Source organism: Sciurus vulgaris (assembly GCF_902686455.1).
Source record: "Sciurus vulgaris genome assembly, chromosome: 8".
Classification (NCBI taxonomy): domain Eukaryota; kingdom Metazoa; phylum Chordata; class Mammalia; order Rodentia; family Sciuridae; genus Sciurus; species Sciurus vulgaris.
In genome coordinates, this window is record NC_136468.1 from 130,523,431 (window position 1) to 130,595,519 (window position 72,089).

At 43.6% G+C, this 72,089-nt stretch overlaps 1 protein-coding gene and 1 pseudogene across 2 annotated transcripts; both read left to right on the top strand.

Annotated features, from left to right (window-relative positions):
* The first annotated feature begins 24,457 nt into the window (after window positions 1-24,457).
* On the top strand, window positions 24,458-41,230 carry LOC306667710 (SH3 domain-binding protein 5-like; annotated as a pseudogene). Its single transcript has 4 exons — window positions 24,458-24,801; window positions 37,801-38,029; window positions 38,149-38,991; window positions 41,098-41,230. The product of its transcript is annotated as an SH3 domain-binding protein 5-like (transcript).
* A 12,527-nt stretch (window positions 41,231-53,757) lies between these two features.
* LOC306667711 (uncharacterized protein) lies at window positions 53,758-56,622 on the top strand (the record flags this gene model as incomplete). Its single annotated transcript, XM_079150416.1, has 4 exons — window positions 53,758-53,915; window positions 54,474-54,561; window positions 55,814-56,195; window positions 56,336-56,622. The coding sequence occupies 4 exons, from the start codon at window positions 53,758-53,760 to the stop codon at window positions 56,620-56,622; spliced, it is 915 nt and encodes a 304-aa protein (XP_079006542.1).
* Window positions 56,623-72,089: the final 15,467 nt, after the last annotated feature.

Consider the following 72,089-nt stretch of genomic DNA (forward strand, 5'->3'; position numbering starts at 1 on the left):
CTTCCACCTTCATCTTCCAGTCTCAGAGAGCATTTTAAAAGGAGTTTTAGAAAGCTGGTTTTATCACTTTATATCCTACTAGGGTAAATTTTTCATAACAATAATTTAATGGAGTAAATTATGTTGATAAGCTCTAATTCTCTCAGGCTTTACCAGCTTGAGTGGGTAAATGGCTCCACCTTAATGAACCATACATCCTGACTCTTGCTTCTGCTCATGTAATAATAGGAACCCTCTGCTCTGGTTTGGCCCTTGCAAAATTTAGGGTGGACTCTATCTCCATTGTGAGGAATTAAGGATTTAAGGATTAAATAAGGTCATCAGGGTAGAGCTCTGTGATTGACAGTGTTGGCTTTATAAGAAGAGGGAGAGTGCCAGGCATGGTGGTGCATGCCTGAAATCCCAGCAACTCAGGAGGCTGAGACAGGAGAATCACAAGTTCAAAGCCAGCCTCAGCAACTCAGCCAAGCCCTAAACAACTCAGCAAGATCCTGTCTCTAGTAAAAAAAGGCCGTGGATGTTACTCAGTGGTTAAGCGCCCCTGGGTTTATCCCTGGTACAAAAAAAAAGAAAAAAAAATATTTAAAAAATGGGAAGAAGAGGGAGAGGGAGAGAGGCCAGAGGACGCAAAGCATGCTCTGTCTTGCACCTTGCCATGTGATATCCTGCAGTGCCTGGAACCCTGCTGGCAAGAAGGCCACTACCCAATGCCTGCCCCCCGCCAATGTTGGACCTCCAGAGCTATGAATCAAACCTTTAAACATGAATACAAAATGCTCTCAGAGTCAGATAATTACCCTGATTTCCCTCCCCAAGGAGCCATGTGGGAGAGAAATTTACCACCACTCCTGCTACTGGAACCCACAGTGACAAACATTCCCTGACTGGAGTACTGGTTGCAGATGATTTTGAAGCCAGAATTGGGGACAGGCAGTTAGTGTAGAAATAGGGGATTGGGTCAAATTGAGGAAATGGAGGCCATGAGAGCCATCTGCCTCTGGAAGTTGGAGACTGCCCCTGGGAGAATGGAATGTCAAGGATCTCTGGAGCCCATTTATTACCAAGTTTACCTGCCCTTATCAAGGACTGCAGGCAAGGAGCTGCTAATTAATGCCCCCTGGGCCCTTGCCTGGCTCTATCACTTTGGCCCTCTCCTTGCCCCATCCCCTTCTCACTTTTTGCATCTCACCAGCAAAACCAGGCCTAGTCACATAGAAAGGAGAGATAAGAGAGAAGAGAGCTGGAGAACAAAAGAGACCTTAACCTATAAAAGATGTAGGGTGTGCTCACTTCTGGGCATTCTAGAATATCAGCCATGGCTCCTTCTCCCTCCTGGGAGAAGACTGTATTATACCTTTAAATAAAACCTGTTTAATATGTTTGCCTTGGCATGCTTCTCTAGTGTTGAGACTTCAGCATTAGAGGACGCAGAACTCGTCCCTAGTAAACAGTGGTATCAGTTCCAAAGAGGCAAACCCAGGGCCTGCAGCAGAGCTATGTTTGTCAGATTGCTCCACATGCTAATGTCCTCTTGAAAAGTGAGAAGGGCCCCTTTCTCTCGGTCCTCTGTCCCTCAGACTCCTGTCTCTGTGAAACTGAGATTCAGTCAAGGAGCTTGGCCAAAGTATGAACATCTGGGATAGATAAACACTGTCCCTTGTCCTCCCTGGCTGAGGAGTGAGGGCTCAACTGTCTCCCAGTACCACCCCTTCACAGACAACCAGATCTGCCATTCAGGTGTGAATCCAGTGCCGTTCTTGTTGGCATTTTCCAACTCCTACCACCATCACTTTTTTACCAGTTATATCTGTTGATTCAACAATTCCATCACAGTCATTTCTTTCTAGGGATATAATTTTGAGTATAGACAAGATATTATAGAGAAAGATGCTTATTGAGGCATCATTTAGAATAGTGAGAAATCAGAAATCATCTGCATGTTCAACCATTATGAAATGATCAGGTACATTATGGACTGTTCCCTCAAAAGCTTAGTGCACAGCCATTAAAAATGTGTTTACAGAGCACTTGTAGGAATGCAGAAAATGTTTATCACAAAAAATTAAGTTAAAATATTAGGAATAAAAAATTTTATATTTAAATGATTAAAGTGGCACTGAAATATGCATAAAAGTCTGGAAGGACATGTAACTAAGTGCTACTAACCTTTGTCTTTAGGTAGTAGAACTGGGTAGTTTTGAAAATTATATTTTTTCTACTTTTCTGAATATAAGACATTTCATAAAAAGGGAGTAAATCTTAAATACTTTTAAAAGGCAGAGAGGGAGGGAGGAAGGGAAGAAGAGAAAAAAAGCCCATCCCACCTCTCCTGCAGGTGAAAACATAGCCTGTCTCAGCTGGCTCTGGATGCACAAGGCTAACATCCCTACTGTGCCTCTAGCAGTTGATGCTCCCTCCAATCAGAGCAGTAGGGTCTAAGAAAACCGTGCTTTTCTGTGTTCAGAAATGTGGTTTGCCTATGTTGAATCCATAAGAATCTACGGAGCACCCTTCACGTACCCAACATATCTTACTGGAGAGGACAAAATCGTTTATCTAAATCAAGATCCATTTAGAAACTTAGCCTTCCAAGACTGACCCTTCTCTTCACTGTCTGCTTGCTCCCTATCAGTACTCAGCCTGTCACTAGGGTGGGTCTGCATGCCCTGGTACTGCTTCACTGGCAGCTCTGTATATTGGGAGAAAGGTCCTCCTTCCATCTTCTGCATCTGAGCATCCCAGCCTGGCCATTTGCTAAGGCAGCTACAGTTTCTTTCAGTGATAGTTGAATCCAGTTTGCAACTTTCCCAACACTTGTAGAGCTTTCTCCTGGTGTCACCTGAGAGACTCATAGTCTGGCGGTGCATCTCCCTCAGTGGTCTGGGCCCTAACCACCCATTGGTCCCTCCTGTGGTGACCAAGTTAAACTCAACCTCTTCCTTTGGTTCCTCCAGCCCTGGGATGGTGGTTGCCTTCTGCAGCAACTGCCCTTGTGATGCTTTAGAATGCTCTTTCAGAACCTTTCAGTTAGTTAACAGACTTGTGTTAATGATCTTTTATGACAAATTATGTCTGTTCCAATGGCTGGAGTGGCTTTTTTCACTTGGGTGAAATTGTGTATCCCCAACAGCAAATGTCCCTAAACCCTCACCACATATTTCCCCCAAATTCACAGAAAAACTAGACTCCTTCAGCTGAGATGTCCCCATTTCTCAAGCTCTACACTCCACATCTGCTTTCACCTCCTGTCCTGTTGTACAGTGAAGCTATCTCTCCTGCTCCAGTCCCAAGTCCTGCATGGGTGCTTTTGAGGCCACCTTTCCCTTTCCTCTCAGCAAACCTGCTTTTTACCTACTTACTCATTTCCTCTCATTCCATCATTTCCTCAAATAGGTCTTTCCTATTGGCTTTTAAAAAGGTTTGTTTTCACAGAAAGGACTCTTGCCTTGGTTCCCAACTTCTCACCAGTTATCAACTGCTCTCTCAATCACCACACCTTTCAAAGAACCATCTCAATTCACTGTCTCTAAGCCCTCCTTTTCTATTAGTCTAACCCCATGTCTGGTCCCAACAGCTCACTTGGTTAAAATCACCAATGAGCATCATTTCTGAGGGAAACCTTTTCTGCTGTCACAGAACTGGCAAGGGTCCATTGTTATGGCACATGCCACCCTTCCTGGGTGGCCTTTCCACAATTGGAATTTCACATTTTCTTTCAGGCTTCGTTGGTCAGTGCTGGTCTCCCCAGAAGCTGCATGTTCTGGGTGGTCAGGGGACCGTATCTGCATTGCTACAACCCTGAAATCTTGCAGCCTGGCCCAGGGCCTGGCTCTTCATCATCATAGATGAGCATGTACTAAACAAATGAACTACTGAATTCAGTCTTGGGGCCTGCTGTTCTTGGGGTAGTGCTCTTTCATCCCCATTATTTGCATGGGATCATTCTGTGTCTTTGAATGAAAAAAGTGCTGTAAACAAACAAGAAACTTCTTTTAGTCATCATTTGTGTTAGAAATATGTTGTTCGGTTGTGAAGATGGTAGATATGTGTTTCATTACTCTCATGTAGAAGAGTGAGACAATAGTTAATGGAAGTGAAACCTTCAATAAAAAACAAAACTCAAGCCTAACTTGCTGCCTGAATCTGAGAGAGAAAACTAGCTATAAGGGTTTGGGAAAAAATCATGCGTTAGGTATGATTCCTCTTCCTCTTCAACAGAGCAAGGAATGCTCTTATTATAAATTAGTAAAGGCAGACACTAGTCTCTAACTCTGGTCAGTCTGATCCCAAATTTAGCGCCTTAATTGTCATGAGAAAGCTTCAGTTAATATAGCTAAATATATCCATGTTCTAGTTATCTATTGCTCCATAACACATCACTCCAAAATTAGTGGTGTGAAACAGTGTTCATTTTATTATGCTCATGATTTTGTGAGTCTGGAATTTACTAGGGTTCAGGAGAGATGAGTTGTCTGCTCAGAATGACTTGGTTGCTTCTGACTGTTGGGTGTGTTTCTTCGCACCTCTTCACATTGTTATTTTTGGCACAAAGTGTTCAAAATGGCTTTTTATACTCATGTGACTGGCTCTAGGCTAAGATGGCTAGAAGAGATGGGGCTGGCCAGGAACCTCTTTCTTCACTCAGTCTTTCCACAGGACTCCATTGGGCTTCCTCAAAGAATGGTGGTCTCATAGGAGCAAGTCTTCCTATATTGGCAGTTGGCTTCCCTCAGAGTGAGCACTGCAAAAGCCAGGAAGCAGAGATTGTCAGTTGCTTAAGACCTGGGCTAGAAAATGACACGATATCACTTCTTCATTTGTCAAAGCAGTCAAGGAGGCTATCTTAAATCCCAGGGAAAGAAACTTAAAGACTTTAAATTTTAAGGTAGTATAATTTATCACATTTTTCTTTAGTGGCATGTGAATTTGAGGTCATTTAGTATATGCTGCCTAATTTTAAATTCTGGAGATTTTCTGGGTTTTTTCCCCCCTAGAAGTTTTGTTTTTACCACTTTCATTTAAGTTGGTGACCATTTTGAGTTAACTTCTGGATAAGGTGTGTGGCTCAGGTCAAAATTAATTACTCTCCCCCAATGGGGTCTAGTTGTTCCAGTTCCAGTTGTTCAAAAGGCTTTCTTCCATCCTCTGAATTGTTTTTTTCAACTTCGTAAAAAATCAAGTGGCTATATGGGTTATTCTGTCTTCTCTACTCTGTCCTATAAATCTGTGAATTTATTCTCTGCCAGTACCACACCATCTTTATTACAATAGGTATATAATATGCTTTGAAGTCAGGCAGACTGATTCAAGTTTATTTTCATTCTTTTTCAAGTTTATTTTAACTATGGTAGTCCCTTTACTTTCCCACACAAATTTTAAGAATAATATTGCCTATGTATATGAAAATCTTGAGATTTTTATATGAATTATGATAAACCTGTATACATCAATTTGGGCAGAATTACCATTTTTACTATAGTGAGTCTTGTAATCTGCATAGGATATGTCTCACTATTTAGATCTATGATTTCTTTCATCAGCATTGTGTTTGTAGCATATGAATCTTGTACATATTTTATAGTTATGTACTTTGTTATTTGAAATGAACATAAATAAACAATAGTAAAAATTTTTAGATTTGGTGTATTGCTAGTATATAGAAATAATATTTTTTGCTTATTTATTTTATATTCTATAACCTTACTGAAACCATATATTTGATTTAGGGGATATTTTGTAGATTCCTTGGGATGTTCTATGTAGACAATTATGTCATCCTCTATGGTTGCAGGGATGGTTTTATTTCTTCCTTTCCAATCCATGTGCCTTTCATTTGCTTTTCTTGCCTTATTACAGTAGTTAAAAATTCTAGCAGTAGGTTGAATATGATCCTTGACTTGTTCCTGATCTTAGGGGAAAGCATTTAATCTTTCATCCATAAATATAATGTTACCTGGAGGTTTATGATAGATGTTCTTTATCAAGTTGGTAGTTCCCTTGATCCTATTTTTCTGAGTTTTTAAAAATCATAAATGGGTGGTTGAATTTGCTCAAACATTTTTTTATCAATGGATATGATAATATAATTTTTCTGTCTTTGTGGATTACATCAATTGATTTTAGGTTATTTCCACAATCTGAGCGTGCTGGGGACTCGAACCCAGGCCTCCAGCATGAGGGGCAGGCACACACCAATTGATTTTAAAATAGTGAGGTAACTTTTCACTCCTGACATTAGTTCAATCCAATCATGGTGCATAGTTATTTTTATATATAGGTGAATTTTATTTGCCAATATCATGTTAAGGATTTCTGTATTTCTATTCATGAACAATATTTATCTGTAGTCTTATTTATTAAAATGCTATCTTTTCAGGTTTTGCTATCAGAGTAAAGCATCAGGAATTATTGAGATGTGTTGCCTTCTCTTTTATGATTTGGAAGAGACCATATAGAACTGATGTTAATTATTCTCAAAACACTTGGTAGCAATCTGCAGTAAAAATATATGGGACTGGAGGTTTCTGCTTTGGGGGTTTTCAAATTACAAATTCTACTTCCTGAGTAGTTACACAGCTGTCCAAATTATCTATTTCATATTGGGTAGTTTATGGTAGTTTGTTTTTTTTCAAGTAATCTATTTCATATGAACTGTCAAGTTTATGTATGGAAAGTAATTCATAGTATTCCTTTATTATTCTTTTGATATTTTCAGGGTTCATATTATTTCGTATTTCATTCCTGATGCTGATACTTTTATTTCTTCTCTCTTTTACAATCTTAACATAAATAAAATTGGCAACTTGATATTTTTAAAACACAAGCTCCTTATTCTGTTGAGTTTTCTCTCATTTTTCTGTTTTCAATTTCATTGATTTCTGTCTACTCTTGCCTTTATTAGTTGCTGCAGGGAATCCTGGGTGGTTACATTGAGAAACACTTTTTCTAAGCCATATTCATTTTCAAATGAAATGTCTCAGCTTCAGAAAAAAGGTAAATCTATATATATATATATATATATATATAAATATGTGTGTGTGTGTGTATATATAAAATTATTGAATGCAACATGTTTTAAAGTATATATCCATTGTGGAATGGTTAAATTTAGCTAGTGAACATGCATTAATTATCTCAGTAGTCATGTTCATGTTGAGAACACTTAACATACACTCTCATGACATTGTATTCAAGAATATAGTATGTGTATTAATTATAGTTGCCATGCTGAACACTAGATTTTTGGAACTTACTCCTCCTACCTCACTATAATTATGTGTCATTTGACCAACAACTCTACAGGCTGCCCACCCCCACTAACCACGCCTGCCTGTGGTAAACGCTGTCCTACTTTCCACTTCTGAGATCAGATTTTTTAGATTACACAAATGGGGTTTATATGATGCTTTTCTTTCTGTTCCTGGCTTATTTCACTTCATGTAGTATCTTCCAGGTTGATCCATGTCATCACAAATGATCAGATTTCCTTCTTTTTATAGCTGCGTAGCAGTCATTGTAGGTGTGCACACCACTTTCTTTGTCCATTCATCTCTTGGATGTGTAGGTTGATACCATATCTTGGCTATTGTTAACAGTGCTGCAGTTAATGTAGGAGCACAGATACTTCTTTTGTGTACAGTAAACTGCATGAGGTAAGGGAAATAGCAACTCTAGTACACTCTAGCCATCTGGTCCCACCTAACCCAAAAGAACCTAAAAATCTGTGAAGTTCACAGTCCACAGGCATAATCCCATGAAAGAATGAGACCTAATTACAGGAGTCTAACTTTCCTTCACCTTACTACCACATGACCATTTATAGCACACCCTGTAACACCCAACACATCTTATTCAGCCATCAAGGAAAATTACAAGGCATACCAAAAGGCAAAAACAATGACAAGAGACAGCAAACATCAAAACAATGGAGGGTAGCAGAACCCTCAGATCAGTTTATCTCAACTTTCACTCTTAACTAAAAGGATTGATTAAAAAAAAATTTTTGAGCTTTTAAAAATCAAAGGTGTCCCTGCTCATCAACTTCTTTAACATTTTACTCAAAGTTTCTCACTAATGTACTTACACAAGAAAGTCAAAGCAGTGAACCTATCTTTGTTTGCAGATGACATGTCTGAAGAAAATCTGAATCAACAAAATCCTGGAATGAATAAGAGACTATAGTAAGGTTTCAGGATATAAGGATTAACATATAAAAGCTAAATGATTTTTACAAATCAATAAAATTAAAAGCACAACAATATTAGGATCCCAAAATGAACTACTTCGCTGTTGTACACACATTGTCAGATTTTACCTATCTGAGGGAAACAGATTCCAAGGAATCAAACAATCAAATGGAGCACTATTTCATGTTCATGGATAGAAAGACTCAAATACTGTGAAGATGTCACTTCTTTCCCTCTTACTGAGTTAATACAATGCAAAGGAAATCAAAATCAGTGAATATTTACAATATTTTGTGAATATTGGCAAAATAATTTTTCAAAGTTAAAACGAGAAGCAAAAGAACCACTATAACCAACACATTTTTTTCTCTTTTCACATTTTTAATTTGTGTATTACAGCTAGCCAATACAACGTTGAAGAATAAATGTGGAGGAATGAACTAACCAATGTCAAGGTTATTAGAAAACTACAATAATAAAGACAGTGATTTTGGGGAAAGCATAGACAAATTGGCCAATGGAGAAGAATATATAACCAGAAATAGGCTTATGTCAGTAATCAGAGGAACAAAGGCAATACAATAAAGACAATCTTTTCAATAAATGATCCTGTAACAACTAGACATCTGCATGCCGGGAAGAAAGTAAATCTAGACACAGACCTTACACCCTTCACAAAGCTAATGCAAAAATAGATCACAGACCTAACTGCACAACACAAAAGTTACGAACTCCTAGAGTTTTAAAGGAGAAAAATTCCATGACCTTGATTATGACAGTGACTTGACAACATTATCAAGAGCAAAAATCCATGAAAAAAGAAATAGATTAGTAGGACTTCATTAAAATTAAGAACTTCTGCTCTGTGAAGGATACTGCCAAGACATGAAAAGACAAGACACAGTCTAAGAAAAAGTAATTGCAAAAGACATCTAATAAAGGGATATTGTCCCAAATATACCAAGAACTCTTTGAATTCAACAATGAGAAAACAAGCCAATTTGAAAAATGAGACAAACATGTGAGCACCTCACCAAGGAAGATAAATATGGAAAGATAAAACAAGAATGTGAAAAGATGCTCCATATTATATCACATGCTATTGAGGGTATGCAAATTAAAATATATGACTGTGTTATCTTTTAGAATGACCTGAACCTAGAACACTTGTAACACCAAATGCTGGTGAGGATACAGAGCAGCAAGAACTCTGGTTACTGCCAGTGGGAATGCAAAAAGGGAGGCTACTTTGGAAAACAGGTTGATGGTTTGTGAAAAACTAACATTTTTATGATATGATCCAGCAGTTGTGTTCCTTTGTATCTACTCAAAGGTGTTAAACACTTGTGCCTGTTCACACAAAAACTGGCACATGAATATTCAGAGCAGCTTTATACATAATTGTCAAAACTTGGAAGCAACCAAGATGTCCTTCCATAGGGGAATGTATATGTGAACTGTGGCACATCTAAACAACGTAATAGCATTCAGCACCAAAAAGACATGAGCTATGGAGCTAGAAAACAAAAGAAGAGCTTTAAATGCAAATTACTAACTTGAAGAATCCAATCTAAAATGTTTACATATTGTATGCTTCAACTATATGACATTCTGGAAAAGGAAAACCTATGGAGATAGTAAAAAATATTAGTTGAAACTACTCCACTTGCTATTATAATGGTGAATATGTCACATACATTTGTCCAAATACATAGAATGTACTACATCAAAAATGAGCCCCAATGTAAAACTATAGATTTTGAGTGATTGCAATGTATTAATGTAGGTTCATCAATTATAATAAATGTGCTGTTTTGGTAGGAAGTATTGATAATGGAGGAGGCATGGAGTACATAGGAAGTCACTGTGCCTTCTCCTTTTTTCTGTGAACCCAAAATTGCTCTAACAAGATTAAATCTCTTAATTAGTTCAGTTTTTGGAAACATGATTGAGACCTCCTTCTTGTTGTTGTTTTTTTTTTTTTTTTTTTTTTTTTGATACTGGGAATTGAACCCAGGAGCACTCATCACCTGAGCCACATCCCCAACCCTTTTTATATTTTACTTAGAGACAGGGCCTTGCTTAATTGCTCAGAGCCTTGCTAAGTTCTGAGGCTAGTTTCAAATTTGTGAACCTCCTGCCTCAGCTTCCTGAGCCACATGCTTGTGCCCCTGTGCTCAGCAGGATTTAGCTATTAATATTCCCCATCCAGAACTGGATAATATCATGCTAAGTGAAATAAGCCAATCCCCTCAAAAAGCAAAGGCTGCACATTCTGATTTGTGAATGCTAACCCCAAACAAAGGAAGTTGGGGAGGGGAATAATAGAAATCCATTTGATTAGACAGGGAAATGTAGGGAAAGGAGGCAATAGGAGAATAGGAAAAAATAGAAAAGTTAATCAGTCATAACTTTGCTAACCTTGTATTTGTATACATGACCAGAGTAACTCCACATCAGGTACAATCCCAAGAGTGGGATCCTAAATAGAATAAGTTATGCTCTATGTATGTATATTCTGCCAAAATACAGCCTACAGTCATATATAACTAAACAAATTAAAGAAGTATTCCCCATCCATTCACACTAAGTTGCTGATTCCCATGCCTTACTCAACACGTATCCTAACAGACATAAACCATGTCACAAAACCTGTTCTAGTGTTGACTGGATGAAATTAATGTTTACAAGGATTCAGAGTTTTGATAAAGAAAATGACTCCTACATGTTGATATTTCAGGGACTCTCAGATTGTTAACAACTGATTTTTAGATTGGAAATAATTTCTACTCTACTTACATATTTGCTCTTTCCATAGTCATGTTCATGGTGGGGGTGACTTTCTTTAGACTACAAACTAAGGAATGGGCTATTTCAACACAGCTCATAGAATAAAGTAATACCCAATCATTTAGTGATGTTACTCTAAGTAAAGATGTATTTTTTGACCCTCTTAAACAGTCTGCTAGTGGATCAGCCTTGAATTGGAAAAGAAATACAAGACATAAATTACTTTTTTTCCTAAAATGAACCAACATTATCTCAAAACATTTCCATGCTATTTCCTATTGAAACCTCAATTCAAATCTTAATAATGACTGGATTATATTTATAAGATATAGGTTAGTAAGACTTGGATTCTATAGTGGGTGCTGTAAAATTTCATTGAGAGTTCATTAGACTGAGCTGATTCCAGGGCTTCAACTTCCTCCACAAGTACACAGGAGACCTGATGGAAAAATTCCAGCAAAACTAGAAACCTTACCAACCAGAAACTGCCATCCAACCCCTATGTAGGGTCTTTCTACTCTAGTCCAATAGACTGCTTTTCATTGAACTAGCATATCAGCCTATGGAAGCTTGCCACCCACACTGCTGCCATGAAACTCTGAACCTCTCATGGTTCTCCTGAGGGTTGCCCATTAAGCCTTCTTTGCTCAACTACTGTTCAACATTCAGTCTTGTCTTTTAACCTAGGTTCCATGGTATCATTTTGATTCTAGTAACTGGTTCTTAAGAATAGACTTGGAAGATCAGTTTTCCAACTGTAATGAGCAAATTTTCACAATATTAGATAAAATGATGACAAAGACAAGTGCTTTACATAATTCTTATTCATGTTTGCTGTTATTTCACAGAAAAGACAGATGTACTAAAAAGAGCAATACTCATTGTTATAAACCCAACTAAATTTGTTCCTTTGTGCATTACTCTTTATTTGACCCCACCATGACATGAAAATCTGTCCTACCAATTCATCATGTTGGAAGAGTCTTCTTTCAAAGTTCTTCCTGAGACAGACAAAAAGTCTGGGTCAAGCCTGAAATGCCAGTGTTTAAGTTCCCTTTGTGTGTTCTGGTTTCTGAAAATTAAAATATTCCCATTGTGATCAAACCAAGGAAAATAAGCAATGACAATTAGATATTTGCAAATCAGGACTATTTTCTTGAACCATTACTGCTTTCCTCAGTGTTGGAGTACTGAAATTCAGCAGTGGAGATATTTCTGTTCATTTTGGGAGTTGCTAGCTGGGGAAGGATGCTCTGTGTTCACTGCCCGGTGTTTACAGTATGTAACTAATTGAGGAAGGATGTTGTCCCTCATCACAGGGAGTTCAGCTGACAGCTCAGCAAGAGGGTCAAGGGAGAGTTACCTTCCCCTTCCCTAACTCTATCATTGTATAATATGCGGCTAATCCATTATGGGAAAAATCATGATCTTTATTTTTAAGATTTTAGAAACTGGAAAACATTATGACTTGGATATCCGTCATCCAGTTTTCCCTTTGCAGGATGCCCACCTGTCTGGGAACACCCATCAATCACTAACACAAGCCCCCTTAGATCAGTTTCCTAAGAGGCTTGGATACATAATTCCCCCTTTGTTCTCATTGAGCTTCATTAAAAAATGTGTGTGCATGTGTGTGCGTGTGTGTGTATACACAATACCTTTATTATATTTATTTTTATATGGTGCTGAGACATGAACAAACACATGCTAGGCAATTGCTCTATCACTGAGCCATAATCCCAGCCTGCATAGAGCCATTTTCTGAATAAAGTCACTTTCCTTGCCTCAACTCATTATCTGTCAACTTGGTTGTTCACTCATGGGGTAAGCAACGGGATCTTAACTCTGGAAGCAATTTTGTAGGTAGAACTGAAATAATCTTTCCCCTGGGCTCACATTTGTACAGGCAATTTATAGCCTCTCTTTCATCATTCTGTATCTTATTCCTCTAACTTCCATGAGTCAGAAAAAAACTGAAATTGTTCCCTTTTTCCCCAAAAGAATATCATTTTATTTACAATAGTCATTTTTAAATAGAAGAATCTGAGATGCCATGGGATATACACAGTGCTCAGCCTCAATGCACACAACACGTGGGCACAAGCACAGCCTGAAAACTAGAATTTACACTCATGCAAACTTGACAAAATCCTTCAATACTGTTGTGCTTCTCATGGACTGGTCTTATTTTTAGACAAGGATTTCATCTTTGTATAGTTTTAAGCATTTCATCTGTTAAACCTTTTTAAAAAGTTAAAAATACAACTATGCAAGCAAGAATAAATTTATATTAGAGAAGACTGTGGTACTGGAGTAGGGAGAACCCCAACCAACCAACTTAGGGGTTGCAATTCTGAGTCATATACTTCTGCAAAAAAACTTTCTACATCATAATTAAATCAGTGTCTTTTGCTTGTTGATATTAAAAACTTAGAGAGTGAGCCCACAGGCTCAACTGGCAAGTGTTCTACCACTGTGCTACACCCCTACTCATTTTATTTTTAGACAGGTTTCATTGAGTTGTCTTGACTGGCCTCAGGTTTGTCATCCTCCTGCCTTGGTCTGAATAGCTGGGATTATAGGTGCATACCATGGCCTCAGCTATATCTCACTTTTAAAGACAGGGTTGTCTTCTACAGAGACCACATCAGTCAGCATTACCTGTCAGGTAGCACAGCTCAGGAACCAGATGTACAAGTGAATGTGGCATAAGCCTCTGGCCCTTTTTTCATCTGCCTTGGCTGACCAAGAGTGGCTTAGATAAGTCAGTGACATGTTTATTGTGTTTCTGCTCAAGAGAAGCAAGGGAGACTGGCATGATTACCAGAAAAACCATAGTAACATGACATGAAGAGGTACAAAGTGCATGGTTTGGTTCACGTGAATGCCTGGAGGCATGCTAGTGATAGTTTCTCCATTAGGTTTAAGAATACATGATAAGTACTTTTTAAATTCTCTTAAAGTTGATGTCCCAAGAACCATCACTATGGTTCCTATAAGCATACATGTCCAAAGAGTAGGGCCCCCACCAAGCATTATATTGAAGTCACTGTTCTCTTTTCTGTCCTTGTATACAGAGATGACTGAGACTCTTAAGAGTCTATAGTGCACACTGATCTTGCCTTGAAAAGTCCTAAAGTACACCAAGAACTTTTAAGAAGACTCTTCCTAATGGAGAAGGGCAAACCCTGACCTTTTTAAAATTTTAATTACATATCTACACCCAACATTTGTTCTCAGTCATTTCTCCTAAGCTCATAGATCCCATTTCCAGTCAGAAAAGACATTTTCAGAACAAGACATCACAAACAGAACTTCCTACACCAATATTGTAACTCTCCAATGGCAAAGTGCCTTTCCTCCCAAAAACAAAGAGTGATTCTGCTAGAGCCTTTCATATCACTTATCAACAAGGTCCTTGCCGATGATAACCTGTTATGCGGATTCTGTCTTCAGTAGTTTCTCAAGCATTTCAAGAGAGTTCTCATACCCCCAAAGAAGACAACTTCAAATCCAGCATTTGTGACTATTCTTAAGATAGGCTCCTAGTTCCAATTCTTAAGATACTGATGCAGGGAATCTAGATTTCTTTTCCTTAAAGTGGTCTACAGATATTTAGAAAGCAGCTGGGATTCACCTGTTTCCCTGTCCTAAACTTTCTCATGGTGTGTTCACTGATTTTTCAGTTTGTAACTCCCTCAGAGCATCTCAGATCTCCAGTCCACCCCAGTCAACTTCTTCCAGGTGCCCCCATTACAGAGGGTGATGCCATTGTCCACACATGTCCTCTCCTTTTTCTGGCACCCATAAGATCCACATGTCCTTCCCATTCCTACCCACCTCTCCAAGCCAGGGACTACCATTTACCCAAGTCCCTTTAACAACTTCCTCACTGGGTTCCTTGCCTCTATTTTTACCTAGCCACTTCCCATGTTCTGTACATCTACACAAAACAGTATTTAAAAACAGACCACTTGGGCTGGGGATATGGGCTGGGGATGTGGCTCTGTGGTAGAGTTCTTGCTTAGTGTGCTCAAGGCCCTCGTTTCAATCACCAGCACCATAAAAAAACAACAAAACAAAACCCAGATCACTTGATCCAGCTACATAATACCACTTGATCACAGTAAAGTTCAATTTGCCCCAGAGCACAAAATTCTATAAAGGTGTCCCCTGCCTCACTCTACAATAATGGTGCAGCCTCTGCCTGTTCACATAGCTCCTGCCCTGAACCCACCTTACTTCTCCAGGGAACACACCAGCTCTGTCTGAGATAAGGACATGCCAGGCTCATCCCAACAAGTGTGCTTTGTCATTCCCTTCATTCTCTTCTCATCTGCACACAGCTTATTCCTGACATGCGCATTTCATCTTCTCAGGGGCTTCCCAGGACCACTCAATCTAAATAACTATGAGAGAACCCCTATAACACGTGATACTGTCAGAATAGTTTCTTCTTGTCTGCCTGCTGTGAGAACCCAAGTTCCTCAAGATGAGCAGAATCGACTGGCCTAGCAATTGAGGCACTAACAAGCATCAAGGGTGGCACACACACCAGGGTGACATTTTCACTAGGCTATAGTCCCTTGGACACCCATCAGAGTGCAGTGGCTTTTTAATAGCTCCATGTAGCTTTATTACAGGTTCTTACATAAAAAAATAAACTCTTTCTTTTATCACCCATTTACAACTTGTTTCTAGTTGCTACAAGTATCTGGCATTCTTTAAATGATCATTCTTTCCTCTGCCAAAACTGGAAGGTTAATCACGTAAACTGGTGCTTCTTAGTTTACTGAACTAAATTTACTTATTTCTTTGTGAATACTCAAATTTGAGATTGAGGAACTGTGAGTTATAAGCCTTAGCATGTTACTGATATAATGTCAGATGTAGTCGGTCATTTTTATTCTTTTTGGACCAAGTTCTATACAGCTAATATTTCTAGACAAGTAAATTTTTCTATCTGAAGACTGAACTTATTTTATTGTTATATAGTATTTCATCTACACGTTTAAAACCACGGTAGTCACTTCTAAGACTGACAGAATGGTCCTGGAAGAACCAGTCTAATGATGCCACACAGCCCCATACAGAGGCCCTTGAACACATGAGTAACAGATGAGGCAGCCCTATTCCCCAGAGGAGACTCTTAATACTATATAGAAGGTTCCTAAATAAGATTTAAGAGAAGTTGATTCTACTAAGCTTGAAAAATTTTAAGATTCCAATATATTTTTAAATAAAATTTGCTACCTGCCAGTAGTACTCCACCTAGGTGATTTGGCTGCCATCTGTTTTTAAATGTAGCTCTTGGTTTCTGATCCCAGCTGACAGCATCCACCTTGTAGATTTTATTGTATCTGTGGTGTAATCACAACACAGGAAGTTATTTCTGACCTAGGCACTGCATGCAGAAGTATCTGGAATCCTCCAAGTTACCATAGGACATATCAGTTCTACGAGATGTGATTCATATACTGTACAACTCACCCACTTAAGTGAATGAACAAATTTCTTCCAGTGTATCTGCAGAGTTGTACAATCAACACTCATAGGACATTTCTGCTCCCCCCAAAAGAGCACATAACCATAAGCAACCACTCATTACAACCCCAGTCTCCCATCCCCCAGCCAGCCAGAAATCAACTTCTTGCCTCTGCACAGTTGCCTTCTCATCGGTCATGTGAATGGAATTATCCAACATGTAATCTTTCCTGACTTTTGCTCAATTTAAAATTTTCAAGGTTCATTTAGGCTGCAGCAAATGTTGGTAATTGATTTCTTTTTTATTTCCAAATAATGTTCTTTTGAAACCAGGAGCAGTGGCCCATGTCTGTAATCCCAGCTACTAGGCTGAGGCAGGATGATGTCAGGTTCCAGGTCAGCCTGGGCAACTTAGCAAGACTCTGGCACAAAGTAAAACAAACTGCTGGGGCTGTAGCTCAGTAGTAGAGCACTTTCTAGCATGTGTGGGACCCTGGATTCCATCCCTCATACCAAGATTTTATATACACACAATACAGATGTGTACATACAAATACACATTTTCTCCTGGATGGATTTACCCAAATACCAGTTGATGGACATTAGGTTTGTTTACACTTTGAGTTAATAGAATAATGTGATTGACATTCAAGTACCAATTTTAGCAGGTACAAGTTTTCAATTCTCTTAGATACAGCTGGGAGTGAGATTTCTGGTCATCTGGTTTACTATCTCTAGTCTGTCATTTCCTCAAATGTTATTTATGAAAGAAACTATTATTTTACATTCCTACCACAAGGTAGGAAGGTTGGTTCTACATTACCCAAATCCTTACCAAGTTCTTAATATCTGCTTTCATTTTAGCCATCCCCATGGACATGAAGAGGTACCTTATTTTGAGTCACTGGCTGATGGTTTTGAGCATTTTTTCATGTGCTCGTTGGCCATGAGAATATCCTTTGGAGAAAGGTCTCTAGAGAAAGGTCTACTCAGATGCACTGTTCATTTTCAAATAATTGGTTGCCTTAATTATTGAGTTGAATTTTTTATATATTCTAGATTTGGGTTTCTTATAAGATGTGTGATTGTAAGCATTTTCTTCTTGTCTGTCAGCTGTCCTTTCATGTTTTGGCAATGTACTTAGAACAACAGTTGTTAACTTGAAGTCCAATTGACCTATATTATTCTTTATCTTTGTGCTATGAATGTCCTATCCAAGAAGGGTTTGCCTAAAAGTCAAATTTTACTCACTCTTACATTGTAATAAAATTTTGCTTTTAGCTCTTACACATAGCTCTATTTAGAGTTATTGAATTAAATTTGGGTGAACTCTGCATATTGGGTGTGGGGGCAGGTGAATATCCAATCACCTGAGCACATTACTGAAGACTTTTTCCCCTTTTGAATTATCTTGACATCCCTGTCAAAAAAACTAAGCTACTGCTTAGTTTAGGGTGATCAACTTCTTCCCTCAGCTCTATTACAGTGTCTGCCTTGTCTATCTTTATGCCAGTATCGCCCTATCTCAGTTACCATCACTTTGTAATAAGGTTTGTAGTTGGGAAATGTGAGTTCTCCATCTTTGTTCTTTTAAGATTGCTTGGGTGAAGTAACTGGTTATTAAAATTCACTGTCTTATGAAGTTAACACTTGTGGTGTAGAAGGGAAATGAAGGATAAAACCTTCCTTCAATTAAAAAGTAGCAAATGGATTATACTTAAGTGCTGATTTTTAAAATAGTCTGACATCCACCCAAAAAATAGAGGAAAAGAAGTGCAGAAAAATCATGCTGCTCTGGACAAGGAGGCCAAATGAACAGCATCAGGGACTGCAGGACAGCTGAGCCCAGAGAGCTGGGAGGCCCCAGGCTGTGCAACCAGATGAGCAGAGCAGCCAGTGACTCATGATTTTCATGCTATTTCTAGCCCTACACTTCAACCTTCAGTAGTTCAAGAAATAAAGGAAGAGCTTTCCTTTGGGGTCAGTGTGGGGGAGTAATCAAATTGATGATTGCATCTGTTCCTAAAAAGTAGACTTAGTTTGTAAAAACAATTAACCCAACTAGTTCTTTCTCCAATTTCTCTTTGAAATTTCTTCCATTGCTTTCAAATATCTTCATTATTAAATCATGAGCAATTTTCATTTAGAGTAGTTTATGGTTCAGATCTGCACACAGAGTAAGGCAGTTTTCATAAGGAAGAATGGAAGTAACAAAACTAGGCAAGACTTCCAACCTGCAGGCAGAAGAAACTGCATCAGAGTGAAAAGGTCAAGCTCTGCACAGGTAGCAGAGTGTGTCAGGGCCTGAGCTCTGGATCTAAAATAGATACAAGTCAACTGGTTTTGATTCCTTAATTTTAGCAAAAATTGGTCTTTCCAAGGACACTCAAATAAAGATTACTTATAAGTAGTACATCTCTTTGGTAACTTATTACCACACACAGGCTTAACTCATCATCTCTAACTTTTAAAATATTTATGTATACATATGTATACCCTGTCAAATAATGGATACATATAATGGATATAATTACTATAAATTTTTTTTCAGAGAGAAATTTACCACTCAGTATTTGACTTAGGTTTTCTACATTGTTTATACAACAATTAAACACTTTTAGGCTTATGTTTTTCATGCTAGAGTTTTTTTTCTTAAACAAACAAACAAGCAAAAACACAAAAGTTCAATTGTTTTGCTAGCAAAGTAGAAACACAGGGGACTCCTGTTTCAGTGGCTGCAATTCTGCCCATCAGGGGAAACAGAGGGTATTTAAAGAGGCGCTAACAGGTGTGCCTGGTCCTACTTCACTTATTAATTTGGGAGATAATAATTTCTTAGATCTTCTGGTACCATTGCCAGTCTGAATTTGTTCACTCCTGTGGTGGGTGTGTTCACAAGGACAGATAACTGGATGGGGAAGAAGAGTAATCCCATCCTCTTTCACACCCCAGGTTAGGGAGGGAGAGAGGGAGAAGAGAAAAAAAATGTTCAGTTTAAAATAAGCCTCAAAAAAAAAAAAAAAAAGCCTCAGTGGCAGAGCCTCATGCTGGGGTTTTTAAGGTTAATCTTTTCACTTTAATTTATACTAAACTGAACTTTAGTTGTTTATGGTGGGTAAGTGGTACTATTTAAAAGGGGATCACGTTTAAATCATATCAGTTCAAATAGAGCAACTTTCTAAAAAATACATATATAAAGTCTGTACAACATTATATTTTTCACTTTATATAGACTTATAGTTGCAGAAATCACTTTTGTTCCTGTCATCATAATTCGCAGCCAATTTGTTTCAAATTCATCTGTCTCAGAGTTCTAGAAATTGAAAAAAAACAGAATTTGTTGAAAACAGTGTTTACTAAGCATTTAGTCTCACCTAAGATACATTAGGAAGCAGTCTGTCAATAGTTTTGGTTCTATTATCAATAGAAAGTACAAAATAAATTACATGGGTACGTGTGTGTATATATGCACAGGTTGTGTATATGTGTATACCCAATTATTTATATATATATAATTTTTTTTGGTACCAGAGATTGAACCCAGGATGCTTAACGATCGAACCACATTCCAAGCCCTTTTTATTATTTTATTTAGGGACAGGGCCTCGCTAAATTGCTGAGACTGACTTTGAACTCAAATTCTCCTGCCTCAGCCTCCAGGGCTGTTGGAATTACAGGTGTGGGTGACTGCACCAGTGAATATATAAAGGCTCATTTAACCTCAATTTTTCTGGCTCTTTTTCATAAGACAAATTATATAATAATTTATAAATTATATAGTAATCTCAGCAGAATGTCCTTCATTTCCACAACAGAGCTTAAACATCTCTTACAGACTGTGTGTCCCAAGTTTTGCCCCTCTGGTTGTCACAGTGAATCTCGAGTAGAGAGCAAGCAGGTGCTCCAGAGAAAATACATACTGTGTGTCTGTTGCTCTTGCAGACTGAACCAAACATGGGAAGTGGAGGTGGGCAGGGAGAATGAATTTTGGGGATGAGCCACAGAGCTTGCCTGCTGTGAGGCCCTAGTGTCACTTCCTCCCCAAGACTTCTTCCTGTCTCAGTGCATGGAGTGCAGCTGTTCACCAGTACTTACAACTAAGCAAATAACAAATGCAGCTCAAGGGAACTCAATCTTGCTAGCGCGCCTTCTAAAGAGAATGTTGTAATAGTGCATGCAGTCAGGGTGGGTGGGCTGCAGTTCCTTGGAAGACTGGAGTGTAATCTTCACAGTGCTACAGCTGAAGGTCTGGCTGACCAGTTCCACCTGCTAAGTATAAGAAACAAAAAAGGTCCAGGTGTCTTTCAAGAAGCTAAAGTTCATTGAATGATAAACCAACATGTCACTTGTTCATCCAACACACCATGGTGATGCACCTTTCTCACAGAGGGACATGCATGTAGAAAACATGATTGACAAAACCAAGCATCAGAATTTTTAAAAGAATTTTTAACCTAAGCTCCTGTAAATAATTTATTTGGTTAACTAATACCAAAATTTATTGAAGATAAAGTTCAAACAAGATAATAAAAATGTATAGAGAAAAATATGTCCTTATTCAAACTTTTTTTGGCTGAAGTTTGAGAGGAAATGATAAAATAATTTTAATTTTTATCAGCATTTTCCAGTTTCATTGTGCTTCTGTTCCATCTAAATTTCCCTTAAGCACTCAATGCAGAAGCATTACTGATGATCCATGATGATCAAATGTGACATGCAAGTTAGTAACAAGTTCTATGGGGAAGAGATCCTCACCTTCTCCACCCACTCTTATACAGAAACCGTTTTGTTATAACAAAGTATAAATGCAAGAGAAAGTAAAGCAAAGAAAACATCAGATATTATTTAACCAGACTTTGTAGCCTTCTAGATAATAATAGAGTTTCTATCAAATATGTGACAGTTGCCAAGAATTGGTTCATGTTGATAAAGTAGCTATTAATGCAGATTTACATAGTCTATGTGTGGTTTGTAGTCAAGGTTGTACTTACATGCAATTCACTGGGGTCATGTCATTTGGAAATGGTTCATTTGTAGAATTACCACTTCACCTTCTGAACAAGAAAAAAATGAGGCACATGTTAATAATGAGTGACTGATTAGACCTCAAATGGTCTGGAAACTATGAAATTGAAAACCAAAGTTAGGTCAAACAGGGAGATGAATGGTAAATAAACATTTATGCATGCCTGACTTCCAGAATGCCTGTCAATTTGGTGAGAATTGATGTAAGTATGAATTTATAGAATTTATCTCTGATAAGATTAGAATATTTAATAACACTACACTAAATCAAAACCCAAACCAAATCTCTATAGCTTCCAAAAGGAAAAATAAGCCACGATGTGTAACAATGTTTAATTTTTCTTTAAGCTCAGTACAAAGAACTGGGTCATTCTCTGTTAGGGGCTATAAGAGGAAAAGAAAAATAGTTCACCCAAACTGTAGTGAACTGCCATTTCTACAAAAGCCAATGTCATTACAAAGACCAGTGCCAGCCAAAATTAAGTATCTCCATAGAGTGTCCTTGTGAAGCTGTATAGAATCTCTTAAACGCACATTATTGGTAATCAAGAGCTTAGAATGAACAGCTCCATAAAATAAAATGATCATAGGCCAGCATACCTGATTTTTTGGTTTTTCTTTGAATGCTTAAAAGAAAAAAAATTAGCATTTATGTGTGGCTATAATCAATGCAACAATAACAACTTCCTCTTGAACATTGGATACTAAAACTTGTTCTGATCATCACTAATTTATTGCATATGCACATTATACTTATTTTCAAACTGGGACAATTGGAATCACTGGTCATCTAAGAGTAATATTAATATTCATCATATTTAGCAATAAAACTAACAGTTTTCTTTTAGTGAAAAATATAGGAACTTTTTAAAGACTAGTCATGTCAATAATTTTATAAATTATTAAAATTACCATTTGTAGACAATGTGCTTTGAAACTCTGGGCAAATCATCTCCATGGTGGTCCCATTTATTTGTTAGTTAACATTCAAAGTTGAAGTATTTAATAGAGACTGGTTAAATTAAATAGTGTCGCTATGCTCTATTGGATCTGACCTCAAATATTTCTGACCCTCCCTCAATTTTAAAAATTATAAAGGAAATGATTGCATAATTCTTTGACCTAATTGTACAGACTTTAGTATTTTTTAACAGTATTCTACATCTTTGAAGTAAATTCAGTAGTTGACCATGACAAGAGGAACACATTCAAAGCCAGCATGGAAAAGATGAAGTATGACTAACAAGAGTAAAGTTGTTATCATCACAGCACCAATTACACTTCTAAATGAATCCACTGTCCTCTTCAAATTCCCCATACAAAAAAGATACATCAGCCAACACTCCAACTGGTCACCATGAATGTTTGGTTTGTTCATATGAAAATAATGCAGCAAAAGAAAAGAATTTATCACAATTTGTTATAAGAATCGTGCTTTTAACACTTTATAAAGGTGTTGTTCATATGATTGCAAATCAGATATTTGCATGCTTTCAAACACAATTCTTTTAATAAAGAGTAATAAATTCTTTGTTTAGAAGCTTAAATGGAGAGGAGAAAGCAGTAAAACTAGCTTTTAAAGGAAAATTCTGTAAGTTGCTATTTTACATGGAAAAAGTCATAGTGGTACAATTTATGAATGTCACATCACACATGCACAAAAATGGCATTATACATGACAGAAGTAGTCAGAAAATATTGAAATAGATCTAAAAAGATATGAAGGATTTACACATAAATAAAATCGCCATGCAAATTTTTGCCTCCTTTTAACAAAGAATTAAAAGTAAATATTACCAGCTGGTTAGCACTTTCTAAGTGGCTAAAATCAGATTGGCATTTAAAAATCAAATAAACTAGCTGGAATTTATTTTTCTCTCATATAATTTTTTGAATCTTGGCAAAACATACCTAAAGTGTTCATTCTACTTGCTGGTAATCAAACTTTAGTTAAGAAGCTCTGTTTCCATCTTCCATCAAGAGCCCAGCAATGCACAGATAAACTGAATATGTTATTGCATCAGCTAATGAGAATGGGCACGTTCATTTAAGAGCACCTGGTATTAGCATTCAGTCACCTTTGTGTAAATTATTTATACAGACTAGCCACTGTAAACCCAGAGTGAAAATTATAAAAATGGAAGATTATGGCCAGTATCTTACTAAATAAAAGTGTATGAATTTTTTTTCCCATTTGCTAATTCATTCAATATTTATTTTTTTTCTGAAGACTCAAGAAATAACTTCAGTTTACATTTTTTTCTTTTTTTATAATCATAAATTTACATAGAGTAATGTTGTTTGATTCATTCTGTTATTTTTCCCTTCCCTCCCACCCCTCCCACCCCTCTTTACCTTCTATACAGTACTTCCTTCCTCCATACTTGCCCCCCTCCCTAACCCTAACCCTCCCTAACCCTAAGTGTATGAATTTTTAACATAAGAAAGAAGGATCAAAGTTTAGCACAATACAGCAATAGGCAGCTGACAACTTGGATAAAAATGTCAGAAAGCAACACAGAGCCAGGGCTACCCATTAGTTACTGTGTTGCATTCAGGAATGCTAGACTTCAGATGGATAAATTAGACTGATTTCAGGTTGTTAAAAATTTTTGTCTACTGTGCTAAATTAAATTTTGCAGTAAATGTACTACTGCATTAACCCTTCAAAGCAATTTTCATTAAAATGCCTCATCCATCATTTTTCTCCTTCAGGCATTCTTTCATCATAGTCATGAGCCAACATCTCAGCCTGGGATACAAATCATGATCCTCAGAAGCCTGGGCTTCCTAATGAAGCCTCCCACGGGGCCACAGGGCCAGGAGTCCAACTCTTCTCCCCCAAAGCATAGCAGCTGCCTAGTCCATCCTACTCCTTTGTGCCTGGAGCAGGTGGAGCTGCTGCTCCTTAGCTCTGAAGCCCAGGTTTGTGGACTAGGGGCACAGTGCACTCCCCGCTTTGCTATCTGGCCATGGCAGGGGAATTGTTGGATGGTTTCCACCCACCCGGGCTCCAAAGAGAGGCCTGGAGAGGTCTGAGACAGTGGAAGGTGCTCCGCATCCGAAGGCTGTACTGGGACCAGGGCCACCATAACCTGGTCTACCAGGGAGTCTGCTCCAGATCCTGCTCCCTCTACCTGGCTGGCCAGGTGTGGTCTGTCGCCACCCCACCACCCCCATGTAGCAGCACCAGCCCCTATAGAGCCACAGTGGTATGGGGAGCCCTGGGTCATCCAGGCTACTTCAGGGCTCAAAGAAGAGGTCACCATGGTGCCTGTTCCAGCACTGGCCGCTCCTTTCCAGTTTCCCTGTTCCAGTATACTTGTTTTAGGGTGAACATGCTCCAGGTTCTGCCTGGTATTCACCACAAAGCCTGAAAAAACTCCAGCATGCCTCCTTGGCCTCACCAATTACGCCTGCAGCCCAGCTGCCATTGGAACTTCTACATATGCATACATGCAAAGAACACAAATTTATACAGGGAGAAGAGAATTTATAAAGGGAGAAGTACAATGTAACCCCAGCCATCAAGTACAATAATCAAAATTTGAGATAGGAAAGATGCCACTGAGAAGGATCATTTCAGTGACAGGTTGCAAGAAGTTTACCAAGAAAGTTTCCCATTAATCTTGTCTATTGGCACTTGATGTATTACTATTTCAGGAGTTTTCCACACAAGATTCTGAAAATACCTTGTTTTCTGGTGACAGAGCTTCACAGCTCAGCTCCTGCCACTGCGTGCTGCCCTCTACTGGTCATCAGGAAGTGCCACATGAATGAACCAACTAACAAATCCAGGCAGTTCGCTTTTGGTACCGAGGGACTGATCTTTCTATGCAGAAAAACTGGGAAAGGATCTCTTTCATTACAGTCTGGGATTTTTTTATTTAAATATTCTACAAAGGCAAGATGTGAATGAAAGTGCAAATAGTGCATCGTGAAAGATATCTGTAAATCCTTTATCACTGAATGGCCAAGAGTGCATGCTTTGGGTTACAAAAGTGATTTTACTTAAAATGTTACTTCTGGAAGGTATTGTTCTTAGTTTATTGTACCCTTACATGCTATTAAGTGTCTTTCTGCAGGAGAAAGACTATTTAGCAATATTTTTTGTGTAAAATTTAGAACTAGCTCCTGACACATCTAGCAATCAACTCATTAAAATTTCAGTGGAAGAAAACAACAGTCATCAATTATTAGCATTTGCTACACACCATGTACTTTACACATGATATCTATTCACACCTGTAGAAATCCCATCAGGGATACAAGTGTGTTTTAATGTTATGTATTCAAACTTCAATTTTGGGTTATGGATTTTGTATCAGTATATTAAAATATTTCTCTACATTTATTATTTGATGTTCCCAGCTTTGGCCCATCACACATTATTTTGCTGTGAGACACAGCAGAGGATGGAATCTGACTTTTGATTGCATAAGGCCACATCCTTGGCAAATGATGACAGCTGAGCCTGAGAGCTCACCTGTATAAAACCTGTCTGTCAACTGTGAAGATGCTGCAAGGTAGGGAAACACCCAGATGGTCAAGGGGCTGCTCAGCCTTCTCAATGCAACAATTTAAATAGCCAAGGGAATCATGTTTCCAGAACTGCTGGCTAACTTAGGGTTATCTGTACAAATGCATTATATGACTTTAAGAAGAATATTGAGTTGGCTGAACTCGATTTCTTTTTCATTAGCTTTTAAAATGTGAGGCAAATAAATAACTGATAGTAAAATCACTCACTGCAGGAAGGGAGAAATTTGAAAACTGCACATGCTTCCCCTCCTGCTGGCATCATGGAAATGTTGAGGAGGTTTTCTGTTGTTGTGTTTACCGTCCACTGACAACTGTCCCCTGCCCCCTTCCCTCATCTCATCTGGAAACTAGACCCCCTCCTATACCCCTTGGCTGCTTGGATGCAGCTGCTTGGACTTCCTCTCATGGTAGCTGGGGGTGAGGTGCATTCCAGCAGCCTGTGGGGCCTGCAGGAATTTGGATATAGAAATAAAAGTAGTGTTGCCTTGGGTGTTCGTTCATCATCCAGATGATACGTTCGGGATGTAAAAGCTGCTTCACTGGAACAGCTCACATTTCAGTAAGAAGTGAATGTTGAATGATAACTTCTATTGTATCTTGCAATTCCTATGGAATGAAAAAGTAGAGGAAAACAGAGAAGGGGGGCAGTGGGAAGCTGGTTGGAAAGGGGAAGTCTGTACCAACTAACAGGAAGCAGTGGAGAACCTCAGGGGACACTGACACAGAATCCAACTTAAAGGAGGTGAGTGAATGAGCAAAGCCCCATGAGCCACAGGTGGAGGTGAGAAGGCAGAGTTCCCAGCAAACACAGGAGGGAATGTTCAAGAAGGAATGAAGAGCCAGTGTGGCTGGAATGGTGAGCAAGGGGGGAGACAGGAGAAGATATTGGGGTAGAAGAAAGGAGGCCATTTGAAGGAATTAGCCTTTCACCTTGAATGTGGGAGCCATTCCAGGGTGTTGGGCAGAGGTGCTGCAGGAACTGGTTTGCCTGGGTCCTTGTTAGGAGCAGATGGAATGGGAGACAAGGGCAGAGGCAGGAAGACCAGTCAGGCCACTGCAGTGTCCAGGGAGGGATGTCAGTAACTTGGACCAGAGGGAGGGATAGAGGTGCTGAGAAGTTGGCAGATACTGGATAGCTTTCCACTCCCAACATTGGGTGGGGGTGAGAGACAGTATTTCCTGGTCATTTATGGGCCAGGTTTGTCATAGAGTGTAGGGAATCCAAAGATATTGGCCTGAGCAAATGGATGAATGGAACTTCTTTGAATGAAATGGAAATGACATGTTTGGGAGGGTAAATTGGGAATGTGAAGTGTCCCTGGATATCTGAGAGATTGTCCCACAGTGCAGGAGAGATTTTAACTGGAGAACTAGATATAAGCACCTGTGCCTGACTCAGATATTTTAAGCCATGACACTGGCTAACATCAATGTGTCTAAAGAGAGTAGGCCCAAAGACATATCATGAGAGCAAGGAGAAGCCAGCAAAGAACAGTTTAGCAGGGGTGGCCATGATGGAGAAAAGAAGTGTGTGTGTGGTGACCAGAGGGAGTTCATCAAGGAGGGCAAGTGCAGGGAGGACAGAGAACCAATCTGTGGATTCAGCAAGGTGGAGGGCACCATGGAGCCTAAGAGTAGTCTTGGTAGAACCCTGGAGAGTGCCAGAAGAAGAGAGAAGTGGGGGTGAGAGTAGAGATGATTTTGCAGTGGGAAGGGGTCACTGATGGCAGTACTGTTGGGGGAGATGATCTGCTGAATGGAAGGACCCTCATTTGTATGCAAATTATTCAGATGAGCAAAATCCTGCTGCCATGTGTGGCTGAGTGGCGAACTGCAGAAGTGATGCCTGGGATCCAGGACATCTGAGGATCCCTGATGTAAGCAGAGCTAGTGCCAGGGGCCTTGGGCAAGTGGCCAAGATTAGGGGTTTTGATGCTCCTGGGTGAAGAGACAAGGTGAGAAAGCCATTGACATTGGGGTCAATGCTGTCTCAGTGACCTTCAGGCATCAGTGTCGAAGTCTTGAAATTAGGACTAGAGCGGAGATGGTGAGTCTTGAGGTGGGCAGAGGAGGAGAGGAGTAATAGCAGAATGGACAGGCCAAGCAGTACCTGGACACCAGGCTGGGCTCCATCAATAGTCTAGGGTTCTGCTTCACCAGTGCAAAGCCCATATGCACTAAAAGACAACAGAGCATACCCATGTATCAGAAATATCACATATTAAACAAGACTGAAAATTGTCTGCTTCAGGTTGTTAAAGATTTTAATGAAGTTGCTATTTCCAAGTAATTTCCTAAGAGGAGTCCTTGGTTAAAGTCAAGAAATTTAGAAGTCTTTGGGATCGCTCTAGGGTGAAAGGAGATAACCCATTTGCCTATATTGAAAACCAGGCAGGGAAGCAGCCGTATGTCCAGGTGCATAATGGCTCCCCATCCCCTCCATGAAACCACTTTTCTTAGAAATTGATCAGTGCTCAGCAGGAGAGAATGCTATAGTGGACTATAGTGGCACAAGAACAGGCTTTCTCTTTTAGCCTCAGGCACAGATCTTTTGCATCAAGGAAACCTTCAACATTAACAGGGCTCACTGCACCAGCTCCAGGTGCCTCAGGTTGGGGGATGCGCTGATGCTGTGCTCTGCCTCAGGCTTGTGTCCTGGCCTTGCAAGTCATTGTGGTCCTCAAGGCAATGACCCTGAAGGACAGAAAACCTTAAAGAACATGATTGTATCAGATAACTTTGTGAAGTCTCCTGGTAACTTAAACTATTAGGTAAATTCAAGCCTGGGGTTAGTTACTAACTACACACATTTTCCAATCATGCCAATAAGATGAATTGCTCCTGAGTTGACAAAGAAGTGACGGGGCACCTGGTAAAATATTGTTAGAAATTTAAGAATCAAACCAGGCATAGTTGCACATGTCTGTGATCCCAGCAGCTCAGGAGTCGAGGCAGGAAGATCACAAGTTCAAAGCTAGCCTCATCAATTTAGGAGGCCCTAAGTAATTTAGTAAGACACTGTCTCAAATTAAAAAAAAAAGGAGGACTGGGGATGTGGTTCAATAGTTAAATGCCTCTGAGTTCAATCCCTGACAAGAAAAAAAAAATAGAAAATCAACAGAATCCTTTTTCTCATTTAGACTCCTAATACAGTGCTGCTTAGTAGGCTTGTTCCTACTAGTGAGTACCAGGTTCTTCCCACCTGCTGCACATTTGCATAGCACAACATGTCCTGGACCCCTAATGCATCCCACCCATACACCTGAGCTGCTGCACCCTCTGCCTAGGCATCCTCCTTCTGGGCCTCACCCTGCAACTCACCTGGGTTCTTCGAGCTATACAAATCCACCCAGGTCCCATTCTCTGAACCCACAGTGCTTGAGCAACATGATTCTCGGTTGAGTGGGACGCAAAAAACTCCTTTCCAAGAGGGGTGCAAACTTGGCTCCCCACCTTTGCAGGGACAGCCTGTTCCAGGCAGTGGTCAGAGAAATGGCTGGGGGAAATTGGAGGACCTACCTGGCCTCCCCGTGAGATGCACCACTCAGCAGGTCAACCATTGGCCCTTGCTCGCTTGCCCCATTTCAGTTTCAACCCTGCTGGACCGACTTCTTCTGAGCGCCTCCAAATGAAGCTGGCAGTGGGGCTGCACCTGGTAGACTCTGAGATGCTAAGCCTAGTGGGATGGAAGAAGGATCGACTCTACCTGCTTTCCTGCTCTACCTATTAAACATCCCCAGATTTAAGTGCCAGCTGATGTTATGAAGCGATATGTACTTGGGCCCCAGAATCTTAGCCCTTAGCCCTGAAGAGCTTTTAACCAAATCACTGCAGTGTCCAGCTTAAGGAAATGCAGCTACTGTCACCTTGGATTCAAATGAAGACATCCCAAATCCACTCTTTGCCACTGATCCCTGTGAGTGGATTCACTGCAATTTGTAAGCTTTTGAGTATTTTGCATCACTTAAATCTGAAAATAAATAAATAAATAAAGTAAGTAAGTACGTAAGTAAGTAAGTAGTATCAGTCTTCATTGTTTCCAGGTTTCTGTCATTCTTTGGCATTGCTACTTTTGTAAAAACCACCAATTCTTTCTTTTAATATTATAGTTACATTGTTGTGCATTTAAATCCTTGACAGACACACACACACACATACACACATACCCCAGAGACACATTATTAAGGCAAGCATTTTATTTATCTTTTATTGAGACACAGTATTTCTGTATCTCTATGTGGTACATTGTGGTAATTCAGTACCTATACAGAATGCATAATAATTAGGATAATACCCACTTCCATCTATAGGGAAAATGGATTGTCAGGCTCCCTCACTCCGATATGCAGGAAGCAATGAAGAAGATATTAAGTTAGGAACAATGAAGCATCTGTTTTCATATATAATCCCTGATATCACACTTGGCATCCTGCTGGCTTTATTTTAATCCTGAATATATGCTAAGTAGGACTTCTCACTGCATGGGCTGCCCACTCACCCTTCGAATAAAGGCATGCCAGGTCTTCCTGTGGCAGTGTGTCTTCTTGAGGCTCCCTGGTATTGAGTAGTTGTACGACACCAACTCTTCAACCATTACTTTTTTCTGTGTGGGGAATTGTGTGTTCTTCTACTCATTTTTAAGTGTATCAGATTGTTTTAACCTAAAATTACCCTACTGTGTTAAAGAATAACCAGAACTAATCCTTCCTGTGTTTTGGGACCCCGTACTTCAACTTCTCTGGGTCCTACCATCTCCTGCTCTTCCCAGTCTCTGGTACCCTGCTTCCATTTTGTTCTTCTGTGATACTGACTCATTAGTTTCCACAAATGACTAAGAATGTGTGGCATTTCTCTCTCAGTGTCTGGCTTATTACATTTAACACAATCATCTCCAGTTCCACCCACTTTAATGAAAATGACAGGATTTCATTCTTTTCATGGCTGAGTAATAGTTCATTGTGTATATGTATATATGTGTGTGTGTATATATAAATATATAACCTATCCTTGATCCTTTTAGACACTTCAGGGCATCTGAGTGGATGCCCTGTTTACCTGTTACCAGTAGTCCTGCAATAAACGTGTGTGCAGGTATTTTATTTTTGGTATCACAAGTCCCTCTCCTTTGGATATATACTTTTAGTAGTTGGATTGCTGGATCATATGGTGGCTCTATTTTTAGTTTTTTGAAGAATCAACATATTGTTTTCCACAATGGCTGTGCTAATTTACATTTCTGCCTACAGTATGAATTCCCTTATCTCCAAGTCCTCTCTAGCATTTGTTATTTTTTAAAAATAATATTTGAGATTCCATCTATGTCCTATAGAAAACCTCTTGCACTGTCAGGGTCTAAATGTAATGTCATCTGTGCACTGTCCATGCACACATATGTCCATAACACATTGTTCTATTTATCATATCTTGAAAATATTCTAAAAACTAGAAAAACCTAACTCCTCTTCCTCAAAATGACGTCAGAATTGTTGCACTGGATTGCAAAGTGCAATCAACTATGTTATCCTTTTAATTTGGGGCTCTGTTAAATTTAGATATTGGTTTTCTTCCTCCAAGTTTTGGAGTCCTCTTTCTGATTTTTCCAGAAAAGTCCTTGTTCTCATAAGCGATTACAAGGAAGACGCCTGTGGTGTCAAGTTGCTGCTGAGAGTTAGTCATGGAAACCAGCCTTGGGAGTCTGCTGGGTAGTGACATTTCTCAATGAATGTTCTAATTTAGAATTCTGATTCATCTGGTGGATAGTATGCCAGAAAGATGGAATTGGGAAAAGGAGGATGAGAAGAGGAGAAATGCTAGTGCATTAGACTGGGTGAGCTGCTCCCAGACATCATGGTGTCCATTGTAGCATCCATCCAATTGTCCAGCCCAGGGCTCATATGGAGCCAGTTCTCAGTATGTTTTGCCAGAATCTGCATTAATCACAACTAGTCTGCATCCCTCAGCAAGTACCTATACCCTATGATACCTTGGACAGTCTCCAGTGAGTCTTACTTAATGCCTTTTAGAAAATGGTATAGTTTTGCTGCCTACTGGTATTTCATGTCATGAGAGTCATCCCTGGGAACCACATCATTTCCATATCTGTTTATCATCAGTCTTTCACTTTTAGGTTGTGAGGGTCACCTGGGAGGGGACCTGGTCTGTCCTCTCACAGTACTTAGATACAATGGTTCTTGGCAAGCAATAGGTACTCCATTAATATGTTTAGAGAGAATAAATGGATGGATGGATGGATGGATGGATGATTAAACTCAATATGGAATCCAATAGGAAATCAGTTTACATTATCTCTCTCAACAGCCCTATATGTCACACAATTCTTATTATCACTATTCTGAAGAAATAAAATGCAATTAACAACCAACCAACCCATAACTGTTCTCCTCTGTTGGCTCAAAAAAAAAAAAAAGAAAGAAAGAAAAAAGAAAAAAAAAAAACCGGTGGGGAAGGGGTAGTGGGAGCAAAAGTGTCATTCAAGTTGGAAAAAGTAGGAATACACAGAAACAAATGGCAGATGACTGAATATGACATATTCATGTGTCAAATACATATCAACATTATATCTACTATACCCACAAAAAATTTTGTACTTGTAATGAAAACCACTCTCAGCACCCAGTCTGCAGAGCTCCTGCTTTCAAAACTTGCCTCAGGTGAAGCCCAGACACTTTTAATTGTGGAGCTCCTCTGATGATTCTGAAGCCTGACAAGATCAGAGCACTGACAGTGGCCCAAAGGGAAAAAATTGAATTTAGTGTAAATCACAGGGGATGCACCTGTGATTGAAAATGTGATGAATCCATTTTTATGGATAGGTCAGAGGTACCTGCCACAAACCTGACTCTGGACCTCACAGTTTGACAGCCAACCCTCAAATATCAGGCAGTGCACTGCTGTTCTGATCACAGAAAAGCTGTTGAGGATAATGTGACGAGCTTATTTCAATAGATCTCTGACTTTAATACACAATAATTGTAATAATAACAATTACCTAGAAGCCTTAGGTACAGATTCCATATCCTGCTCTTCCTAGTTCCAGATCCAGAGATGGAGCTCTTTCAGCTGAGTGCCAAGAAACAACTAAGATAAAAACACTGCTACAACCTGATCTAGGAAGTGCTGCACAATAATCCTGCCGTGCTGTACTGGCCACACATGCCAATCCCATTTCAGCGTGAGAGGAGGTTGCACATAGTGTGAACACCAAGGGTTAGGGACCCTTTGGAGGACAATTAGGAAACTGCCCCCATGTCTGTGTGTCTCTGTTAGTCACAGTAGTCCAGAGAAAACAAACCAGTAAGATAATAAATACATAGTTCTCCCTCAGTATCCATGGAGTATTGACTCCAGGACCCCTTGCAGATACCACTAATGCTCAGTTGTTATATATAATGACATATTACTTATTCACAGCTCCCATTTCCTTTGAAAAATGGCTTTTTTAAAACTGATACATAAAACCACAAAGTTGATTTGATTTATATGTATCAGTTTTAATGTCTATAGCAGCTCGACTCACAATAGCTAACCTATGGAAACAACCTAGGTGCCCTTGAAAAGATGAATTGATAAAAAAAAATGTGGTCTATATACATATGTTGGAATATTACTGAGCCTTAAAGAATGAAGTTATGGCAATTGGAGAATATCATGCTAAGCAAAATAAGCCAACCCCCCAAAACCAAAGACTGAATGTTCCAGGTCTCATTTTTAAAATAAAGTTACAATTTTTGAAGCCATTTTTTAGGACTGTGAATCACTATCTTCAGGACTGTTTCTCTGCATGTCAGCCTCATGGCCAGAGCACCAGGAGCATGTTGGGTGCATCCCCTGTGATTTAACCTCTTGGGCATCTTCCCTTCTGCTGAGGTAAGGCTGAGGTCCTGTCAGAGCACTGTTGGAGACTTCCTGGCTGCTCAAGGTGTGGCCTGGTGGTCAGGGTGTCACAGGATCCTTGAAATAAATTTCTTCTGTGTGTGTAAGAACAAAGGAAACCCTGGAAAGAAGGATGTGTTCTTGTTTTCTTCTCGCCTCCATTTTATCAGAAGAGCTGCCTTCTCTGAAGCATATGGTGGCAGCCCTGGATTTCATACACAGTGGTACTAAACATGAGCTTCCTCAATAGATGTGCTGATGCTTGGTCTATACACTAAGGGGCACTAATGGCAATTGGGCAAGAATCTGGCCAGTGTGATTTCCTGAACAACCATGATCAGGACGTTGAACTTGAATTTCATCTGAGCAGTTTATTTTGCTACTGCTTTCTTAGGACTGTGTGGAGCATGCAAGGCCCACCCCATCCTGTATCCACACATGAGCTGAAAGCTACCCTTTGATCCCAAATGCCTGAAATAATTTGTGACCTTATCAGTGCATAAGATTCTGTCAAAATTGTGCTCTTCTGTGCCTTCTCAAAAGATCTTTCTTCTTCTCTTAAACTTAATATCAGTGGGCAATCTGAGAGAAAGGGTGATGGATACAGACGGGTCTCCTGACCAGAAGAATGGAGAGAATTCTTTACTCTCTAGAATTGGGTTCCTTGAGGCTTACTAAAGGGCAGAGGGATAGTGAGACATTTGGCCATTCTTTCATTAGTATAAAAAATTTTCTGAGATTATCAATGTAAAAAGAGGAAAGGTTTATTTTGGTTTAGAGTTTTGAAGCTTTCAGTACCCAGGCTCACTATGATCCGTGGATGTGGGATCCAAGGGCCCAGGCAGTCCTGCCTGTACAGTCTTGCTGGTTGCAGTCACATGGCCACTATCTTGGGCAGGTGTTGCATGCTACCTGTACTTTTCCTCAGCAGTCATGCCTGCCGCAGCATCTCTGCCTTCCTGGGGTCTCACTGCAGCTTCAGCTTCACTCCCACAGTGCCACACATTACCCTGGAAGGGGCTATCTTGCAGGGGCTCCAACCTTGCCATGCACTGCCTGGCTTCCCAGGCCATTCTCTGTATACTTTTGGTGGGAAGTGAGTTGTTGCAGCCATTGCAGAAAATAGTATGCAAGTTCCTCAAAAAATTGAAAATATAATTTTATGATCCATTAATTCCACCTCTGGATTGTTTGGTTACAGAAAATAATTCACTGTATAATCTTAATATATTCTTTCTCACACCAGCATACTTATAAATTATAATCTTAATTTGTGGAAGAAGAGCCCTAAAACAAAAAATGTGCCTAAGTTCCTTGTAAGTCATAATGCAGTCCCCTAATGTCAGCCTCCAGATTTAGATGGTGTAACAAACCTTTATTTGTTTAGACTCATTTCCAGAGCACTCCTGCTTGCAGCATGTGAGAAGAGCTTTTCCCTCCACTGCTCTGTATCATACTTTTCTGTCAGGGTCCAGGAGCGGCTCTGCTTTGAGACTGAGTGTCATTAATTGTCATACTGACAAAATGATCAAGAGACCATCAACTTCTGATCATTCCTATCATGTCCCCTAGGACTCAATCCTTGTCCAAAGAATCTGCCAAGGAACAGCACACATTCAGCTCTGTCATTCGCCCATCCCTGTTTTCAGGCCCTCACCACCTGCACCTCTCCATTCTCCTCCAGGCATGCCCATGTTGTGATAGATTGCAATGTGTAGTTTTGTGATGGGGTCTATGTATATACTAACATGTGTGACTCCTAACCAACTTAATGCATTGCTTATCATCACCACCACTTATTCTAATACCATTTTAAACCAGACACTAATAGGATTACATCTTAAGGAAATCAAGAATGTTAAGAAGCAAAATTATCCTTAAAAGCACAATTGAAATCTACCCAAATATTCAGTAAAAGAAGATCATATAAGTTACAGAGCATTCATACTCAGAAAGTCCTTTTGTGGACATAAAAATTAATGATATAGATCTTTTGGTTGGCATGAGAAATGTTTGTTTTTATGTGAAAAGGAATATCAGTTAATTTTCAATTTATGTGCCCAAGGGATTGTGTGTATTTACATATAGGGATAAAGTATGGATCAGCACTGTCTTACTTGGGTTCAGACTCCCACAAGGTACAATTAACTGGGCAGCCAGTAACAACAGGAATTTATTTCTCAGAGTTTTGCAACCTGGGGGTCCACCATCAAGATGCTGGGATGTGGATTCTGGGGAAGTCCCTGTTTTGGGTTGCAGACTCCCAGTTTCTCCTTGCATCTTCCTATGGTGGAAAGAGGGCCAGAGAGCTGTCTATGGTTTCTTTTCCAAGGGAACAAATCCTGCTCATGAGGCCCCACCCTTGTGACCTAATCACTTCCCAAGGGCCCCACCTCCTAGACCCAGCAGGGAATTAGGGCTTCCAAATATGAGCTTTGTGGGAGGACACATATTCAGTCTGTAACGAGCACCATGTATTCCACTGCAGTTTTAAAGAAAATCTGTGATTTACTTACAAAGTAATTATAGGAGTGTTTGAGGAGGCCATACTGGCTAACTCCACTGAACTTCATTTTCCCCAAATATTCCCAAGCACAGGCAGAGGAAGGTAAACCAGGAACACTGAGAAAATATTTGGGAAGAACATATCCAAAGGGGTGTCACTGGCCCAAGAGCCTTGGGTTTCTGACTTCCTTCTTAATTGTGCTTGGGTAAATTCCATTTGCCCTTCTGTACCCTCTGGCCACACTGCTGCATCCTACCTGGGGTCCTGAAGGTGAGTGCTGACCTTTCCTGACTCGGTAAGTGCCTTATTTGCTCTTGAGTTCTAATTGGGATAAGCCAGAGAGTCAGTCACCTGCAAGGGAGAATAGGAAAGTAGGGGAATAAGGCTGAACTTCTTATGCTGATGTCACCACTCCTGTCAAACAGCCCAGTCCAAAAACATACCTCTTCTTGTCCCCTTTGACCCAGAGGGATGTATTGTCAGTTTCATGGGGTAGCCAACACCCTCAACATTTCAGTGGCTACTAGAACAAACATTCGTGACTTTGTTCTCCTGGTCTTGGCTAAACTTGGTCCAGGCTGCCAGCTGGGTTCAGATTTCCCCCATGGGTCTCCTTTTTCTGGATCCATCAGAACACATTCTTCTGTTGGAAAATGACAGAAGCACAAAAGGAAGAGCATGGCAGGCAAGGCCAGGTCTGGCACTTGCTGGTATCCCACCCTCCACTGTATTCTATTGCTCTGAGCAAGTCCATCATCCCTGTCCTAAACCAGTAAGGTGGAGAGGGACTCTCTATTCTGGGAGACACCTCAAGGTCACATGGTTCAGAAAGAAACACTAGAACAGCAGTTCTCTCCATCCCAAATGACTGACATCTCTGCTGCTGCTGTCTCTGGAATAAAACACTATTGCATGTTGTTGATCCTGGACCCTGCCTGGCCCTATACTTCTCTACCTACATGGGGCTATGTTGTAATAAACCCATCAGAAAACAATAAATGTCAAAAATGCACCAATGCAGCCAACCTACCACATATCCTCGCTCTGCAGCACAGCCCACTGTAGAGTCACAGCCCAGTGTACAGGGTCACAGCCCACTTAAGAGGGCCACAGCCCACTGTAGAGAGTCAGATGTTTCCTCTCCTGATCCTGAGGCTGGCTGGGAGCAGGGCTCCAGCCACAGTCCAGCATCGTGAGAGATCATCGTACTATTTATAATGGGTCCAGGAAAGGATGCAAATTCAAAATATGGTTTTTACTGAATGCATGTCATTTCTGCATCATTGTAAAGTCAAAAAATCCCAAGTCAATTGGCCAGGGGAACCTCCCTGGTGCAAGCCACAGCCATTCCCTGATCTTGCTGGGCTTGTGAAGAGATGATAGGGAGTGGCAGGGGGAAGAGGTGGGCCCCTGGATACAGGGAGAACTGGAGAAGTTAAATCAATCCACAGATGCTATCAACAGACAGGAGACTGAACCTGAGAATGCTCATCACAAGTTCCTCTTGGTTCTGGTTGAGGCAACAGTGAAACTGGACGAACTGGTGAGAAAAATTGGCAAAGCCTTGGAGGACTGGAAGCCCTACTGGGAGGCATGGAGCGGGGCATGGGAGCGGCAGGCTCAGAAAGCCACTCAGGATTTCCAGAGGGCCACAGACATGCTCTATGCTGTCAAAGTGACCTCAGGCTACTGGAGGATAACAGGCTGCAGTTGACCTGGCAGGAGATGGAGAGTCTAGAACTGGGGCAGACCAAGAGGAGGAGCAAGCTGGTTCTTAAGGAGGCTGCAGCCAGGTTCCAGGTACAATGCTGCCATAGGTGGCATGTGACAGCTGGAAAAGAAACTCATGTGGGCCATCAACAAGTCCAGAGCTTATTATGAACTCAAGGGAAAGTACTGTTTGAAGCTTGAGAAGCTGAAGAAGACTGCGATGAACTGCAAGCCACACTGACACTGGCAAAGGGCGAGTGCTAGGCAGCCCTGAAAAACTTGGGGAGGATCTTCAATGAGATCCTTCACCAGCCTCAGCCATGCTTCAGTGCCAAGGGGTCTGGGGGCTGTGGTGGTCACCAAGGGCAGTAGCAGGTCATTGGAGGAACAGGTGGGGAGCCAGCCTGAGCCAGATGCTGTTTCTGTAGTAACTTTGTGTTTGAAGATGACTCAAAAACAGTTTGAGTCACGTTTAGTTCAGGACCACTGAGCCCATCTGAGATATCCAACCAGTTCACTGCAGTCAAAGGATCTGGCAGCCTGGATCTGTCCAACCCAGTGTCCCTGTCAGAGTTTGGAAAGATGTTCCCAGTGCTGGGTCCTTGAAGTAAATGCAGCAGGGCATCCTTCCCTGAATGTGAGGGAGAATGAGGAGACAGGGCAGAAGGGGCAGAGAAAAAAAACAGTGCAAAGCCAACAACAATTGAGGTCACAGCAACCGGAGTGGCGGTGGTAGCAGGGCCAAGAGCAACAGCGACACCTCCCCTGAGGGCCAGGCCTTGGAGACCAGGTGAAGCATCTCTCCTTTCAGGTCTCCAAGGAAAGAGATGGAATTTTTGCTGACCTAAAAAAATGGTGGCATCCAGGGCCCTGGCCCATGTTCAAATCAGTATTTATACATGAAAATGGAGAATGTTGTGCTAATAATATATTAAATAATATATGCCAAATCTTAAGCATCTACTCTAAACTACACTAATGAAGTTTCAGTGACCTTGAGGGCTGAAGGATTTCCATCTGGTAAGAGCTCTTGAGCTGGGTTTACAGAGCAGGGTTGTTGCAGGTGGACTGTGACCAGGGTCACAGCCTTTGCAGAGCAGTCCCTGTAACAGTGCTGAGGAATCAATAATTAGCTCCTGTGAAAGAACCGAGCGAGGAAGAGGGCTGGAAGCTTGATGAAACTTGGAGTGCCAACTTACGTCTATTTTCCTTCTTACCCCAGTTTGGGGACAGCAAGATGTTCTCTCTCATTATGTCCCAGAGCATCTAAATTTTTAAAAAATTCTAAATACTCAGAACACACATTTTTGACCTAGTGAAGGCTTAAAATGAAATGCAAGAACACAATTCATCTCCATTATCTCTGGTGTTCAGAGGTGCTTTTTTTTTTTTTTTTAAATGTGCATGCTGGGACATTCATCAAAACCATTTTCAAGAAAGACTCCATGAACTGCACTTTTTTTTGTGGGGGAAGGTGAATATGAGTGTGGGGAAGGGGGAAGAGGGTAGTAGGGACAGGTCATAGAAGGTGATTTGTAACTTTGGGAAGGAGGTTCTACAGCACAACCTTATCCTGCCAGTCAAGGAGATTTATTCTAAGAGAATTGCCTGTGATGAATTGTTACCATTGTTATATCTAGCTTGACAAGGTGTTGATTTGTCTGTAAAGGTGTTACTTTAAAAACAAATTATTTAAGGGCATGTTGCACTATAATTCCTTAGAGGAGATTGTCCTTAAAGCTAGGAAATGGAGTATGCATGTGTTGCTTAAGGCTGTTAAATAGAAACAATGGAGTCTGTTATGCTCATACTATAAGTATTAAGTCTGCTCTTTTTATTTTCATGATTATGCATATTTATAACACTATATTTTTTGTCCCATTACAAGAAAATTTAGCATTTCTAAAAGAAAGCAACCTCCCCAGTTCATGTTGCTTGTTAACTGTCATAGCTGTATACTTTAGTCATTTGTATATCTCTTCATACTGCAGTGGTTTCTCCTTTTTTAGTGATGAATACAGTATCCCGATTACAAGGTTATTTGGTACTTACCTTAATACCTTGAGTATAATAAAAACTGCTTATAAAAAAGAATCCTACATCAAACTGTCTTCAGTTGGGGTCTGCCTGCATCTGTAAATAATTCATGCATGTGTTATTTTATTTGTTATTTCATTACTTTAATATATTTTTGGTGTTTCTATCACTTACCAACCCTCCTCAGCTTACCTACTGTGGGGATGTAAACAGGTTCTTGCTTGGACCCTGAAGAATCCATCATGGAACTGAACACTTCCTCTAAGCCCAGTTTGGGGTGGATAAAAACCATATTTACAAAAGTAGCACCCTCTCTTCACTGAGTTCATACACTGCTGTGTGCCCTGCACTCAAATCTTTGCATGTGTGAGCTCATATAGTTACTATAAACAGTCTGTGCTGGATGTTCAGTTACTATTCCAATACAAGGAAACTAATACTCAGAGTAGCAAAGTGATTTACCTGAAGTCAGCTACGTAGGAGGATGAAAAGACAGGATGTCAACCAGCTTCTCCTGGCTTCACAATCCTTTCCTCTTGCACTTCTCAGTCTCCTATTGCCAAAAAATTATTGCTTTGCAAATATAACCTCATACATCTACACTCCATCTTTGTAGAGAAGGTTAATTTACAGTGCCCAATTGGTGGATGAGAAAACTGAATCTCAGGTAATTGAACCTAATTCTTCAGAATTTCTTAGCTATAAATTTATAAAGCTAAAATACCAATCTAGTTCCACCAGGATCCAAAATCCATCCTCCTTCCACACAGCTCATGGCTGGTCATATCTATTCTCTTACAAAGGCTCCATCCTGAGAAGGTCCCAGAAGGAACTCTGCTGGCTCTGACCACAGCCCCCTGGGCAGAGATTGGCCTCCTCTAGCCTTGCTATCATCTCTCCTCTGATTGCCTGGCTCCTTTTCAGGCTCTTCGAGCTCTCTACTCCTGTGTCAGTTTTTCAGCGACATCACCTGTCATTCATGTTTTTACAGGTGTCTGAGGAAGGGAAAATTCATATTGATTTTAGAATGACTCAAGATGTAAATGACTGGTCATGATTAACTTGGCCACCCAAAAAGGGGATGGTATTGACTTGACCAGGGTTATAATTCTCATGATGGCCCAGAAAAACTCAATTACAGAGCAGCCAAATGTCTATGTGGATCCTTAAAGTGGCCAAAAACTACCTGTAAATCTGGGTACTGCTCATCTAGAGCAGTCCATAGCCTCTGTCTGCTGGATCAAAGTCCAGTGACTTCCTTTGGAATTGGATCAGGTGTGAAAATAGCCCCTATGCCATTTGGTTATGAAAAATAGTTATGATGATGAAGATAATAATGCAATAGCTAATATTCATAGACCACTTTGAATACATCACTTCATTTTGATATTCACAAAGTCTCTTCACTAGCTGTTCTACTCAGCTGCAGGTGCTAACCAAAATACGTGAACCTGGGAATGTTAAAAAAAAAAAACATTTATTTTTTTTTCTCTCCATTTGGGAGGGTGGGAGTTCAATGTCAAGGTTCTAGCAGATTGAGCTTCTTGCTCACAGCTGGCTGCCTTCTCAATGTGTCCTCACTTGGCAGAGAACACATGAGCCCTGGTCTCTTCCTCACCTTCTTTTTTTTTATTTATTTTTTTTTATTGTAAACAAATGGGATACATGTTGTTTCTCTGCTTGTACATGGCATAAAGGCATACCATTTGTGTAATCATAAATTTACATAATGTTGTTTGATTCATTCTGTTATTTTTCCCTTCCCCCCACCCCTCCCACCCTTCTTTACCCTCTATACAGTACTTCCTTCCTCCATACTTGCCCCCCTCCCTAACCCTAACTCTAACCCTAACACTAACCCTTCCCTCCCCCCCATTCTGTGTCATCACCCACTTATTAGCGATATCATTCATCCTTTGGCTTTTTGAGATTGGCTTATCTCACTTAGCATGATATTCTCCAATTTCATCCATTTGCCTGCAAATGCCATAATTTTATCATTCTTTATGGCTGAGTAATATTCCATTGTATATATATATACCACAGTTTCTTTATCCACTCATCAATTGAAGGGCATCTAGGTTGGTTCTACAGTCTGGCTATTGTGAATTGAGCAGCTATGAACATTGATGTGGCTGTATCTCTGTAGTATGCTGATTTTAAGTCCTTTGGGTATAGGCCAAGGAGTGGGATAGCTGGGTCAAATGGAGGGTCCATTCCAAGTTTTCTAAGGAATCTCCACACTGCTTTCCAGAGTGGCTGCACTAATTTGCAGCTCCACCAGCAATGTATGAGTGTACCTTTCTCCCCACATCCTTGCCAACACCTGTTGTTGCTCGTATTCTTGATAATCGCCATTCTAATTGGGGTGAGATGGAATCTTAGGGTGGTTTTGATTTGCATTTCTCTTATTACTAGAGATGGTGAACATTTTTCCATATGTTTGTTGATTGCTTGTAGATCTTCTTCTGTGAAGTGTCTATTCATTTCCTTAGCCCATTTGTCGACTGGATTATTTGAATTCTTGGAGTAGAGTTTTTTGAGTTCTTTATAGATTCTGTAGATTAGTGCTCTATCTGAAGTATGATTGGCAAAGATATTCTCCCACTCTGTAGGCTCTTTCTTCGCATTGCTGATAGTTTCCTTTGCTGAGAGAAAGCTTTTTAGTTTGAATCTATCCCAGTGGTTGATTCTTGCTTTTATTTCTTGTGCTATGGGAGTCCTGTTAAGGAAGTCTGATCTCTTCCTCACCTTCTAAGAACACCCAACTCAACTTGGCAGCCATGTTCCCATGTCCTTATCTAAATCTAATTTAACTCCCACAGGCCCCACTTGTCTTGGCATTGCACTGGCATTTGAGATTGAAGATATAAATTAGAAGAAGACACAAATATTCAGTAGGGAAGCCATATGGGATCCTGGGCATGTTTTGTAGCTTCTGTTTCCTCTTGCAGAAAAGGGCGATATTAACACCTAATACACGTTAGGCGATATTAACACCTAACACACACGTACATGTGTATGTGTGTGTGCATACATACATATTACATTCAATTTAAAAACAAATTACTAGACAATATGTGCAAGGGACTCTAGATGTTTTTAGAACATGAATTTAGAACCCTAAGTGTGCAAATATAAACTGAACCCAATTCTAAGAAAAATTTTCAGTGTGGGAATAAATAATTCCCAGTGAGAGAATAAAAATGGGATTTTGTCCTGATGATATAAACTTCAAAGGAGATCAAATACATACTCATGAAATTTAACTTGATAATGTGGAAGCAATTATATATTTATATTATACATAATAGAAGAACTATGTATTACTATATTGTGCTTCCACATTTAGAAATCAATTGTTAACTAAATTTTTTCACAGTCATTTCCAACATCGATGTTTTCTTATGTCCAAAGCAAAATTTTGAATCTTCAAAGGCAACTTCCAGGACTCCATGTTCTGTTCCATTTAAGAAGAGGGAGAGAAAGGTCTTTGTGAATCAGGACTTTGTTGACAACCACAGCAAAGACTTCGTGTGGCTTAGTATATGTGCAAGTTCATCCTCTAGGTGTGTATCTGTGGTCACCACAATGTACATTCCTTTTGAATGACTGCACAACACATGCATACAACATATGGATATACAATCAAAAAGGTAAGGAATCCTGGTCAAATCTGAGTTCAAGTTCTTTAATATTTGTTTTCCTGATTCCACTATGTCACCTCTTAAGTCAATATGTCCCCACACTAACTGTACATAGTATGTCAAAATGACCTTCTTGAGAAACCCCTACATTAAGCATTTCTAATGACTCCCTCTTTCTCATGGGAAGGGGTGTCTATCTAGAAGTAAAACATGAAGATGGTGCACCCCAATAACAATGATGAGGGCCCCTTGGGTGCTGGAATCCTTCTTTATAGGCTGTTTATATAATTTTTATAATAGCTGTTTTAAATGAGAAATAAAGACTGTGTTTACATTTCTTATTATAAATTAAAGAGCTTGACCAATCTCAGGCTCCAGGACCTCCTGGGTGTGGCCAAGTTCCCTTACCCCCTTCATGCAGTCAGCAACCCTGACACCAGAGGCAGGCATGACTAGAAGGGTGTCCATATTTGTGCCCTATGCAGCAAGAAAAGGGGTCTGAAAGAGGACACTGAGAAATTCCCTGCATGAGAGCCTGGGGGGAGGCCTATGGTGAGGGACACATCACATCTCAAAGCCACTTTCCTGACAGTGCTACGAATTCACTACACTTGGGCAAGTAGTGGTCCTGGCCACCCCAGAGGAAGATTCAAGACATGTACCAGCTCAGCTGTGCTGTCACAGGGAGGTCCTGCACACCGAGTCTCAGGCTCACGTTCTTGTCAACCCCACCCCAACTTTTTCACCACTGGAAGAGGAGTGCTAGTCTGTGGTTGCACACTGCTCACCTGGGCTATGGGTGATCCCTCTCCATCCAGGGTCCTGGTCCCCACTGCAGCCTGCCATGCAGTACCACCAAAAGGGGTCAGGAGGATTCACCTCTGGGAGTAACAGCACCAGGCACCATGAGCACCAGCAACACCTTCACCCTGCAGACTGCACCTGGGAGAACCCACGGGCAGTGAGATGACCTGAGGAGCATCCATTTTGGACAGTGGTCCCAGCTGAGGCTCCCTCCTGCCTGGCTCCTCCAGGCACTGCTCACAATAATTTTCCCAGTCCAGAAACCCACCCAGCACTCCACCTGCAATGAAGAGTGGCAGATCTTCACAGCTGAGGGCAGAGGAGAATGCACAGCTGCTCAGTAAGTTATGGGAAGCTTGAGGTCCAAAACTCACACCTAACTCTGGCAGGGTGTCCTTCCATCTGCAGGACACCAATACGCTTGACAGATCGAACCTCCCAACAGTGAATGCTGAGGGGATCTCTAAGTCTGCAAGATGTCTCTGTTGGATTGAATTGGTCAGAGGTGAACAGGTCTTCCACTGTGGAATCAGTAGGAGGCCTACTAGTGTCCCCAGAACAGCTAAGCAAAGACACACTCAAACAATTGGAGAATCTTCATACCGAATTTGAAGAAAGCAGCCCAAAAATAAATAAAACCAGACTTTGTGAGCACACAAGCTGGGGTATTCTGTCTTCCCTACAGAGGGAAAGGACAGTATTCCAGGGTACCAGTCCCTCCCAGCCTGCCCTGCTGAAGCCCTTAGTCAGAGACTGGGGGCACTCATGCTCTGTTTTCAGCAGCTGTCCCCTCCAGTGTTCCCAGAGGAAGTGCAGGAAGACAGTCCCTGATCCCAAGCTACCACCAGCAGAAAACTTGCTCCCCAGAAGTTCCCCTTCTGTCTGGCCAGACTCTTGCAGGACCAGGACAGCTCTCTGGTCAAGCGCTTGCAGGACCATGGACAGCTCTCTGACAGCTCTGGGGCGGGGCATGGGCAGAGGGATTCCTGCCTTTGCAAGAGCACCTAGTTGTCAAACCCACCACCGCCTGCGCTCACCAGATACAAACGCTGGATCACACCTTCACTGTGACAGCAGAGGACAGTGTCCTGTCCCAGGCCCAGTGAGTGATATCCTGGTGACGCCATCCCCACTTGCTCACTTGCTGCACACCTGCAGGACCAGTCCTGTGCTTGTGCACCACCTATTTCCTGTCCTTGCTTCCCCTTTCAGAGGCCCATGGCATCTCCTGCTGGCAGCCCTGCTCCAACCCACCACCCTCCTCCACCCTTGGTGGCATGTGGAGTGTGCATATTGGGACCTGAGCCATGGCCCACCTTTCCAGAGAAGAGTGCCGTCAAGGAGGCACGGGCCTGTCCCTGTACTGGAAGCATAGGTACCACCAGCAAAAACCCCCATGTGTCACCCTAGTACCCACCTGCTGCATGCCCCAAGAGCTGCCCTCTACCTCCCAGCCAGAGTCTGCTCAGCCCTCCCACCACCCACCACCTCCACTGACTCCAGCTCAGCTGGGCAGCCATTCTGGACACCTCTGAGGAGGGGCACGTGCGCTGCACCAGCGCAAGATGAAGGATCCCTGCCATTGCCACAACTGCTGCCCTTCAATCAACATCTACAACCCTTCCCAGAGGATCAGGAAACATCAATGTGTCAGCTGGTGGACCAGCAGGCTCTGGATCCAAAACCCCAGTGCCTCCACTCCACAGTCCCCCCAGGATGGAAGTATGCTACAGACACGCGGTTTCTGTGACTATCCTTCTTGCATATGGTGCATGCACGCGGTCCTCTGCACACGGACATTTGCACGTGCACCTTTGCACGTGCACCTTTGCACGTGCATGTCTGTTCCTGGCAGGACCCTGCTCATGCCCTGGCAGACCTTTGCATGCGCACCTTTGCACGTGCACCTTTGCACGTGCATGTCTGTTCCTGGCACGACCCTGCCACGTGCCCTGTGTCAACGGTTTTCTGCACGTGCCCAGAGTTCTATAATCATTACCTTCCCTAGCTGCGACGTGGTAACAGGTCTAACTGCTGTTTCTCCTGAAACCGGTTCTCCACACTAGAAGGACTTTTTGGGCTCACTGCTGTATTTCTGAATTGCGCCATACTAATTTCTGCCATGGGTATGTCCCAGGGAAAGCTTTGTCCCTCACCAGTGGCCACCGGGGACCGGCCAGTGGCATCCCCCATGAAGCCCTATCAGAGCTCCCGCAGACTTCCCTATTCTGGTTGGACACTCCGGGCTGCCTGGTCCCACGGGGACACTCACAGGTCATCCTGCCGCTGGCTTGCAAGGGCACATTGGCGGTTGAGTCGAACACCTCCTAGATGCATGTCCAGGGTCCTGAAGACTGTTCTACACTTCCTGGGAGACGTGGACATGTCCTCCATCCTCCGCATGCCAGGTCTGCTGAGGAAGATGCTGCTGTCTGCTGCACCTTCCACTGATTCCTGCAAAACAGACCATCAAATCATCAAGCACATGCCTCCTATGGCACAGGAGCAGGAAGGAGCTGCTTGCCAGCTTGCAGGACTCAGGCCAGTCCAAGATCACTGTCCAGAGAAGACTGTACACAGAGCCCCTGGAGACAGTGGCCAAGGGGAGCCTGAGAAGGCAGAAGACCCTGAAGAAAAAAAATATCAGAGGGGGAGCTCCCATGTGACTGGAGGAGCACAATCTGCCTTCAGGCCCCTGGTGTCCCACGGCTGCCTGCCTTCCTTTGTGCCCAGACCTGGGGCTCTGCAGGTAAACGTCTGCACCCAGAGCTCCCAAGACAGAGCTGGCATCTCCCAGGCCACCTGTATGAGTTCCTGCCAGAAAAGAAATGCCATCAGCAGTTCATACAGCTCCAGTCGAGGTCTCCCAGGCTTGAAGAGGAGGGCTCCAGTCCCTTCTAACTGTAAGCTGCCCCTGGGATGCTCTTCATCCCCAGGGATTCCACCAAAGAAGGCCCATACTGAGAAGGTGGCAGAAGGGCGGGTGGGACAGCCATTGGCAAGGAAGAAGTGTTCATGTACTGGGGATGCCAGCAGGCCACGGAAACGGAAGTTTCCTTTGCTGCCTCACCACCGAGGGGAACCTCTGAGGCTGCCACCACCTCTAGAACTGGCCTGTCCAGTAACCACTGAGGACTTAGACTGGGAGAAGGAGAAAGTTCTGCAGCGCATCAACCGCCTTCTGATGGGTGAGACCCAGGCCATGTGTGACAGCACTACCATGGCCCCCCAAGCCCATGCATGGGACCCCGCTGCATTGGGAGGAGGGGCCAGGCCTGTGGCATCCCTGGGTCTTAGTCAGAACTTGCTCCACCATCCCAGTATCACCACTGTGGCAGCCTCCACCCCTATGTGGGTGGGCTCTGCTGTCTCATCCCAGAGACACTCTCCCACCTCCAACCTTAGTGTCCTCTTCCCCCACAGCCTGCCAATTGCTGCTTTGGCCCTTCCTCCCAGGCCCTCTCCCAGCACGCTGGCAGGCTTGGCTCCACAGCCAGTGGCTCCCTTTGGGGCCACCCTCATGAATACCAGTTTGCCTTCCAAGTCCCTCCATGTGGGGCCTCCATCCAGCTCGGGTAGGAGCTTCCTCCCCTCTCACCAGGGCCCACAGGGCCTCACCTGTGGACAGCACCAGCAGGCCAGCTCCAAGGGTGCGGCAAAAGGCTCTGCTTGGGAAGCAGGCTGTCATCTGTGGAGCCACCATTCCACAAATCCCTGGGGTTCCTCATGGGAAGATGCCCATGGCCCTCTCCTTTGCCAGCCCTCAATCTGGACACCTGGAAGCTCCAGGTCCAGGGGCAGCCCCAATCCCACCATTGAGTGCAGGCCCCCCAGCCTTCGCCAGTCCAAAGCACTCAGCCCTTGGGGCTGATACACGTAGAAACCCCCCCATGGGTTCCCATGCCAGCTCCCAGGCTGCAAGGCCTGCTGGGACATCAAATGCATTGGCCTCTCCCTCTGCAGCTGCCCCCCAGAGGACAGGGACTGTGGCCAGAATTTGTCCTGACAACAGGCAGCCCCAGTCAACCTGTGAGAAACAAGTTCCATCCCCTTCCAGGCTGACAGGGTTAGTTACATCAAAGGCCACTGGAAAGACAGACTTGTCCCCAGGCCTGACTGCTCCCACAACAGCAATGAGCATTTACTCAGAAAGTAGAGGGACTGCCAAACCCGGAGAGCACCATGGGGCAAGCTTGGGACAGAACAGCAGCAGTGACCCTGGCCTGAGCACTACCACTGCACCCAGAAAATGCAAAAGCAAGAGCAAACGGGGGCAAGGAAGCACTGGAGCTCCTACCCTGAATGCCAGGCCCCAACACCTGCCCACCCAGGAACACCTAGGCTCATCTCAGGGGACCAACACCACCCCCAGAAAGGCTACTTCTAGTAGCTCATCTGTCCCTTTCACATCAATGGGATCTGGGAGCCCAGACTTGCTCCCAGATCTCATATCAGCCTTTGGGAACATGTGTATCTCTTCCCAAAGAGGAGGGACCCCAAACAACAGAGAGCAACCTGGGGCAAGCTTGGGACACAGTAATGCCAATGTCCATAGGCAGAGCACCACCATGGGGACCAAGAGGCAGAAGGGAAAGTGCAAGTCAGGGAAAGCAAACACTGGTGTTCTTACACTTACTGCCACCCCCCAAAGCCTGCCCATGCAGAAACACTTAGGCTTTCCTGGGGGAACAAGGACCACCCCGAGAAAGATCTCCTTTACTTTTAGGTCTGCTCCCATGTCACCAATGGGATCTGGGAGCCCAGACTTGGTCCCAGGTTTGACATCTCCCAGGGCAGCAATAAACACCTGCTCAAAAAGTAGAGGAACCCCCAAAACTGGAGAGCAAAATGAGGCAAGTTTGGGACAGAACACTAAGAGTGTCCCTGGCCAGAGCACTACCACTGTCCCCAAAAAACAAAAGAACAAAAGAAAACAAAAACAAGGAAACACTGGAGTTCCTACCCTGAGTGCCACCCCCCAACACCTGCCCACCAAGGTACACCCATGCTCATCTCAGGGGAACAACACCACCCCCATTAAGGCAACCTCTGGTAGCTCGTCTGTCTCCGTGACATCAGGGGATCTGGGATCCCAGTCTTGCTCCCAGATCTCATATCAGCGTTTGGGGCCTTGTGCATCTCTTCTTAAAGAGGATGGACCCCAAGCGACAGACAGCAACCTGGGGCAAGCTTGGGACAGAGCACCTCCAGTGTCCATAGGCAGATGACCACCATCGGGCAAAGGGACAGAAGGTAAAGTGCAAACAAGGGCAAGCAACATTCCTACATTTACTGCCATCCCACAAAGTCTGTCCAAGCAGAACCCCTTAAACTCTCCTGGGAGAACTAGCACCACATACAGAAAGGCCACCTCTACTCGTGAGTTTGTCCTCATGCATTCAAAGGAATCTGGGAGCCCAGACTAGACTCAAATTTCATATCTGCCTTTGGGGCCATGTTCCTCTCCTCCCAAATTGGAGGAACAAGAAGCCCAAGACAGAGCTAATGGGGCAACTTGGGCTTCAACACCTTCAGTCCCACTAACCAGACCATCTATATAGTGACCACCTTGAAAGGGAGAAAAATCAACTCTGTTCCTGGGGCTGAGGGGGCCACTCTTAAGTGGATGCAATTTGAAATAATTTAGAAGTTTTAAAACTATTAATATGATTTTGTATTTATATAAAATGCATATATCTATAAGTTATGTGTTTAATGTTAATAGTAGTTATATATGAATAGTAGAATTTTAAGATTTTTATGTATACTTCTTAATTTTTCTGAAATGTGTCTCTTGACAAAACTAAGGAAAGATCTTTTAATTTTTAAATGCATCTTAGTTTCTTATCTATTCTCTATTCTCTATTCCATATTATCTATATCCATATTATATAACCATATATCCATGATTATATCCATATTATCTATTCCATAGATTTTCACATATAATGTTTTGGATGAATAGAAATGTTAACCTAAATCAACATTGTGTGTGAAACATGAAGACACAAGTTAAGAAAGTTTTTAACCCCCCTTGGGAAGCTGTCACTCCCAGTTAGCGCACTAAGAGAATATGCAGTGAAGGGCAGAGCACACCTCCAGAGCCTGTTCACCATGCATGTCCTAGATCTGTCATGTGTTCAGATGACACTGCTGCACAGTGCTGAGTCCTGTGCCTCTGCTGCTCACTGGGACTCTCCTGCCTCCACCCCAACACTTGCCTTGGAGGTCTGCCCTAGCCCTGATGCCTGCCCTGGGATCAGTACTGTGCACTCACTTTCACAATCCAGCCCAATACTCAGGAATCATCAGGTCTATGTCTCTCCTCTGTTGATCTTGAGCATTCTCCCATGGCCACAAACCTCAGTGTGGCCTTTAGATTCTCTCTCTTGACTACAGACAAGTGCTGGGTGCCTCTAATACACCATCCTGCCCCTCTTGTCTGAATTTGAATTCAATTGCAGCATTTTCCCCTGAATATTTGGGTGCAAATGCTAAGAGAGCTCATCACTGAGGTTTCCAGGAATTGGGAACATCCTGTGAATTCAAGGAAAATCCCTACAGAGTCATTTTATTACCAGAAAGCTTGGGTCTTTCATAGTTGATTCTCTTCACCATGGCACTCATTATGATCAAGACGTGTTTACATCATTTACCAGACCATTCCTCAGAGGATTGGATTTGCTCCTGGCAATCACAAAGGGGACCAAAGATGCCAATTCTGTGCTGAAATCAGTCTGAATATAAAAGAGTTGTCAAAAATGGTGGGGCCCAATTTGCAGGCAATATCCTTTTGAAGATTGGCAATGAACTTCACCTAAATGCCCAAGACTGGTAGAAAATTTAAATATTATAAACTTTCAGGATCTTTTTCTCCAGTTGGCTTGAGGCAAAGCCCCATCATGGAAAGGGGCTCAGAAATGCCTTCAGGATGTCCCAAGGAAGAGTATACCTGACTTCATTCAAATAATTATGTTCCTCCATTTGTCTCCAAAGTAATTGACAAACTGAGTAAATCTTGAGGACTTCTCTGGAGACTGTGTGCTGTGTACATTTCCATCAGTATGGAAGACAGGAAAGGTGACACAGGCCCTGAGATGAAAGTAAGAAAAGAGCTGGGGTATGCAGATAGGAGACTAGGGCCCCACCAAGTTCAGATTTCTTTGAAAAGTAAGACCACAGTGAAACAGAATAGAAAGACCATGCCTGCAAGGCTCAGCTTAAGTTGAGAGTGAGACATCTGTGGCCCAGAGCCCAGAACTTTCTGAAAAGGGACCAACTGCAACACAGTGACCTTAAACTGACTGTAACAAATGGTACGTGTAGAGGATATTGTCACTGAATACCATGCCAAGGACTGGACTGGGGGCAGATTTTCCTTACCCTGTAGATGTATATAAATCCCAAGACAACACTCCCTCACTGGTCACCCTCATTGGAACCCCACCCATGAAAGACATCTCCTGTCATTCCATTATTTTCCTAAATTCTGATAATTAACCCTCATCTGTCCACTACTGAGTCTGTGAGATTTATTCATTGAATTCACAAAACAAAGAACCGACTCACTCCATCATGTGTGCTGCAAAATGCCTTTAGAAGAAATATGTCAGTACACTAGACTGACATGGGAAATGATATTAACTACTGCCCGGCTACAGTAATGGAAGATTCCAAAATTGAGGCATCACGAGTCCACACATGGGAGACTCTTTCAGACCACACAAAGAAGGATGCATTCTTCATGTTGAAAACATGAAGAGATGCAGTACCAGGTTCAGCGTGGACTTTTTCTGGATGTTGTAGTGACAGAGTGTGTCTGTCTTCTAGCTGTTTGGCAGAAAAGATCAACCTGCACAGGTTGGGAAGATGCCTTCCTTGACTTGGTTCTTGCCTTTACATTCTCAGTGGTGTCACTGGGCTCCACATCCAGATGATGGTGTCCCACTGCAGACATGCAGAACCAGGTGAAGGATGTACTTCTTCTTGATGGTGCAGACAGACAGGGTGTGCCTGTCTTCCAGCTCTTTGCTAGATCAATGTCTGCTGGTCAGGAAGAATGCCTTCCTTTTCGTGGATTTTGGCCTTAACATCCTCAATGATTTTACTGGTCTCCACCTCCAGGGTGATGATTATGCCAGTCAGAGTCTTCATGAAGATCTGCATCGCACCTCTGAAGTGCAGCACCTGGTGCAGTGTGGACTCCTCCTGGATGTTGTAGTTAAGGTGTGCCTGTATTATACCTCTGTACCACCAAAGATCACCCACTGCTGCTTGGGGCAGATGAAATCCTGGTCTCAGCTGGGATGTAGATCTTCATGAGGACCCTGACCATCAAGACCATCAGCTGGAGGTGGAGACCACTGACCCCACTGAGAAAGTCAAGGTAATGAATCAAGACCAGGATGGCAAACGCCATACCCAGAAGGGGTTGATGTTTGCTGGCAACAGGTGGACAACTGGTGCACCCAGTCGTACTTGAATATCCAGGAGGAGTTCACTTTGCACATGGTGCAGTGCCACAGAGGTGGGATGCAGTGCTTCATGAAGACCCTGAAAGGCATGACCACCACCCTGGAGGAGGAGCTCAGTGACTCAAATGAGAATGTCAAGGCAAAGATACAAGACAAGGAAGGCATTTTTCCGACCAGCAGACGTAGATCTAGCAAAGAGCTGGAAGATAGCACCCTCTCTGACTACAACATCCAGGAGTCCACACTGCCCCTGGTGCTGCATCTCAGAGGTGGAATGCAGATCATCATGAAGACCCTGAAAGGCATGATGATCACCGAGGAGTTTGAGCCCAGGGACACCAGTGAGAATGTCAAAGCAGGAATGCAAGAAAAGGAAGGCATCCTCCCTGACCAACAGAGGTTGATCTTTGCTGACAAATACCTGGAAGAAGGATGCACTCTGTCTGACTACAACACACAGAAGGAGTCCACCCTGTACCTGGTGCTTCACCTCAGAGATGGGGTGCAGATCTTCATGAATACCCTGACCAACACGACCAGCATGCTCGAGTTGGAGCCCAGTGACACCATTGAGAATGTGAAGGCAAATACCCAACAGAAGGAAGGGATTCTTCCCGAACAGTTGAGGATGATCTAGCAAAGAAAGGGAAGACAGCACCATGTGTGACTACAACATCTGGGAGGAGTCCACCCTGCACCTTGTGTTGTGCCTCAGAGGTGGGATGAAGATCTTCATGAAAACAACAGGCACGACCATCACCCTGGAGGTGGAGCCCAGTAAAAGCATAGAGAATGGCAAGGCAGGGATTCAAGAAAAGTAAGGCATCTTACCTGACTATCAGAGGTTGATCTTTGCTGGAAAACACTGGAAAATGGCTGTAACCTGTCTGAATACAACATCTAAGAGGAATCCACACTGAATCTGGTGTTGCACCTAAGAGTGGGAATGCAGATCTTCATGAAGACCCTGAGTGGCATTACCATCACCCTGGAGGTGGAGCGAGAGAGACAATTGAGAATGGCAATGCAAAGATCTAAGACAAGAAGGCGAGATTCCCGACCAGCAGAGATGATCTCACAAAGAGCCAGAAGACAGTAGCCTACTTAATTTCAATCCAGGAGTCAACACTACACCTGGTGCTGCACCTCAGAAGTGGAATGCAGATATTCATGAAGACCCTGACTGGCAGGACCATCACCCTGAGGGTGCACCTCAGTGACACCATTGAGTATGTCAAGGCAAAGATACCAGTGAAGGAAGGCAACTCTCTGATGAGGAGAGGTTGAACTGGTGGCAACAGCTACAAGACTGGTGCACCATGTCTGACTACAGCATCCAGAAGTAGTGCACCCTGCACCTGGTATTGCACCTCAGAGGTGGGATGCAGATCATCTTGAAGACCCTGACTGGCATGACCATCACCCCGGAAGTGGAGGCCAGTGACACCATTGATAAAGGCAAGGCAATGATCCGAGACAAGGAAGGAAAATTTTGTTACCCACACAGATTGATCTCACAAAAGGCTGGAAGACAGTAGCCTGTCAGATTTCAATATTCATGAGTTCAACCTGCACTTGGTGCTACATCTCAGAGGTGGGATGCAGATCTTCATGAAGACCCTGACTGGCATGAGCATCGCCCTGGAGGAGGAGCCCAGTGACACCATGGAGAATGTCAAGGCAAGAACCAAGTCAAAGAAGGCATCCTCCCTGACCACCACAGTTTGATCTTTGCTGCCAAACAGCTGGACAACACTAGATGCCTTCTGGATGTTGCAGTGAGACAGGGTGTGTCTGTCTAACAGCTGTTTTGCAGCAAAGATCAAGCTGTTCTGGTCAGGTAGGATGCCTTCCTTGATTTGGTTCTTGCCTTGACATTCTCCATGGTGTCACTGGGCTCCACCTCCAGGGTGATGGTCCTGCCAGTCAGGGTCTTCATGAAGATCTGCATCCCACTTCTGAGGTGCAGAACTAGGAGCAGTGTGGACTCCTCCTGAATGTTGTAGTCACACACGGTGTGCCTATCTTACAGCTTTGTGCCAGGAAAGATCAAGCACTGTTGTTTGGGGGAGATGAATTCCTTGTCTCAGAGGTGGGATGTAGTTCTTCATGAGGACCCTAACTAGCAAGACCACCAATCTGTTGGTGGAACCCATTGACACCATTGAGAATGTCAAGGTAATGATTCAAGACAGATTGGCATCTCCCCTAACCAGCAGAGGTTGATGTTTCCTGCAACAACTGGATGAGTGGTGCACCCTTTTTTATTTGAATATCTACAAGTAGTCAACTGCCACCTGGTGCTACACTTCATATGTGGGAAGCAGATCTTTATAAATCTGACTGGCATGACCACCAGCTTGGAGGTGGAGCTCAGTGACACCAATGAGATGTCAAGGCAAAGATCCAAGACAAGGAAGGCATTCTTCTGACCAGCAGAGTTTGATCTAGCAAAGAGAGGGAAGACAGCACGCTATCTGACTACAATATCCAGGAGTCTACCCTGTACCTGGTCCTGTACCTCAGAGGTGGGATGCAGATCTTCATGAAGACCCTGACCCACATGACCATCACCCTAGAGGTGGAATTAGTGACCTCACTGAGAATGTCAAGGCAAAGATGCCAGTCAATGAAGGTATCCTCCCTGACCAGCAGAGGTTGCCTTTTGCTGGCAACAGCTAGAAGACTGGTGCACCCTGATGCCTAAATATCCAGAAGGAATCCACCCTGCAACTGGTGCTGAACCTCAGAGGTGAGATGCAGATCATCATGAAGACCTTGACTGGCATGACCATAACACTGGATGTGGACCACAATGACACCATTGAGAATGACAAGGCAAATATCCAAGACAAGGAAGGCAATCTTGCTGATCAGCAGAGATTGTTCTCACAAAGAGCTTTAAGACAGTACCCTGTAGGATTCCAACATCCAGGAGTCCACCCTGTACCTGGTTCTGCATCTCAGAGGTGGGATGCAGATCTTCATGAAGAACCTGACAGGCAGACCATCAACCTGGAGGTGGACCTCAGTGATACCATCGAAAATGTCAAGGCAAAGATACAAGTCAAGGAAGGCATCATTCTGATCCGCATAGGTTGATCTAGCAAAGAGGAAGAAGACAGCAACCTGTTTGACTACATCTCGGAAGAGCCCACCCTGCACCTTTTTTTGTGCCTAGCAGCGGGGATGCATATCTTCATGAAACTGACAGGCACAACCATATCCTGGAGATAGGGACCAGTGACAAAATAGAGAATGGCAAGGCAGGGATCCAGGAAAAGGAAGGCATCCTCCCTGAGCAACAGAGGTTGATCTTTGATAGCAAACAGCCGGAGATGTTGCAACCTGTCTGGCTAAAACATCTAGGAGTTGTACACTCTGTACCTGGTGCAGTTCGTAAGGTGTGGATGCAGACCTTCATGAAAACCCTGACTGGCATGACCATCATCCTACAGGTGGACCTCACTGACATCATGGAGAATGTCAAGGCAAGAACCAAGGAAAGGAAGGCACCTCCCTGACCAGCACAGGTTGATCTTTACTGACAAACATCTGGATGACACTAGACTCCTACTGGATGTGTAGTGAAAAAAGGTATGTCTGTCTTAGAGCTTTTTCCAGCAAAGATCAACCCATGCTTGTCAGGGAGGATGTCTTCCTTGACTTGGTTCTTACCTTCACATTCTCCATGGTGTCACTGGGCTCTACCTCCAGGGCGATGGTCATGCCAGTCAGGTTATTCATAAATATCTGCATCCCACCTCTGAGGTGCAGCACCAGGTGTAGGGTGGACTCCTCCTGGATGTTGTAGTCAGATAGGGTGTGCCTGTCTTCCAGATCTATGCCTGCAAAGATCAAACCCTTCTCCTTGGGGAGGTGAATTCCTTGCCTCAGAGGTAGGATGTAGATCTTCATAAGGACACTGATACACAAGACAATAACCAGAGACTGTCAAGGCAAAAATCCAAGACAAGGAAGGCATTATTCAAGATCAGTTGAAATTGATCTAGAAAAGAACTGAAGACAGCACCATGTCTCACTACAACGTCTAGTAGGAGTCAACTTGCACCTTGTGTGGTGCATCAGAGGTGGAATGCAGATCTTCATGAAACCCTGACAGGCACGACCATCATGCTGGCAGTACAGCCCAGTAAAACTACAGAGAATGGCAAGAAAAGATCTCAGGCATGAAATGCCTACCCCTTGACCAACAGAGGGTAACTTTTGCTGGCAACAGTTAGAAGACTGGTGCACCCTTCCTGACTAAAACATCCAGAAGGAGTTCACCCTGCACCTGGTGCTGCATCTCCAAGGTGGGATGCAGATCTTCGTGAAGACACTGACTGGCATGACCTTCATCCTGGAGGTGGATCCCAGGGACACCATTGAGAATGGCAAGGTAAAGAAGCAAGAAAAGGAAAGCAATCTTTCTCAACAGTAAAGATTTCTCTCACAAAGAGCTGGAAGACAGTAGCCTGTCAGATTTCAACATCCAGGATTCTACCCTACACCTGGTGCACATCTCAGTTGTGGGATGCAGATCTTCCTGAAGACCCTGACTGGCATGAGCATCGCCCTGGAGGAGGAGCCCAGTAACACCATGGAGAATGGCAAGTCAAGAACCAAGTCAAGGAAGGCATCCTCCCTGACCAGCACAGCTTGATCTTTGCTACCAAACAGCTGGATGACACTAGATGCCTTGTGCATGTTGTAGTGAGACATGGTGTGTCTGTCTTACAGCTGTTTTCCAAAAAAGATCAAGCTGTGCTGGTCAGGGAGGATGCCTTCCTTGATTTGGTTCTTGCCTTGACATTCTCCATGGTGTCACGGGGCTCCACCTCCAGGGTGATGGTCCTGCCAGTCAGGGTCTTCACAAAGATCTGCATCCCAGCTCTGAGGTACAGCATCATGTGTATGGTAGACACCTCCTCGATGTTGTAGTCAGACAGGGTGTGCCTGTCTTCCAGCACTGTGCCAGAAAAGATCATCCACTGCTGCTAGGGAGAGATGAATTCCTTGTATCAGAGGTGGGACGTGGATCTTCATGAGGACCCTTACGAGTAAGACCATTACCTGGAGATGAACCCCAATGACACCGTTGAGACTGTCAAGGTAATGATCCAGGATGTGGATGGCAATTCCCCTAACCAGCAAAAGTTGATGTTTGCTGGCAAAGGCTGGAAAATTGGTGTACCTATCTTTCTTGAATATCCAGAAGGAGTCCAGCAGCACCTGGTGCTATACTTCAGAGGTGGCATGCGGTTTATCATGAAGAATCTGACTGGCATGAACATCATCTTGGAGGTGGAGCTCAGTTACTCCAGTGAGATGTCGAGGCAATGTTCCAAGACAAGGAATGGATTCTTCTGACCAGCAGAGGTTGATCTAGCAAAGAGCTGGAAAACAACACCCTGAGTACAACATGCAGGAGTCCATGTTATACCTGATCCTGCAACTCAGGGGGATGCAGATCTTCATGACGACCCTGACTAAAATTACCATGTCCCTAAAGATGGACCTCAGTGACACCAATGAGAATGTCAAGGCAAATATCCCAGACAAGGAAGGCATACTCCCTGACCAGAAAAGGTTGACCTTTGCTGGCAACACCTAGAAGACTGGCTCACCCTGCCTGACTACGACATCCAGAAGGAGTCCACCCTACATCTGGTGCTGCAACTCAGAGGTGCAAGGCAGATCTTCATGAAGACCCTGACTGGCATGACCTCACCATGGAGGTGGAGCCCAGTGACACCATTGAGAATGGCAAGGAAAAAACCCAAGACAAAGAATGCAATCTTCCCAACCAGCAGAGATTGATGTCACAAAGTGCTTTAAGACAGTAGCCTGTAGAATTTCCAACATCCAGGAGCCTACCCTGCACCTGATGCTGCATCTCAGAGGTGGGATATAGATCATCATGAAGACCCTGACAGGCACGACCATCACCCTGGAGGTGGACCTCAGTGACAACATTGAGAATGTCAATGCAATGATCCAAGACAAGGAATACATTCTTCCAAGCAGCAGAAGTTGATCTAGCAAAGAGCTGAAACACAGCACCCTGTCTGACTACAACATCTCAGAAGAGTCCACCCTGCACCTTATGTTGTGCCTCAGAGGTGGGGTGCTGATTTTCAAGACGATCCTGACTGGCACAACCAGCACCCTGGAGGTATAGCCCAGAAACACCATGGAGAATGGCATGGCAAAAATCCAAATCAAGGAAGGCAATCTTCCCTACCAACAGAGATTGATCTCACAGAGAACTGGAAGACTGTAGTCTGTCAGATTTCAACATCCAGGGGTCTACCCTGCACCTGGTGCTGCATCTCAGAGCGGGGATGCTGATTTTCATGAAGATCCTGACTGGCATGACCTTTACCCAATATGTGGAGCCCAGTGACACCATTGAGAATGTCAAGGTAATGACCCAGATGAGGATGGCAACTCCCTTAAGCAGCAGAGGTTGATGTTTGCTGATAACATTTGGAAGACTGGTGAACCCTGTCTTATATGAACATCCAGGAGTCCACTGGCACCTGGTTCTACACCTCAGAGGTGGGATGCAGATCTTAATGAATAATCTGACTGGCATGACCGTCAGCCTGGAGGTGGACCTCAGTTACACCAATGAAAATGTCAAGGCAAATATCCAACACAAGGAAGGAATTATTGAAACCAGTGGAGGTTGATCTAGAAAAGAACTAGTAGACAGCACACTGTCTGACTACAACATCCAGGAGCCCAAACTGCACCTGGTGCTCGCCACAGAGGTGGGATGCAGATCTTCATGAAGACCCTCTCTGGCTTGACCATCATCCTGGTGGTGGAGTCCAGGAACACCACTGAGAATGGCAAGGAAAATATCCCAGTCAAGAAACTCATTTCCTGACCAGCAGAGGGTGACCTTTGCTGGTAACAGCTAGAAGACTGGTGCACCCTGCCTGACTACAACTTCCAAAAGGAGTCCACCCCGCACCTAGTGCTTTGCCTCCAAGGTGGGATGCAGATCTTCATGAAGACGCTGACTGGCATGACCATCACGCTGGATGTGCAGCCCAGTGACAATATTGAGAACGTCAAGGCAAAAATCCAAGACTAGGAATGCAATTTTCTCAATCCATTAAAGATTTATCTCACAAAGATCTGGAAGAGTGTAGCCTGTCAGATTTCAACATCCAGGAGTCCACCCTGCACCCGGTGCTGCATCTCCGATGTGCGATGCAGATCTTCATGAAGATTCTGGATGGCAAAAACATTGTTCTGGAGGTGGAGCCCAGTGACACCATAGAGAATGTCAAGGCAAGAACCAAATCAAGGAAGACATCGTCCCTGACCAGCACAGGTTGATATTTTCTGCCAAACAGCGGGATGACATTCAACCCCTACCAGATGTTGTAGTGAGACAGGGTGTGTACCTGGTGCTTTGTCTCATAGCTGTGATGCAGATCTTCATGAAGACCCTGACTGGGCTGATCTCACTCTGGAAGTGGAGCCTAGTGACACCATTGAGAATGGCAAGGCAAATATCTAAGTAAAAACAAGGTAATGTTCCCGACCAGCAGAGAGTGAGCTCACAATGAGCTGCAAGATAGAAGCCTGTAGGATTCCAATATTCAGGAGTCCACCCTGCACCTGGTGGTGCAACTGACGATGGGATGCAGATCTTCATGAAGACCCTGAAAGGCATGACCATCACTCTGGAGGTGGACCTCTGTGACACTATTGAGAATATCAAGGCAAAGATCAAGAAGACAGCACCCTGTCTTACTCCAACATCTCAGCAGAGTCCACCCTGTACTTTATGTTGTGCTGCAGAGATGGGATGCATATCTTCATGAAATCCAGAGATCAAAACCAGCACCCTGGAGGTGGAGCCCAGTAACATCATACAGAATGGCAAGGTAAAGATCCAAGACAAGGAAGGCAATCTTCCTGACCAGTAAAGATTTATATCCCAAAGAGCTGGAGACAGTAGCCTGTCAGATTTCATCATCCAGGAGTCTACACTGCACCTGGTGCTGCATCTCAGAGGTGGGATACAGATCTTCATGAAGACCATGACTGGCATGAGCACCGCCCTAGTGGTGGAGCCCAGTGACACCACGGAGAATGTCAAGGCAAGAACCAAGTCAAGGAAAGCATCATCCCTGAAAAGCATAGGTTGATCTTTGCTGGAAAACAGCTGTAAGGCACACCCAGTGTCACTACAATATCCTGAAGGAGTCTACTGTTTTCCACCAATTTGCCAGCAAAGATTGACCTGTGCTGGTCAGGGAGGATGCCTTCCTTGACTTGATTCTTGCCTTGACATTCTCCATGGTGTCACTGGGCTCCACCTCCAGGGTGATGGTCATGCTAGTCAGAGTCTTCATGAAATTCTGCATCCCACCTCTGAGGTGCAGTGTGGACTCCCCCTGGTTGTTGTAGTCAGACAGGGTGTTCCTTTCTTCCAGCTCTGTGCCAGCGAAGATCAACCACTGCTGCTTGGGGGACATGAATTCCTTTTCAGAGAGGTGGGAATGTAGATCTTCATTAAGGCCCTGCCTGGCATGACCACCACCCTGGAATTGGATCCAAGTGACACCACTGTGAAACTTAAGGTAAAGATCCAAGAAGAGAAAGGCATTCTCCCTGACCAGCAGACTTTGATGTAGCAAAGAACTGGAAGAAAGGCATACTTTTTCTTACTGCACCATCCAGAAGTAGGCAGGTCCCTGGGATCACGGCTTGGGGTCAGGTACATGCAGAGGAAGGAGAAGAGGCAGGAGGGTCCCTCCATCACAGTTTGTGCAGGACTGTGAGAGCCAGGCTGCTGTCTTGGTACTCACTTCAACAGGTAGCAGGGAGCTATAGAATATGTAAGATCAAGGGAGGGCTAGCTTAGAGCTGTCCTTCAGGATGTCTCAGCTGATAGCAAATATAAGGGTGAACAGTGTCTTCTGGATCATAAAATAAGACTTCCCTTTTTCCTCTCCCTCCTTTTCTTACCTCCATAAATATTTCATGAGCATCTACTTTGTTCCAGGCCCTGTTCCATAAGATGCAGATTGAGCACTTACTTACAAGCTTTCATTGAGTGTACAATACAGTCTGGGGAGATGTAGATAGATAATATATCTCAAAAGGGCCAAGTGCTATGGGGGAAATAAGGCTGGAGAGAGATGGAAAGGGCTCACCTGAGGTGGTGTTAGAGTTGGCTTCTCTGAGGGAATGCCATTTGTGCAAAGAGCTGAAGGAACAGAGGATGTAGATGTGAAGGAGAGTGATGATGAGATCAGAGAAAGAACAGGGTCCATCATGCAGAACCTCGTGGCTGCTGAAGTCTTTGGCTCTCACTCTGTGTAAGAAGAGGGCCCTGGGGGAGATTTGAGAAGGGGAGGGACTTGTGCATGTTGGGTATGAGTGGGAAGGAATCAAGGACTCTAGGTCATCAGGCAAGAGAGGAAACTTCTGCCTGTTCTTTGCAGAGTTTTGATTCTGGAATGGGAAACCCAGGCCCCAGCCTGCACTCCCTGCCAGCAGGGGGGGTGTTACAGAATGCTCCTCCATTGAATGAGTGCAGAACTTCCAAGGGGACATTTTGGGGCCCCCTGAAGGCTGTAGGACTGACTCAGTTCAGCTGCATGCAGCATGTTTGTGGACTGATTGGAGCAGAATTTCTCCTCATGAATAAGGCAGTCCCATCCTGATGTATTCTGAGGATCTTTCAGGGCTCTGGCAGCACAGCTCCTGGGAGCTTGAGATAGTGACGGGATCTCTGGGAGACTTGACAACCCTGGTTCTCAGTGGTGAGGACAGCAGGAGTGCTGGCTTTCTTGCTTCCTTGTGTCTCCTATGCCATCCAGCTGCATCTCTCTAAGGCAGCTTTGTAGGGTGCTACCTGAGCTGGTGGGAGCATTTTGTCATGGGTTAGCAGGTATTTAAGGACACTTTTGTCACCCCTGTGGGCCTGCAATTGCTAAGACTGCAGAACCCTGATGGGACAGGACTTGCCTGAGTCCTTGCTCTCAACTCTCTATCCCTAACAACCCAGTTGTGTCCTAGCAGGTCCCTGTTCCTGCTTTCTAAGCAGGTGTTTGCACAGCTGCAGGAGTCTATGCACCTCAGCGCACATGATTGGCTGTTGCCACCCTCTGTGACCAGGCCCTCCCTGTTTCCTCTACTTGGAATTTGCCAAATTGGCATTTAAGTCTTAAGAAAACTAGGTAGCTGACAAGGCTTTGGGAGTCTTCCTCCCCTCCAGGAAAACCAGGTCTCAGCTAAAAACACCCTAAGGGAATAAAGGCCTTTAAAAAACAAATCAGAAACTGAGCCTGTTCTATGGACCCTCTCTTTTAACTTTCCCCATGCCTGTGCAGTGAAGAAAACACCTGCTCTTGTGGATTAGGAAACTGGGCACAGAGATGGCAGGTAACTTGCCTAAGGCCCCAGAGATGATACACTCACCAGTGTTTCACCCAGGGGTCTGAATGAAGGCCTACTTCTCATTGCTCTGCAGCTGAAACCAATGCCCAAATATGGTTGTGACTTCTTCTGGGATAGTGGAGTTGACAAAGGGAAGACTTTGGAATGACACAGTCCTGGTTTGAATTTTGGTTTTGCCCATTTAAGCATGTGGACCTATGGGGTGACAGTGTCTTTGCCCCCATACAGCTGTGCTACTGAACATCACAGCTGGACCATCTCTATGCTTGCCTCGCCCCATTGGAAGGAAGAGGGACTCAGTCACAGGGGGACACTTTGATGCCTTCTTATCACAGATGACCTTGAGATGCTCTCAGAGCAGAAACAGGCCTCCCATGGATATGCTGTGGGCTCAGGGTGCTAGAGCCTGCAGAGCTGTGCTAGAGGATGAATGGAAGGTAGGTTTCTTGATGTCCAATGGGAGTCAACCTTTCAGTGGGAGCCTCTTGTCTTGGAATGGATTTGCCCTGAACACCTGGGTGAGGGTTTACAGTGTTCTAAATGCAAATGTGGTCACTGTGTTTTTAATTTTTTTTAGCCATATTAGAAGAGGGCAGATCAATAATTTGGTGCTTTTTCTGTGCCTGATGTTCCAGGCATTCAGATCATGGGTGTTCATTAGGGATACAACAGTGGCTTCCACACTAGTCCCCACTGAAAAAAATGTGATAGCTCAGACCCTAGAAGCCAGAAACTCAATGATACCTGAGTCTTTGAAAGCATTTCCCTGTAATGATTCTCCAGTAAATTATACTTAATTAGTAAATTGGAATTATAGTAATATCCATTTATCCAACTTCAATCCTAAGTGCTTTACTTTATCTCATTGAATCTATAACTCAGCCTTCCTATAGTGGAGGTAGAGGTAGCAACTCCTCTTTTTTAACAAGGACGTTGAAGCCCAGAGGTGTAGGGAACAGAATGAAGGCCGCACACTGTGAAGCATCACAGCAGATTCATCTTCCATAGTTTCAAAGTGCATAAACCCTGATAGAAATAGCTAAAACAATAAACAAAGATAAAGTGAAAGGAGAAAGAGGCTGAGAAGTGGAGTTCTTGGTTCATGTGTCTGGGAATTTTGGGGTGATGCAGACTCAGGCACCTTGCTATCCAGGGGTGCAGTGATGTCATCAGGACACTGCCTCTCTCCATCTTGCAGTGCCTTCTGGTGTTCATGTCCTCTCTGTGGGGAGGTGGCCTGTTGCCTAGAAGCTTTAGAGGCACAATCTGCTGGCTTGGCATTGCAGGAAAAGAGTTTCCCCTACCTAATAAGTATAGTAAAAATCATGGGATTTGGTCTGGCTGGGCCAGCCTGGGTCACTGCTCCTTTGTGCTCAACACAGTGGGATGGATTGCTCTGAATGTTCAAGTCTGGAGGGTCAGAGTCACCCTGCGAGAACGGAAGGGTCACCAAAAGGAGTCCAGATGAAATGGTGAGAAGCATCTACCTTTGGCAGGCACTTGTCCTACCAATTAGGAAGAAGAGCAGACAAACCTCCCAGCCCTCCTGAGCTCCCATGATTGTCAGGAAATTAGTCAAGCCCTCCAGGCTTCTAGCAAATGAGGGGCACAGGATATTAGAGGTGACAGCCTCCTTGCCTTCTCTAGGTATGGATACCTGCAGCGAGATTTTGAGGAGTACCTTTGAGGAAAGAAGTGAGTGGTCTTTGGGCCAAGAGGGAGGGCTTCTCTCTCCAGAGCAGCCACTTGGGGACTATTGTAGGGGATGGCTGGGTGAACCACAGGTCCCACCCTGTGTGATTTCCAGCAAAGGACAGAGGTAATCTGGGGCTTACCCTGTAAAAGGGACACAGCATGGTGAGGTGGGATTCTAGAAGCCTGAGGAACAAGAGTGGGTGGGGCCATAGAGCCAGGCCCAATGCAGCCAATCCCAGCCAGGATTGCCCACACTTTTGTGTATACAGACTGGGCAGCAATTGTGGGAGTCACCTAAATCCACTTGGGCCTCACAGTTTGGCCTTGACATGCTTGGCCACTCTTTGGAAAGCCAACCATGCAGCAGGCCATGGGAGCTACCAGCTAAAGAAGATGCCCAGCCCTTCATGGATCCCTGTACACTACAAATGCCACAGCACTCTCTGTTCCATGATTGAAATGTGACTATACCTCTATCCACAAGATATTTTTAGGTCCTGGGACCTGGAAAACCTGAAGCTTCTCAGGAACTTCCTGCTGCTCACCATGCCTGAATCAGAGGTGTCCCTCCATGTTCACAGACTCCTGACACAGCTGGAGAACAGACATCCCTGTGAGTCTGAGCTCTCTGATGATGGGACCAGGGGTGATAACTGAGGGCGTGTGCAGGGAAATCTGTGCTGGTGCCAGTGGGATCTGGCATTTGGTCCCGAGCCAGAGAGGCCTGATGTCCTGTAGCTGGTGGACCCTAGTCTGGGAAGGCATCCTGTTGTGGGGAGAGGGGCTGGGCTGTTTTCAGAAGCAGGGTCCAACTGTGAATTGGGAAAGGTCCAGGGAAAGGCAGTCATGTTGGGATGTTTCTCCTGCAGCTCTAGCACCACCTCAAGTGAGAGAACTGCCTCCAGCAGCCATGGCCCAAGTTACCTGCTTACATTTCAGGCAACATATCACCAAATTTCCTGTGATGGAGGAAGAATAGCCCTCAAACCTGGAGGATGAGCCAACTCCAGCACCATCTGCACAGAGAGACATTGAGCCACCAGTGGCCACTGTGACCCTTCAGGAAGAATAGGCAGCTCAGCTGCCACTAAGCAAGCTAGAGGACACTGAACATTTTCTTCCATTTGGTAAAGATGGTGATCCAAGCTGTGATCTCACCCATTCCAAGAGAGTCAGTTTTCCTGGCACCAACATAAGTTTCAGGCACCAAAACACCAGAGACAGGAGGTCAGGAAACTATCAGACCAGCAGCCCTCCACTTCTCCTAGAAGGTTTTCCTCTGCCCTAGTCCTATGGTCCTCTATGGCTCCTCCCACCTCCTGAGCATTACACGGTGCCAGATCCCTACAGTTGACTGCACCCTCCCCTCTGAACTGGTCCACTTTATTTTGCATGTTGTTAAATTTTTCCATTGTTTAGGATGGCATTGTAAGTGTTTTTAGTATCAAACATTTTTATTGACATAAAAGTGCTCAATCCATTCACCAGGCTCTGCTGCTAACAGCACTGTGTAGCTGAAGACGGATCCCCATAGAGCACATGGATCCTGTGGGGGAGGACACACACAGGCCATCCATGAGGAGGTGAGCTCAAGGCCCTGGATATGGGGCACAGGTGACTGCCTAAAAGGTGGTGAGGATTTCAGGTTATTATATCTCTTATTGTCTGTGATGTTAACTATGTTAACTGCCATGTGGAACTACATGCCCTGTCCACATCATATAGCAAACTTACTGTGTGTGTTCTTATTTCTCCACAGATCATGTCTCGCCATCCTCTTATTCCCTAAGACACAATATGAAAGTTAGACCAGTTGATAACTCAGTAATGGCCTGCACGGTTTAAATCAAAGGAAGAGTCTCATGGATTGCATGCTACATGACCAGCTGTGCCTCTTGCACAAGTTAGTCCACTGAGAATGCAAAGGAAATGTTCCTGAAGGAAATGAAAGTGCTGCTCTAGAGCATATGTGAAAGAGAAGAAAGTCAAACAGGCTTATGACTGTTATGGAAAAAGTTATCATTGTCTGGAGAAAAGATGAAACACACACATTTCCTTAAGCTGAAGTCAAATCCAGATAAGGCACTAACTTCAGCTTGTTCTAATGTGAAGAGAAGAGAGAAAGCTCCAGCCAATTTGGTTCATGACATTTAATGCAAGAGGCCCATCTCCAGAAATTAAAAGTGCAAGGTGAAGCAGCAAGTGCTGATGGAGAAGCTACGCTCTTGCTAAGCTGTTTGATGAAGTTGTGCTATGGAGTTACTAGGATTCCCCAAAAAGCTCATGGGTGAGACAGTGAAATGATTTGGTTATGAGAGCCTGAACTCAATCAGCGCATTACTACCTGGCAGGGATGGATAGGCAGCACACATGGAAGGAAATGTCCTCCACCCTCTCCAAGACTGGAGGGGTTGGTGGCACCTGTGGAGTTGTCCAGTGGCTGTGAAAGAAGTCTGGTTGCAGGGGTGGAAGAGTATAGTGGCCATCCTCAGCTCCACAGCAGGTTCCACAGCAGAGGTCCATATTGGGGGTGTCCAGCAACCATGGATGGTGGATCCACATGCAGGGGCATCCATCTGCAGGGAAGGCAATGATCAGTGAGCCTCAGTGTCCAAAGATGTTTGGCTAGTCCAGTTGTATCTGCAGCAGCATGGAGCCTCAGCCTCAGGCTGGATGGCCACAGCAGTGGCAATGTGCAATCCAGCTTTGGTGTTGGGCATCTGTGGAGGTATCAGTGTCCAGAGTCAAGTCATGGCAGTAGTGGCGAAGGCAAATGACTCTGGAGGTAGCAGCAGGAGGAGAGGTGTCTGACTGAGAGGGTCCTTATCCTTTGGTGGTGCAAGAGTCTGGTTGCCGTGAAGTGGTGGTGGGGGCAGTATTGCAGGTGGCCATGTTGGGACTCCAGCAGCTACAGCTCTCCTGGTGACTGTAGTGACAGCTTGGGGTGGTGGGCCTGAGTCAGAGGGTGACTGGAGGCTGGGGTGTCCTCTGCAGTGGCTGCTTCAGGCCCCTGGTCCTGCCCCTGGCAGAGCCTGCCTGCTCAGGAAGCAGGACACAAGAGGCAGTGGTACACAGAAAGCCTTTGAGGACCTTATGCTGCCCATACCAGTGTCACACTGGCCTGGAGCTCACTGGGTGGCTGCTCACCTCACATCTTGGTTCACCCTGCCCTTACCTGGGTTGCAGTCTCTGTTTGAGCAATAGTTTTTTTTTTTTTTTTTTTTTTTTTTTTTTTTTTTTTATACATTGCATTTTGATTCATTGTACACAAATGGGCTACGACTTTTCCTTTCTCTGGTTGTACATGATGTAGTCACACAATATATAATCATCTATATCCCCAGGTAATGTTTGTCTCATTCCACCATTTTTCCTACTCCCACCCCAGTCCTCACTTTATTTCCCTCTCCAGAAGCCAATGTTCCTCCAATCTTCCCTTACCTCCTCCCCCACCCCTGTAATGTATGAGAGAAAACATTTGGCTTTTGGTTTTTTTTGGGATTGGCTTATTTCACTTCACATGATATTCTCCAACTCCATTTATTTACCAGCAAATACCATGATTTTATTCTTCTTTAAGGCTGAGTAATATTCTATTGTGTATATATACCACAGTTTCTTTATCCATTCATCTACTGAAAGGCATCTAGTTGGGTTCCACACTCTAGTGATTGTGAATTGAGCTGCTATAATCATGGATGTGACTGCATCACTGTAGTATCCTGATTTTAAATCCTTTGAGTATAAACTGAGGAGTGGGACAGCTGAGTGCATTTCAAGTTTTCTCAGGGATCTACATGCTGCTTTCAAGAGTGGTCAGACCAATCTGCAGTCCTACCAGCAATGTATGTGTGTATCTTTCTCCCCACATCCTCATCAACACTTGTTGCTTGTCTTCTTGATATTTGAGTGAGGTGAAATCTTAAGGTATTTTTGATTTACATTTCTCTAATTACCAGAGATGTTAACTTTCAAATATATTTGTTGATCATTTATATATCATCTTCTGTGAATGTTCTGGTCAGTTCCTTAGCCCATTTATTGATTGGGTTATTTGTACTTTTAGTTTTCTTTTAATTAAATAGAGAGTGTTTATTTCAACATGCTAATTCCAAAAAGAAAATTTGTCTGTGAGCTTTTCACAGATAATTCAAAAAATTTGTTTCATACATATATATAGGGTAATGTCTGTCTCAATCTACTCTTCTTCCCATCTGCACCTGGCCCAACCCTACCCTCACTCCCCTCTGTACAATCCAAAGTTCCTTCATTTTTTCCTACCCAGCCCCCAATATGGATCAGCATCTGCTTATTAGATAAAACATTCAATGTATGTTTTTTTGGAATTCGCTTATTTCACTTCAAAAGATATTCTCCAGGTCCACACTTTACCTGCAAATGCCACAATTTCATGCCTCTTTAAGGTTGAGTAATAGTCCATTGTGCATGTGTATCTCATTTTCTTTATCCATTCATTTGTTGAAGAGGACCTGGGTTGGTTCCATAGATTAGTTCTTGTGAACTGAGTGGCTATAAACATTGATGTGGCTGCATCCCTCCAGCATGCTGAGTTTCAGTCCTTTGGGTATAAATCTAGGATTTGGATAACTGGGTCAAATGGTGGTTCTATTCCAAGTTTTCTGAGGGATCTCCATACTGCCTTCTACAGTGGATGCACCAATTTGTAGTCCCACCAGCAATGTATGAGTGTACTTTTCTCCCCACATCTTCACCAACACTTATTGTTGCTTGTAGTCTTGATAATTGCCATCCTGACTAGAGTGAGATGAAATCTTAGGGTGAATTTGATTTGTATTTCTCTAATTACCAGAGACTTTGAACTTTTTAAAATATATTTGTTGATCGCTTGTATATCTTCTTCTGTGAAGGGTTTGACAGTTCCTTAGCCCATTTATTAATTGGGTTCTTCATATTTTTGAATTATCAAGAACTTATGAAAATATACACCAAAAATACAAAGAACCCAAACAATAAACGGGCTAAGAACTGGGGCAGCAATGGAGAGGACACCCACCCTCCCCAAACCCATTTTCCCTGGGCTGTGGTGGAGAGCAGCAGTGGGGGTGGGCCAGGTGACTAGCAAATCCTCACCCTCAAATTGAATCCCTGTGGATGGAGGAGGGTGGCGGGCAGAGGCGGTGGAGGGAGCCCTCAGTCTTGGTCTTCTGCCACCTCAGCTGCAGAAATGCCATTTGAGGATGGAGATCTCCTAAGTCCCACCAGTAATGTATGAGTGTGCCTATGAGTGTAGGGGTGTTCTGTTTCCACAGCCCCGTGGGTGTGGTTGGGGAGTGTGGGGGTCCTCTGCCAAGTCACCACACCTGGCAGATGACCTAGTTCCTCTGCAGAGACCTTAGTGGGGGATTGGTCCAGCAGCCACCTGGTGGGTTCATGGCCAGTGCAAGGTGCTGAGGTGTGGGCAGCATAAGGTCCTCAGCAGCTGAGTTCCTTTGCCTCCTGGGTCTTGCTTCCTGAGCAAGTGGGCTCCACTAGGAGCAAGCCCAAGGGCCTGGAGCTCCCACCACTGGGGCGCCCCAGCTCCTGGTCACCATCTGATTCTGAGGACCACTGACCCTTGCCCTTGCCATCACTGCCAGCCTGTAGCTCTTCGCCACAGCCACTGGCTCCACACATGGCTGCTGGAGGCTACCTTCACCATCACTGTAGCTGGACTCCTGTCACCACAGCAGGATGAAGATGCTCAGGGCTGGATGCCTCTAAGCCACTGAACCTGCTTCTGGACACTTCTGGGGCCCCTACTGGATCCAGTACCAGACTTTTAAACCACAGCTGGACACTGGTGTTACCCACCAAAGCCCAATGTCAATGCACTTGACCCCACACCTGACACCTGATGCCAACCCCCATGCAGCTATGTGTTGCTGCTACCAGCACCAGACTCTGGAGCACCACACTGTTGCCACAAGACTGCAACATGAACACCAGACAGTGACACTCAGCACAGGAAAACATCATCAAACTACAGCCAGCTACTGGCAGCACTGCAGGGCAAAAATGCTCATGTCTGGACACCTCTGACGTCCCCACCATAACTTCTGTCTCTTCTGTTGCCTTTGCCACTGTGACCATGCTGCAACTGAACTCCCAAACTGCAGCTGGATGCTGACACCTTCATAGATGCCCTGAGGCCAATGCTCCTCTCCTGACCATGGATGCATAACACCCTATGCCCAAAGCAGCTTCTTGTTGCTGTTGATGCCACTACATGATGCAATCCCATGATGTAGTCACTGCAGTGACTCAATCCCAGGGCTGCTGTTGGCTGCCCAAGACAATAGGAGTTGAAAGATGGGCATTCTCCATCACAGTCACCTCACTAGTGTCCACTGCATGTCGCTTGCCTTTTGTCACTCAGGACCAGCTACCCATCCTTCTGGGCCCTTGAGGAGTTGGGATGCCAACTCAGGGACCTCATCCAAGGAAAACAAGTGAGTACTTTAAATAAAGGCTGCAGTCCTTACAGCAGGGAGAAGGGGCTAGGTGGGTCCATGGTGAGGAGTAGGGGTGGAGCCTGGGGGCTACTGGCCAGGTGTGGCTCTTGATCCATGGGGCAGGCTGGAGAGGGATAGCTGGCTTCTTTGAGAGCCCAGTCCTGGGAGCATCTTCAGTTCTGATATTTTCTCCTGAGCTTCCCTCCCCATCCCCTTCCCCTACCACCCCAACTCCTCCCTGAAAGGAACTCTGGGTTATGGAGACAGGGCCATCTGGGCACTGGGCCTCTGCACAGCCGTGTGAGGTCCAGGTACATTGAAGCACTCTGGTGACAGCCAGACATGCTGGACTCTACACACGTGGACTTGGAGAAAAGCTGCCTTTTGGG